This window comes from Carlito syrichta, unplaced genomic scaffold (assembly GCF_000164805.1).
Source record: "Carlito syrichta isolate Samal-C Ts95f unplaced genomic scaffold, Tarsius_syrichta-2.0.1 Scaffold50662, whole genome shotgun sequence".
NCBI classification, from domain to species: domain Eukaryota; kingdom Metazoa; phylum Chordata; class Mammalia; order Primates; family Tarsiidae; genus Carlito; species Carlito syrichta.
Window position 1 is genome coordinate 5,538 of NW_006994758.1, and position 72,089 is coordinate 77,626.

Genomic DNA, 72,089 nt, shown 5'->3' on the forward strand with positions numbered 1-72,089 from the left:
GACTCTATTCCTCACTATATATAAATTAAATTCCTCAGCAAGACTAGCAGGTGCACTTATGTCCACAAGTCTTCTGCCCAGGGCAGCTGATTGGGTCACTAAATACCTTGGGAAAATGTTTGTCAAGGGCAAACTCTATTGCTAGGAGGGCTGCATGCAGCTCAGCCCCTCGGCACTTTGAGACTTTAAGGGAGCCAGATAACGGACAGACGCCATATGGATGTTGGTGTGTTGGAATAGGGGTGACAGGCTGTGTCTGTCCGTTGTCTGGCTCCCTTATTCCCCGTGTTCACTCCATCTTTAAGAAAGAGCATTGCTGTTCTTGTCTTGAGAGTGTTGACCTTCCTTTCTCTGGTCCCTACTGAGCAAGGGTGGAGGCAACTTCTGGAGTTTGTGGCAAGTTAGCCTCACTGGCAGGGCACGTGGCTATTTTCTTGTAGAAATAGAGCCCGCGGATATCACTTCTATTTTAAGAAAGGGACTTTCTGTTGCTGATCCAATTCTCGGGGCTTCTTCCACCACCCAGGGCATAGTAGGAATCTCAGTGTATAAGGTTGGGCACAGGAAAGGCACTGAAGTTGCAAGAAGTGCACAAGATGCCACTGGGGGCCTCTCTAGTGGTAGATAGCTTTGGGCTCCGCCTGGGAGCCTCTTATAGCAAAAGCCCATAGGTAGGTGTTTGCTTATCCATTCGGCCCAGAATCCTGTCAATGTCACAACAGCTGTGGCAAGCTAACTGCTTGTAAAGGCATGGCCCCTAGCTGTGCATAGGGGACCGGCCTCAGCCTGATATCTCTGCCTTCTCAGCTCATTTACCTGCTAAGTGGCCCCCAGCAATAAGGATGTCCTCCTGTCTCAGTGTGCCCCAAATCACTGCCTGGCCACAGGGAGCTCTTCCCACTATAGCTGGTCATGGGATCATCTACTGATTCATCTATATTTGTAAATGTTTCCAGCGTATTCACCATTATATTTAAAAATGTGTATGCACACCTGCTTTCATGTAACATATATAGATCTTAACAAGTTAATAATTGTGCTATTCAAGGGAGTCATTAATTTTTGTCTGTTTAACAAATAACCACATTAAAAATGGTCAAAGAATACAGACACTTCTTAAAAGAAGACACACAAGTGACCAATAAACATACGAAAAAATGCTCAACATCACTAATCATCAGAGAAATGCAAATTAAAACGACAATTAGATACCATCTCACAGAAGCCAAAATGGCTATTACTAAAAAATCAGAAAACAACAGATGTTTACAAAGCTGTGGAGAAAAGTAAATCTTCATATGCTATCGGTGGAAATGTAAGCTAGTTCAGCCCCTGTGGAAAGCAATTTGGAGATTTCTCAAAGATCTAAAAGTAGATTTACCATTTAACCCAGCAATTCCACTCCTGGGTATATACTCAAAGGAGCATAGATTGTTTTACCAAAAAGATATCTGCACTTGTATAAGGAGGGACCGCCCCCCAAAACTGGAATTTATTTATTAAAAATTATGTATTTATTCGTACATGTTTTTAATCTTCAACCACCTTCAAAGTACTCTCCATTTGATGCAATACATTTACCAAGACGCTTCTTCCACTGCTCAAAACAGTTTTTGAACTCATCAATTCCGATGCCTCTAAGTGCTTCTGCTGTTTTTGTTTTACCTCTTCCGCATTGGCAAAATGTTACCCTTTGAGGACTTTTTCTTTTCCTTTTCTTTTTTATTTTACTTTAAAGATGTGTGGTACAATTAAGGGTTAGGTATACAAGTGGACATTGTAAAGGAAAAGTTTGGGCTTCCCTTCAGTCCCCACTTTGCCTGGCTTGAGATCAGGTACCCTTACTGATGTTTTGTCCTGACTGCCTCCCCGGAAGTATCCCATTACTGCCAATCCCTTTTTTATAGTATTATGGCAAATGTTCAGGGTCCGCTTATGAGTGAGAACATATGGTACTCTGCTCTTTCTTACTGGGATAGATCACTGAGTATTACAGACTCTAAATTCACCCAAGTTGCTGCAAAGTCCATATGTTTGTCCTTTATGGCAGCAAAATATTCCATGGCATATATGCACCACTTTTTTTTTTAGCCAGTCCAGTTTCTATGGGCAGCACGCTTGGTTCCATGTTTTTGCTACTGTGAATAGTGCTGCAATAAACATGCGTGTGCAAGTATCATTTTTGTAGAATAACTTGAGTTCCACTGGGTATATTTCCAGTAGGGGGATTGCTGGGTCATATGGAAGGTCAATTTTTAGTTCTTTTAGAAATCGCCACTGTTTTCCATAGAGGTTGAACTAGTCTGCATTCCTACAGCAGTGTAGAAGCATTCCCTTTACTCTGCATCCTCACCAGCATCTGTTGTTTTTGTTTTATTAATGATGACCATTTCAACTGGTGTTAGGTGGTATCTCAATGTGGTTTTGATTTGCATTTGTCTGATGATTAATGAGGATGAGCACTTTTTCATGTGTCTGTTGGCTGCCCATATATTTTCTTTTGAGAAGTGTCTGTTCATGTCTTTTTAATGGGGTTGTTTTTTTCCTTTTGGCATGTTTGAGCTCCTTGTAGATCCTGGATGTTAGGCCTTTGTCAGATATACAGTTGGCAAATATTTTTTCCCATTCTGTGGGCTGTCTCCCTGCTCTCTTGATGGTTTCTTTTGCTTTGGAGGAGCTTTTCAGTTTAATAAGACCCCACTTGTCTATCTTATCTCTTATGGCATGGACATCTGAGGTTTTGATCAGAAATTGGTTGCCTGCTCTAATTTCTGTAAAGATATATCCTGTGTTTTCTAAGATTCATATAGTTTGAGGTTTTACATTTAGGTCTTTGATTCATTTGGAGTTGATTTCTGTGTATGGTGATAGGTAGGAGTCCTGCTTCAATCTTCTGCATGTGGTCAGCCAGTTTTCCCAGTACCATTTACTGAATAGGTCCCCCTCTCCCCAGCGATTGTTATCGGAGGCTTTGTTGAAGATGGGTTGGTTGAGAAATTGAGGTTTTGCTTCTGGAATCTCTATCCTGTTCCACTAGTCTATATGCCTGTTCTTGTACCAATATCAGGCTGTTTTGATTATTGTAGCCTTATAATAAAGTTTAAAGTCTGGAAGTGTGATACCTTCCATTTTGTTTCTTTTGCTAAGGATTGTTGTGGCTATTTGTGGTCATTTATGCTTCCATATGAATTTCTGTATTGTCATTTCCAAGTCTAAGAAGAATGATGTCAGTAATTTAAGGGGTATTTGTTGAATCTGTAGATTACCTTTGGTAGAATGGACATCTTAACAATGATGATTTTTCCTATCCATGAGCATGGACTATTTTTCCATTTGTTTCTGTCTTCTTGGATTTCTTTGAGCAGTGTTTTATAGTATTCATTTTAAAGGTCTTTCACTTCTCTGGTTAGGAAGATGCGAGGTATTTCAATTTTTTGTGGCTATTGTGAATGGGCTGTGCTTTTTATTTGGTACTCTGTCTGCTTGTTGGTGGTGTGTAAGAATGTGACTGTCTTTTGCACATTTACTTGTATCCTGAGACTTTGTCAAAGTCTTTCATCAGTGCAAGGAGGTTTTTGTCAGATTCTCTTGGATTTTCAAGGTATAGGATCATATCATCAGCAAAGAGGGATAACTTGACTTCTTCTTTTCCTATTTGGATACCCCTGATTTCTTTCTCTTGCCTACTTGCTCAAGCTAGGATTTCCAACACAATGTTGAACAGGAGGGATGAGAGAAGGCAGCCTTGTCTTGTTCTGGGTTTCAGGGAAAATGTTTCCAGTTTCTGTCCATTTAGCAATATGCTGACTGTGGGTTTATTGTAGATGGCACTTACTATTTTGAGATATGTTCCTCCTATGCCTAGGTGTTTGAGGGCTTTTACCAAGAAAGGATGGAGGATTTTATCAAAAGCTTTGTCTACATCTAATGATATAATTGTGTAGTTCTTGTTTTTACATCTGCTGATGTATTTAATTGCATTTATGGTCTTGTGGATGCTGAACTAGCCCTGTATCCCGGAGATGAAGCTTACTTGGTCATGGTGGATGATTTTTGAGATGTGTTGTTGGATATGAATTGTTAGAATCTTGGTGAGAATTTTTGCATCTATGTTCATCAGGAAATTAGCCTGTAGTGGCTCAGCCTGTAATCCCGCGCCTTTGGGAGGCTGAGGTGAGCGAATTGCCTGAGCCCGCGGGTTCGAGACCCGCCTGGGCAGCGAGACTTCATCTCTACAATAAATCAAAAAATCAGCCGGGCGTGGTAGCGCATGCCTGTAATTCCGGCTACTTGGAAGGCTGAGGCGGAAGGATCGCCGGAGCCCAGCAGGTCGAGGCTGTGGTGGCCAGGAGCGGCCACTGCACTCCAGTCTGGGCGACAGAGTGAGACTCCAACTCAAAAAAAAAAAAAAAAAGTTCTCTTTCTTTGTTGGATCATTACCCAGTTTGGGTATCAATGTGATGTTAGCTTCATAAAATGATTTGAGGAGCATTCTGTCTTTCTCAGTTGCCTGGAATACTTTCAATGGTTTGGTATTAGCTTCAACTTATATGTTTTGCAGAATTCCACTGGAAATCTGTCTGGTCCAGGACTTTTTTTTTGTAGGTAGTTTTCTGATGACATAGTCAATTTCCTGGTCTGCTTAGTGTCTCAATGTCTTCTTATTTCAACCTTGGGAGGTTGTATGATGTCACAAAGTCCTCCATTTTATTTAGGTTGTCGTTTGTTTCCATATAGGTGTGCATAGTAATCACTGATAATCTTTTGTATTTCTTCAGGGTCAGTTGTGATTTGATCTTTTGTTTTTCTGACTGTGTTTATTTGGGCATTTTTTCTCTTTTTCTTGGTCAGTCTGCGTAGACAGTCATCAATCTTGTTTATTCTTTCAAAGAACCAGCTTTTTGTTTTTTGGTTTTTTCCTATGATATTTTTCTCTTCTATGTTCCATATTTGGGCTCTTACTTTGGTGATCTGGATTCTTCTGCTATAGTTAGGGTTTTGGTGGTCTTGTCTTTCCAGCTCCCTTAGATGATGTGTTAGGCTGTTAACTTGTGATTGTTCCATTTTCTTAATGTGTGTTTGTAGAGATATAAATTCCCCTCTTAGAATGGTTTTCACGGCATTCCAGAGGTTTTAGTAAAATGTTTATTTATTTTCATTTGTTTCCAGGAATCTTTTGATTTCTGTATCATTCAGTATCAGGCTGTTTAGTGTTCATGTCTTTGTGGGTTTGGGGGGAATTTTATTGGTGTTGCTATATAATTTCATTTCACTGTGGTCTAAGAAAGTGCATGGCAATATTTTGATCTTATGAAATATGTTTATACCTGATTTATGGCCAAGGATGTGATCAGTCTTGGAGTACATTCCATATGGTAATGAGTAGAATCTATATTCTGTAGTTGTTGAGTGGAGTATTCTGCTGTAGGTATCTATTAAATCCATTTGGTCAAGTGTCACATTGAGGTTCTGGATCTCTTTGTTGACTTGTAGCCTCAATGATCTATCTAGGGTTGTTAGTGGGGTATTTAAGTTCCCAGCTATAATAGTGTTAGAATCAATATCTTTTTTTTTAGTTTACTTAGCAGTTGCTTTATAAAAACTGGTGCTCCTGTGTAGGATGCATCCTGTTTAGGATGGATATTTCTAGTTGATGAATTGAAACTTTTATCATTATGTAGTGTCCTTCTGTATCTTTTAAAATTTTTGATAGCTTAAAGGTTGTTTTGTCTTATATTAAGATCATGACTCCTGCCTTCTTTTGACATCCATTTGCTTGGAAATTCATTTTCCATCCCTAAATTTTGAGTCTGTGTGCATCTCTTTTGGTGAGATGAGTTTCCTGGATGCAACAAATTATTGGGTCATGGTCTTTTTTTAAATCCAGTTTGCCATTCTGTCTCTTCTCAGTGATCCATTTAGTCCATTCACATTCAGGCTGATTATTGAAATGTGATTGTTTATCCCCAGCATGAGGTTCTTATAAAGTTTTTTCTTTCTTTTAGCTTTTGGGTTGATGTATGTGTGTGTTTTCAAGTTTGCAGTTGCAATGTATTCTCTGTTGATTCTGTGTTCTGTTCACTTGGGAAGTGTGTGGTCATTCTTTTTTTTACTTTCTTCCATGCTTAATACCTTTTAAAGTGTCTCCTGTAGAGCTGGCCTGGAAGCTGCATAATCTCTTAGGGATTGGATGCCTGGGAAAGATTTTAATTCTCCATCACTAATGAAGTTGAGCTTGACTGCATAGGAAATTCTTGTTTGAAATTGTTTATCTTTAAGGACTTTGAATATTGGGCTCCAGTCCCTTCTAGCTTGCAGTGTTTCTGTCAATAGGTCTGTTGCTATACTGATTGGTTTTCCCTGGTAGGCAGTCTGACCTTTCTCTCTTGCTGCCTTTAGGATTTTTTCTTTTGTACCTACTTTGTGCAGGCGAATTACTACATGTCTAGGGGTTGGTCTCCTCATTTGATGTCTTGCAGGGGTTCTCTGTATCTCTTGTGTTTGGATGGTCCCATCTCTGGTGAGATGAGGAAAGTTTTCTTGGATTACCTCCTGGAATACTTGCTCCAATGTGTTCTCCATTTCTCTTTCTTCTTCTGGGATACCAATCAGGCGTACATTGGGTCTCTTGATATAACTGCACATCTTTTGGAGGCTTTGTTCTTTCTTGCTAAGTTTTTTTTCTATGTTTTTTACAGATCTGGTTTATTATGAGTTTTGGTCTTCAAGTTCTGAGATTCTTTCTTCTGCTTGATTAATTCTTCTTTCTATGTGTGTCATCTTATTTATCTCCTGGATAAAATTTTTATGGCTAAAATCTCTGTTACAAGTTCTTTCAGTGATGCATCTTATCTTTCTTGAGTCTTATTCACTCTTTCCATCCATTTCCTAATCCCTGTTGTATTGTGGGGCCAGTCATTGGTGACTTCCTTTGTTTGGGCTCTGATGTCTGATTTTTCGGGTGTTTTCTCTTTGTTACACTGGGAATTACCTGTGTTCTTCCATTGATTTTTCCTCATTTGTGACAGATCTCTTTCTCTTTAATTCTGTTATTTAGTGGCAGTGGGAGAGGCTTTCACTTCTGATGCTTGTTCAGCCCTCTATTTTTCCCTGATCAGGGTTCTGAATTTGTTCTATTTTGAAACAGCATGGTGGGTAGGAAGCTTTGCTATCTCTTGTAGTTTTTAGAGTTGAATAAGGTGGAGGATGGGGAGCTAGGATTCAGAAACTACTTGCAAATCACAATGTTCACTGATTGTGGTATGGGTTCCCTGAAATCCACTCCCCACCACCACTCTATATGATGATGCAATGGGTACATGTGTGTATTCCCTGAGTCCAAGATACAGTAACAGCAATGAGGAAATAAATAAAAGTAGAATGAAATAAGACAAAAATTTTTAAAAATGAAAAATAAAAAACACAGAAAAGCAAAAGCAGAAACCAAAGCAAAACACACACACACACACACACACACACACACACACACACACACAAAACCCAAAACAAATTAGAAAAAAACAAAGCAAAAAAGGAATTCAAATCAAACCCTCACACAAACATTAAACAAAAAAAGAGGAAAAAACTGAAAGAATATGCAATCATTCATACACACATAAACATAAAACAAAAAGTGAAAGAAGGACAAAAAAAGAAAGAAAAGGTGGGAGGAATGCAAATTAAACCTTCATATACACGTTCATGTACAAAGGGAAAAAGGAAAAAACAAAAACAAAAAACAACTTGCCCTCTTGTGGCAGGTTCTGTAATTGTTGCTCTCAGCTTCTCAGAGGTAAGCCCCTCTGCTATCTCCTGCAGAGCTGTGGCCTCATTTACAATCTCCCCAGTGTCTGACCAGGGAAGGAGGAGGAGGTGGTGGGGTGGGTGGGTCTTTAGTCCTCCCCTCCCACTCTCATATGGTCAGGAAGATCTCCTCTGGTGGGGAGGTGAGGGATTGTCTCTTCTCCAGGCACTGGCAGGTTGGGTGGAGTGATGGAGGAGGCACCCAGTCAGGTTTATCTTGGAGTAGAGTCTTTCTATTGTGGCTGATGTCCAGGCTCCACCTGAGTTCATCCCTCTCAGTGGTGCCCCAGTCACGTGGGTCTGATGTTCAGAGGATTGGGGGGAGGAGGAGGTTGGGTCAGTTCTGGACTCAGGGGTCTTCCTCATCGTTTTCTGGTCACGCCCTTTGTCCTACAGCTGAAATAGGGTAGGGGGTGGGGCACCTGAGACTCAGCACTCACTCTGTTCCTCCAGAGTTTGTGCTTTTGGGATATTCCCTCTGGGTCATGATCAGCCTCTGAGTAGTTAATCTACTGGTTACAGAGATCAGATCTGTTGCTCTGCAGTGAACAAGATGGAGCACATTCGTGCCCAGTTTCCAAGATGGCAGTAGAGTGCCTGTTTCATCTTCTCCAGTGGTGCTCTGCCTCTGGGCTCCCTTGCTGTGCTCCCTCTGCAGCCCTTGATGCCAGTATCCAGCCAGGAGCTGCAGTGGTGATGCAAACCCTAGAGCCAGCAGTCACTCCCAGCAGCTGCTTCCTGAGAAGGGCTTTGCTGATTTTTTTTAAATGGCACTCAACTTCTGTGCTCTGGGAAGCACTAGGGTCCAGCCAGAGCAGCTGTGGCACCAGCTGCTTCACCAGGAGAGACCTGGCCACTTGCTTCCAAGTCCCCACTCAGTCAGCCACTCACACACCCACTTATAGACACGCACACAAAATTTTCCATTCACTCACACTAGGACTCACATAGTCCCACTGGCTCTGCCACCATCTTCCTCCCTCAACAAGGATTTTTTCATCCAGAGAAACACCAAAAATGTCACTCAGGGCAAAATCAAGTGAATGGGAAGGGTGGGGCACAGGGGTCATGCTGTTTTAGGTCAAAAACTGCTGAACACTCAGTGTGGTGTGGGCAGGTACACTTGTAAATGACCCATCATGAAATGGGCAACTGTGTTAACAGAATCTAAAAAAAAAAAAAAAGATGCACTGAAGCCAAACACCGTCTCTCAGAATGCTAGCAGGGACACTGATGCCAATGGGTTCCTAGAACATCTACTTAGCAGGGGAAGCCTGCATTACAAGGAGCCCTCCAAAAGACAGTTCTGGGTTTTTTTGGAGGGGGTCTTCCTTATATGTTTATCACAGCACTATCCACAATAGTAAAGACAGGAATCAACCCAGGTGCCCATCAGTGGCAGACTGAATAAAGGAAATGGTAAATATACACCATGAAATACTACACAGTAATAAAAATAAATCAAGGCCAGGCACGGTGGCTCAAGCCTGTAATCCCAGCATTTTGGGAGGCCAAGGTGAGAGGAGTGCCTGAGCTCAGGGGTTCAAGACCAGTCTGGGTAACTTGGCGAGACCTCATCTCTACAATAAAACAAAAAAATAAGCCAGGAGTATTAGTGCATACCTTTAGTTCCAGCTACTTGGAAGGCCGAGGCAGCAGGATCGCCTGAGCCCAGCAGGTCGAGCCTGCAGTGGCCGTGAGCATGCCATTGCACTCCAGCCTGGGTGATAGTGAGACTCCAACTCAAAAACAAACAAACAAAACAAATCATGCCCTTTGCAGCAACACAGATGTAGCTGGAGGACATCATTCTATGTGAATTATCACAAGGGTTTAGTTTCAAGGGGTACATGCGCAAGTTTTGTTACATGGGTATGTTGTGTGATGGTGAGGTTTAGGCTTCTATTAAGCCCATCCTTCAAATGATGTACATGGTACCCAATGGGTAGTTTTTCAACCTTTGTGTGTCATTTTTCAACCTTTGTGTGTCAACCTTAAGGCCTGGGGCACCTTCAGTCTGATTGAGGCCCCTTTTCAAACCTCATCTCTTTTCCCTGTTTCCAATGAGGCTGATGCAACAGAAGCAGAGGCAGAGTCTATGAACATTGCAGAACAGAAGATTCAGGAAATGTAGTCCTTCATCCTGTTTGTACCCTATCCTAAGTGTGTTAATTTACCCCATGTCTTTCCTTTGCTTCTTGGTTTTTTAATGTTTTTGTTTTTGAAAGCAGGATTTATTAAGAAGACAGAAAAGCTCCCATAGTCAAAGGGGACCCGAAGGGGTTGCCCTGTTTTGTGTTTTTAAAAAATGGATTTAATAAGCCATGTTACTCAAACATTGTAATTCTGAGCCTTTTTATTCTGAGACCTCTGGGGTAGCTTGTGTGGTAGCATATTGGAGACTGTCATTGTATCAGGGGAATTTCTCACATTAACAGGCCCCCAAAGGATGAAAAGGATAAGTTGAGAAGGGATCATAATTCATAGTTTGGAGATCATACCTAAAGAAATAAGACAGTAATATGAAATAATTGGTTGAAATATTGGGGGTCCAGTACTGATCTTGATGGTTATGAGGTCAATCAAGTCATAGATCTGATCATAGGGATCCCAGGGTACCCTGGAGAGCCCTAGGGAACAAGTTGAAGAGGGATCACTATTCTAGGTTTTAGCCAAAGCTATAAGACAAATTAAATAAGTGGGGTGGGACTCAGGGCTGGCTAAGGGGCACAATAGAGCAGATTTGGGGGAGGTTTTGGGGATACCTCTTGTGGTGAGGCCTCTCCCTGAGCATATGTAAATAATGACAAGGACATGGAACATGGAGGTGGCATTCATTCAGAGCTGTGTCCAGAATGCAGACTGTTCCCATCCCCTACACCTCACCTGTGGTCAGCACAGGGTGCTCAGGGCAGCTTCTCTTTATGCAGAATCCCCAGTGATCACCTCCTGCCTCCTTCATCCAACTCTCCATCACCACCACCACAAGGTTGTGTATCACTGAGATCCCCCAAGACTCTATAACCTGATACCACAGATCCCCACCACACCACAGATTCCCACCACACCACAGAGCATCCCCCTAGCACCCCATTCCAGCAGTCTTCCCACTGTGACTGCCAAGCACTCTTCACTGATACCATGCCATGCTTCGTCACTTGCCTGCACTGCTCTTCACTCAACCTCATCCACCATCATCATTCACACCTTGCCTCACGTGACTCCCACTTTCCTCCATCATTCTCTCCCTCCCACTCAACTCCTTCCTGCTCTCCCCACCTCTACCCATGTTTACCTGTGCTAGACTGTTTCTTTTCCAGTAACTCACTCCACCAGCTATGTCCCTCATTTCATACTGCTATTCCCTGTTCATCCCCACTTGGTTTTTATTATCCTCCTCTCCCTCCCCCTAATTCCAGTCCACTTATTCACATCCTGCTGTTCATCCCCATCTGTGCTTCATTCACCTCCATTCACTCACATGTGGCCCATCAGGTTGCCATTTGTGTCCCACCCTACTGCAAGATGACCTTCAATGGACCTAAAACCCCAGAAAGATTCTCAGTAAGCAGGATGTTTGTTTCCAGTAGCCTCAGACATCCTCCCAGCAGACTGCACCAGCAAGCCAGTGAGGCCCCCATTTCCTCTCCCTGGAAGGGCACTGAACATGACATGTCTGATTTACACAGTTCAAAAAAAAAATAGTGAGCCAATGAATCAAATTCTTGCAGGATAATTCAGGGAAAAATGAAGACCTGGGAGGGCACAGACAGGGTCTCAGGTCTAACTTACCCACCTGTTTTGATAAATCCAAATGCTGCCCATCCTCAGGTTTTACATAACTTGAGTTGCCCAGTTCTAAAAAAGAGATGGCCCCAGAGGGGGGAGGGGGGAATACAGAAGCATGAGGGTCACAGATACGGTAATTCACAAGCAGGAACTCTTGTTCTGGAGCAAACATCCTTTTATGTGGTCTTTGGCTGTGTCCATTCAGACCATCACTCTCAATCTATCTCTCACTTTGAAAAATATGTGTCACTAGCAGCACTGTAACCTTAAGAGCAAGTTATTCAACCTGTGTATTCATGTTTTATACCTCTTGTAAAGAGTTTGTGTATAAATGATGTAATTTAAATCATTTTGTTAAGATATAGAAAGACACTGGTAGACTTCAGTATAGGATTTTTTCACAGGTGTCACTGTGCATACTAAGTAAGAAATGTGTTCCAGTCTCAATTATTTTAGGTTTACCTAATGTGGTCCCAGCTGACCTGAGTATCACTTTGTCACCCTGAGGAAAATGATGTGCCTTTGGAATTGATTGAAATCTGCTGTTCTGTCTGCCTGGTTGTTCAATTTATTTCAATCAAAAAAATTAAACCCACATTGAACATATCTATATTAAATGTTATAAAATCCTGTATCTAGACTATGACTATTATAATGGTAATAGAATAAAATATACTTTTTTTAATGTTTCATTTATTTTTTGAAAAGGTAGTACATCCACATAGTACAATTTTCAAAAGCTGTGAAAGGATACACACGTCTCCCTCCCAATTCCATCCCCCAGCCACTGCTGCCCTTCCCCCTTCCCCGAGGCAATCAGGATTACCAGCTTCTTATATCTCTTTCTAGAGATGACTTATGCATATACAATCAATTATGTACTTACCATTTTTCTCCTTATTATATACAAATGGTAGCATACTGTACTCACTATCCTGCACCTTGCTTTTCCTAATAATGTAACCTGGAGATTATCCACATCACTACATGAATGGTATCCAAGTTCTCTTTATATATTCATTTTTGTCTACCTAGGAGTATGCTGTATGAATATACTACAACTTAGAGAACCAGAACCCTGGTGGTGTCATTTTGACAGCTTCCAATCTTTTGTTTTCACAACAGTGTGTCAATGAGTACCTCCATATGATCATCACTCTGTACACTATGAGTATATACATTCCTAGAAGTAGAAGTGCTGGCTCAAAAACCACATGGGTTTGTGGTTACGATTACTTCTGAATCATTCTTATTTGAATGAGAAGAGTTTTTCCTAAACTTGCTATTTGCTGGAGGTTCATGTGGGGGAAGAAACTGGGACATTCTAGGTAGAACAGTTTTTTTAACAACTGAGATTTTTTTCCCCTGCATTTGTTAGCTTTTTCAGACTGTACATCTCCCAAGTCAGTAGATAGGGGCGGTTGTAGGGCTCTTCACAAGGAAAAGTTCCTTCTCTTCCCAGTGTCCCCAAAACTGTTGCTCCCATCAGTATAAACTACTGCAAATATGGCTTGTCTGGTTCCTTGTCAAGGCCCTTGCCTGTTTCTCCTAGACCCAATGGTCTAGGAAACATCCTACCTCCTACCTGCCCCCACACTGTTACCATTTTTAAAAATCTACTTAAGGTTCTACACCTTAGGGTGTATCCTGAACCTCAGCTAAGAGTCCTTACCAGTGCTCTCGAATCTGCAGGCTTGAGTACTCTCTCTTTCTGAAATATCCTGTACCAGTGCTTGATTTCCCCTGCCTCTGGCAGGCTTCTCATCAGGGTTTCAGCTGTCTCCTAATATTACCAGATACAGAGATTACACTTTTTTTCTCCTGTAGTTTTTGGGTCAAGACTGTGATGAAAAAAAGAAAGGCTGGCTTTACTCTCATATTTAAACCAGAAGTCAGAACATACTTTTACAACGTTAATGAAACTGACACAACTTTCCTTCAGTGTATGTTACAGACACTGCTGATGAACTGCCTAATGTGCAGTGAGTTTTGACTTTCGGGTGTGGCCTCTTCCATGGGCTTTCTTTCCTGTATGGGTTCTCTGATGTACAATAAGGTTTGATTTTTGTGTAAAGGCTTTCCCACATTCTGTACACTTATAGGGTTTCTCTCCAGTATGAGTTCTTTGATGTACAGTGAATGTTGATTTTTCTCTGAAGGCCTTGCCACACTCAGTGCATGCATAGGGTTTCTCTCCTGTGTGCGTTCTCTGATGTATTATGAGCTGTGACTTCTGGCTAAAAGCTTTCCAACACACAGGACATTCATAGGGTTTCTCTCCTGTGTGAATTCTCTGATGTATAATGAGCTTTGACTTTTCTCTGAAGGCTTTGCCACATTCATTACATTTATAGGGTTTTTCTTCTGTATGAGTTCTTTGATGTATAATGAGATACGATTTCTGCGAAAATGCTTTTTCACATTCATTGCACTCATAAGGTTTCTCTCCTGTATGGCCTCTCTGATGTAGCATGAGATAGGATTTCTGAGAGAAGGCTTTCTCGCATTCATTACATTCAAAGGGTTTCTCTCCTGAGTGAGTTCTTTGATGTACACCAAGGTTTGACTTTTGGGTAAAGGTTTTTCCACATACATCACATTCATAGGGTTTCTCTCCTGTATGAGTTCTTTGATGCACAATGAGGGTTGACTTCTCATTAAAGGACTTCCCACATTCAGTACATTTATGAGGTTTCTCTCCCGTATGAGTCCTCTGATGGATAATAAGAGTTGACTTATCACTGAAAGTTTTCTTACACTCATTACATTCATGGGGTTTCTTTCCTGTATGAGTACTATGATGTATAATTAGATCAAGCTTCTGTATGAATGATTCCCCACATTTAGTGCATTCATATGTTTTCTCTCCTGTATGAGTTTTCTGATGGACAATGAGGTTTGACTTCTGAGTGAAGGCTTTTCCACATTCATTACATTCATAAGGTTTCTCACCTGTGTGAGTCCTGTAATGTATGATGACAGTTGATTTTTCTCTGAAGGCTTTTCCACATTCAGGACATTCAAAGGGTCTCTCTCCTGTATGAGTTCTTAGGTGTATAATGAGCTGAGATTTTTGGCTAAAGGCTTTTCCACATTCAGTACATCCAAAAGGTTTCTCTCCTGTATGAGTTCTCCAATGTACAATGAGGTGCGACTTCTTGCTAAAGGTTTTCCTACATGCAGTACATTCAAAGGGTTTCTCTCCATTTTTAATCCTTTGATGTAGACTAAGGCCTTTCTTTCTCCTGAGGGCTTTCCCACACTCTTTATATACATAGGGTTTCAGTCCTGGATTTGTTTTCTCATACTCAGCATGGAAGAATAATTTAGCACATCCGTTGTCAAATTTCTTTTCTGCAGCACTTCTACTAAATAAATCTAAATTGTCTACCATATTATTTCCAAACGATTCATGTTTAAGAGGCTTTTGTATTGAAGCAACAAAGTTTGTATTCAGATGAAGCATGTTTCCAAACTCATTACAGTCATGGACACTTTTTGTGGTAATTGTTTTCTTGTCAAAAAATCCAACTTGCAACAACAGACATTTATTTTGGTCCTCCTGATGCTGCCTCTCAAACTGCTCCTCACCTTGGAAGACTTCTTCTAGAAAGAAGTACAATAAACCGTCTTTAGACTTTGACACTTTTGAAATGGCCTGCCACATAAAAACTGATACTATCATCTTGTTTCATCAGAGTTCCTGGAAAGAGTCTTTCACTAAACCTTCACCTGCTGGTCTTTTTGTTACCAAGAACAATTTTACCCTAGCACCTCAGTCTTTCTTGCCTCTACTTTTACATTATCTCTGATTTCCATCAACTCTGGGGCATTATAACCTTTAATCTTCAGTTATCATATGAACTCTTAACTCCCTGATTTACAAGGAGGAACCCAAAAAATTAGAATTATCTTTTGGAGGATGGGCCTTTTGTAGTACAGGATTCCCCCACTAGACACATGTTCTAGGAACCCATCAGCATCAACATACCAGCTAGCATTGTTGTGATAAGCTGCACTCACTCGACTTCAGTGAATTTTTTCTTTGAAGATTCTTTCAATATGTTTGCCCATTTCATGATGGGTGATTTATGAGCACACCTACCCACACCATGCTGAGTGTTCAGCAGTTTTTGACCAAAAACAGCATGACCCCATAGCCCACCCTCCCTATTCACCCAATCTCACCCTGAGTGACTTTTTTTGTTTCCCCATTTGAAAAAAAATCCTCAAAGGGAAATATTTTGCTGATGTGGAAAAAGTGAAACAAACAAAAAAAAAAACACCAAAAGTACTAAAGGGCATCAAAATTGACGAGTTCAAAAATTGATTTTTAGCAGTGGAAAAATCGTCTTGATGGATGCATTGCTTCAAATGGAGAGTGCTTTGAAAGTGACTGAAGTTTAAACATGTAAGAATAAATACACAATTTTTAAATAAATAAATTCTGTTTTTTGGGGGGTCCCCCCCCATATACTATTTCTACCTAGGTAGAAATGCAATAGTGTGATTCCTGGACTCAAGTGTTACAATAATAACAATGAAGCCACATTCTCAGTGAATGAGAAAAATACATAGAATAATTAGCCTAATGAAAACAAAGAAAAACCCTAATAATCTTTGCCTCATCTTGTTTCACTTGTGTGTCCATCCAAGCTTGCATTTACCACCTTCTCTGCTCCTGTCTATACTCAGTAAAAACTATGCCTGTAATTAACTCCAAAGCCTTCCTCGTGTTCCGTCACCTACACTGCCCTGTCCGCCATATTTTGCTATATTCTAAATCTAGATAACTTTCAAGAAGCAGGTCAGTCTGTTCAAAAAGCTTACTCTGATTTTCCTATATAACTTAAATGTCTATTAACTTATAGTCAGTCACCTATACCACTAATTTTAACAGTTACAATTGTAGCCAGGTGTGGTGGCTCATGCCTATAACCCCAACACTTTGGGACACCAAGGCAAGAGGATCACTTGAGGCCAGAAATTCGAGATCAGCCTGGGCAACATAGTGAGACCTCGACTCCACAAAACAAATTTAAAATTAGCTGGGTATGGTAGCACATGCCTGTAGTCCCAGCTACTCGGGAGGCAGAAGTGGAAGGATTACCTGAGCCCAGGAGTTTGAGGCTATGGTGAGCTGTGGTCGTGCCACTGCACTCCAGCCTAGGTGACAAAGTGAGACCCCCAACTCAAAAAAAACAAAACAAAACAGCAAAGCCTCGACTTTAATTTCACACTTCTTCAATTGCAAGAAGCATGTCATTTCAAATCTTACTGTCTCTGTACCCAGATATACCTTACAATCAATAACATGTCATAGATTAACTGATGGCAATTTTTGTTTCTTAGTGGTATATCTTCCAATCAATGGCATCTTGAAGTCAATAAGATATGGTAAGTATTTTTGCACATACACTGAATTTTTAATCATTTTTTGGAGTTTACTTTTCTTCTTTTGTAGCTTACTTTTCTCAAAAATTTTATATAAAAATTTTCAAGTATAGAAAAAAGTTGAAAGAAGAGTATAATAATTACTCATATTACCACTTAGATTAAATAGTGTTAACATTTTGGCACAATCATACTTAATTTAAATGGTTTGTACAGCTCTGGGTTTCCTTTCCTGTGACTTCCTTTCTTTGGCTAGCTGAATACTAGTTCTTAACCAGAGATGAACATGAAAACATAGGAAAGGCTTGTACAAAATGTACTTCAGAGGACCCAAGCTCCACCAAAGATCTGCTGAATCCGAACCTTCTTAGGTGCTAAGAAGCAGTATGGCCCATGTGGTTAGGGACATGAGCTCTCTAGCTCAGGAGCAAACCCTAGCTCACTTGATCTGTGGCCTCAGGCAAGTAACCTACTCTATTTGTATCTTACTTTTCCACCTGTAAAGGAATTTTAACAGTGCCCACCCAAATGGATATTGAGAGGATTAAATTACTTATAAAAGGGCATGCATGGCACATAGGAAGTGCTTCCAAATGTTTACTGCTACTATGACAACTACTACCAATACTATTATCATGATTATTAAGAGTCACTACATTACTATAAAAAGAAATGAGGAGAATCTCTATATATTCAAAATGTTCTTGAATATTAAGTGAGAAAAGAAGGTGAATAAAACTGCATGGTAGGAAATGAATATATAAATATATATATTTTTACAGGCTCATGTTGTAAAAAAATGATGGAGAACAAACCTCTAAATTTTAAGAAAGGTTACCTATGGGGAAAGAAGAAAGGGAGTGTAATGGAGAGGGAGAGAAGCTGGACTTCTCTGAGTATGCCTTGTTTTCTAGATTTGACTTTCAAACCAAGTAACTTTTTTGTTAATATTTTATATGATCATAAAGCAAAACTGAATATAATAGGATTTTTAATAATAGTAAATATTCCTTCTTCTGCCTTTCCTAATGACAATGCTGAAAAGTCTTGATTCTCAATGGCATCAACATGATAACCTCAATTCATTTAACTCACCATACTATACACACAAAACAGCCTCAAAAGAATACTAACAATACTACCATCACATGCAAGATTCATACATTTAAGGCCTTTAAGTCCAGAATTTGATTTGGAAATATCAATTTGATAATATAAGGTATTTTTTCTGTTTAAAAAAACATACACAGAAAGTATGCATAGTTCTTAGTTCTGTCAGTGAAAAGGCCTAAAAATGATTCTCTAACATCTAAATTGTGGGCTTAAAAAAGCTCTTTTCCACTAAAAAGAACCAGAGTTCCTTGGAGTAATGGCCGATTCCAAGTCAGAAACATGAAATACACAAAATAAGCCTGTAACATGTTCCAATGCCAGAAAGCAAGGAAGCTACCAAAGACTCAGGAGCCAACTTGAAGGCATTTTCACTAGTCAAAGATGGGACAGTTTGACTTGTACTAGGGATAATAAGGCAATGGATTAAAACATAACAATGTTTAAATCCATATGTCCATAAATTATACACAAAAAAAGACATACCTTATTGGTCACCTTTGGATGATACAAAATCAACTCATTGTTTTGAAAACTGGTAAATAAATGGAAAAACTCAATCATTTAGCCTGTCTTTTCTGTATAATATGCATATCTCTTTATAGAATCATTCCAGCTAGTCAGCAAAAAAGGAACAAAAGAATTAGAATATCACCATTTTGCAACCATAGATGAATTAATGGATCTAAGCAGTAATCACCAATGACTAGTAGCATAGAACACACAGTGACAACTATGTATTACATGCCTCCCAGTGGAAGTAGCTAGGAAATGATCTCGCTAAAAGAAAAAAAAAAACTGAATCTGATCCAGCTTCTAGATCTATAAACTTACAAGAAATATAGAGGACAGAAGACTATGTTAAATACTACCATGAGCTATTAACAGTAAAATCTAGACTGTGGAAAACTAAAGGACAAATGACTTCATCACTTTAAGAAGAAATAGTAGGGGGAAAAGAGAGATGGAAGAGAATCATCTATAGATTATACGAGACAAGAATCCGAGTAGCTATTAGCACTTCTGGCATCCAGATCCTTATTTCTAAATACCACTCCCACTAATAGTAATCAGAGATCCTTGGCAAAGTTGCTGATTCCAGGTCTGAAACAGGGAAAGTACAAGGTAAACTTGGAATGTATGTTTGTGCCAGAAAGTGAGGAAGTGCTCAAAGAATGATAGGGACATGTCGAAAGGACAGAGGAGCCAGCCTGAAGGTACTCCTACTAGCCAAACTGAGGACAATTTGAACATGAAAATGAATAATAACAGTAATGGATGATAACACATTGAAAAAATAAAGATCAAACCATCTTACCAATAAGTGACTCAGGCAAGAATTATCAGAGCATATAAAAGCCACTAGGTAACTGTTTGAGGAACAAGATATTCATTTGGCAGTTCCTCAAAATGTTAAATATACAACTATCACAAGGTACAACAATTCCAATCCTATTCATCTACCCAAAGGAAATGAAAATATGCATCACAATAAAAACCTGTACATGAATATTCATAGCAGCATTATTTGTAAAGCCAAAAAGTGGAAACAACCAAAACACCCATCAACTGAAGAATGGATAAACGAAATGTGGTCTATTCATAAAATGGAATATTGTTCCTCCATAAAAAGGAAAAGCACTGATACATGCTACAACGTGGATGAACCTTGAGAACATGCCAATTGAAAGAAATCAGATATAAAAGGCCATATTTTGTATGACTCCATTTATATGAAATGTCCAGAATAGGCAAAACCAGAGACAAAAAGTAGATTAGTGGTTGCCAGGAAATGAGGACAGAAGAAAATGGAGAGTGACTGCTAAAGGGTAGGGACATCTTTTGGGGAGTGATTAAAATATTCTATTTTGATAGTGAATTAGATAGTGGTGATGGTTGCATTACTCTGAATATATTGAAAACCACTGAATTGTACACTTTAAAATAGTGAGTTTTATGATATGTAAATTATATCTCAAAAAAGCTATTTTTTAAAAATAGGTAATCAAGGTGTTTTAGGAAAGCAAATCTTACAGGAACATTTAAGCTGAACAAGAAGAATGGATTCAGGTTATCCAATCTGGAATTAGAGAACTACAGTCTAGGCCTGGCTTCAGATACGTCAGTGACATGTGAGAACCATGGAAGTAGCAGGGACAGAGGGTGGCATTTAAAAGACACATATGGGATAAAAGGAACTGTAAAGAAACTTTCAGGTGGGTACCAACTTAAGGAGAGTTGTCTGGTGTATGGGGGACCAGGGTGGGGGTGTCAGCCTCATGGCCGAGGTGTTCATGTCCCTGTCCTCCAACACTACAAACCATGGTAAAAGCACCAAGGGCCACAACCTTTCCTAAGATATTCTTGAAAGCCCTTTCAAAGGGCCACATCATTAAGGTGATGTAATATTATCGCAAGGATAGAGAAATAGTCTAGTGGAACTAAAGAGAATTCAAATGACAAAAACACAAGTTATCAAAACCTAGGCTAGAATCTCATAACCCCAGAACCTGTGTCAATCCTACATACCTGGAAAACTCCAAACTGGGATTTTTACTTCTGCTGGGCATTCTTCCACCTCCAACTTGAGGATGAGGTCTGGTTTAGTAACCTGCTTCCCTGTTAAAGAAAAATGAATACTCCTTGGTCTTCAGAGTCTCTGAGATAGAGGAAGTTGCAGTTTGGGGGCAACACAAGGAACACATTGCTTGATACAAAGGTAAAGTCAAACCATTTAACCTGGATTTTGAATTCACAAACACCCTGTCAGGAAGCAAAAGGGGGGAAACTGAGAAAGAAAAGGCTCTCTATTGGATCCTATAATCATAAACAGCAAAATTACCCAATGAAGGCATTCTTACCCACAAAGACCAGATTGCTGTAGGTCTCCAGCATCACATCTCTGTACAGAGTCCTCTGTGGAGGGTTCAAGTACTGCCACTCCTCATGGGTGAAATCCACAGCCACATCCTCAAATGTTAGTAGTTCCTGTAATGGTATATTCCCATCATTTTAAAATGCTGACCACTGGTGATAAGGATAGAATACAGTGGAACTTCTGATTGGTTTCCCAGTTTATCATGATGACTGAATACTGGATGTCTACTTTCTATTAAGTTAGTGACCTACTCTGTGGGAGAATCACAAATCATGCTAAAAAAAAGATTCCATTAAGTAATAGAATATTTAAGATGATGTGATATTATCCCAAGGATAGACAAATAGTCTAGTGGAACTAAAGAGAATTCAAATAAAAATAACACAAGTTATCAAAACCTCTGGGACAGGCAAAGCTGTGCTCAGAGGAAAATGTATAGCGCTTAAGGCCTACATTAGATAGATTGAAAGATCACATACTGACAACTAATGTCACATCTAAATGAACTAGAGAAACATTAACAAACCAAACCCAAAACTAGTAGAAGAAAAGAAACAATGAAGATCAGAGCAGATCTTAATGAAATTGAAACAAACAAAAATACAAAGAATTAATGAAACAAGTTGGTTCTTTGAAAAGAGAAACAAAATTGACAGACCACTAGCTAAATTAATTAAGCAACAAAGAGAGAAGATTCAAATTATCTCAATCAGAAATGAAAATGGAGACATTATAACTTACACCATGGAATTAAAAAGATTATCTGAGATTAGAAACATACACCCCTCCAACCTTGAATCAGGAATAAACAGAAACCCTAAATAGACAAATAATAAGTACTGAGATTGAAACAGTCATTAGAACCCAACAGACTCATAGCCAAATTCTACTGGACTTTCAAAGAACAATTGGTACCAATTTTACTGAAGCTATTCTATAAGAATGAAAAGGAGAAAATTCTCCCTAACTCATTCTATGAAGACAGTATCACCCTAACACCAAAACCAGGAAAAGAAACAACAAAAAAATAAAAGTACAGACCAATATTCCTGATAAACACAGATGCAAAAATTCTCAACAAAATACTAGCAAACTGAATTCAACAGCACATTTTAAAAACCAACCATGATCAAGTGGGTTTTATCTCAGATGCAAGAATGGTTCAACATATACAAGTCAATAAATGTATCCACCACATAAACAAAATTCATATGATCATTTAAATACACACAGAAAAAGCATTTGACAAAATCCTGCATCCCTTCATGATAAAAACCATCAGAAAAGTAGGCATACAAGGAACACTCCTTAAAATAAAAGCTGGAGTGTCGGGAAGATGGCTGCCAAGCCAGTCAGACTATGCAAGTCCCAGTGTGAGTTAGTGAGTACATGGAAAATTTTGTGTATGTGTCAGTGAGTGGCCGTATGAATGGCTGACTGAGTGAGAGCTCAGGAGCAAGCATCCAGGGCTCTCCTGGTGCAGTGGCTGGTGCTGCAACTGCTTGGCTTGGACCCCAGCAATTCCTGGATGCAGAAGCCAAGTGCCATTTTTTTTGTTGATAAAACCTTTCCTGGGAAGAAGATGCAGGGAGAGACTCACTAAGTGGGGGCTTGTAAGCAAGTGGCCAGGGCCCTCCTGGTGAAGCAGCAGGTGCGGCAGCTGCTCTGCTTGTTCCGTAGCACTTTCCAGGTCACAGAAGCCAAGAGCCATTTTTTTTAAACTGACAAAAGTTTTCCCACAAATAAGCAGTGGGGAGAAACTACTGGCTCCAGGCTCTGCCTCACCACTGCAGCAGGAGAGACTGCTGGCTCCAGGCTTTGCCTCACCTCTTTAGCACCTGGCCGGATACTGGCAACAAAGCCAGAGGAGGGAGCCCAGAGGCAGAGTCCCACCACAGAAGATGAAAGAGGCACACCGCCACCATCTTGAAAACAGGGAAGGAAAGTGCTCAGACTTGCTTACCACAGATCAACAGACCTGATCTCTGTGACCAGCGGATCAACTATTCAGGAGTTGATTGTGACTCAGAGGGACTATCCTGAAAGCACAAACTCTGGAGGGACTGGACAAGTGCTGAGTCTCAGGCACCCCACCCCCAACCTTGATTCAGCCTCAGGACAAAGGGTGTGGCCAGAAAAGGATGAGGAGGACCTCCAAAGAGATCAGTGGGGAGTCCAGGGCAGACCCAACCCCCCTCCTCTCCAGCAATCCTCTGAACATCAGACCCGCACAGCTGGGGCAGGACTGAGAGGGCCAAACCCAGGTGAAGCCTAGATATCAGTTGCAATAGGAGAACCCAATTCCAAGACAGGCCTGTGTGGGGCACCCTCCGAGAGTACATACCTGGGGAAGACACAATCCCACACCTCCCCACTGGAGGGGATCCCTCAGACCATATGAGAGTGGGAGGGGAGGACTGCAGCATCGCCCACCGCCACTGCCCCTCCCTCTTCCCTGCTCAAGACACTGGGGAGAGAGTGAAAGAGGAGGAAGCTCTGCAGAGAAGCAAATGAGAGGAACAATTACAGAACCTGCCACAAGAGGGCAGGGACCAGACGGCTTTCCAGCAGAATTCTACAAAACGTACAAGGAGGAGCTGATACCAATCCTATTGAAAGTATTCCAGGCAATCGAGAAAGATGGAATTCTCCCCAAATCATTTTACAAAGCTAACGTCACACTGATATCTAATCCGGGTAAAGATCCAACAAAAAAAGAGAACTACAGGCCAATATCCCTTATGAACATAGATGCAAAAATCCTCAACAAGATTCTAGCAAATCGGATTCAAAAATACATCTCAAAAATCATCCACCATGACCAAGTAGGCTTCACCCCCAGGATTCAGGGCTGGTTTAACATTCGCAAGACCATAAATGTCATTAAACACATCAACAGATGTAAAAACGAGAACCACACAATTATCTCATTAGATGCAGAAAAAGCTTTTGATAAAATCCAGTATCCCTTCTTGATAAAAACCCTCAAACACCTAGGCATAGAAAGAACATACCTCAAAATAGTAAGTGCCATCTACAATAAACCCACAGCTAGCATATTGCTAAATGAACGGAAACTGGAAACATTTCCCCTGAAAACTGGAACAAGACAAGGCTGCCCATTCTCATCCCTCTTGTTCAACATTGTGTTGGAAGTTCTAGCTACTGCAATTAGACAAGAGAAGGAGATCAGGGGTGTCCAAATAGGAAAAGTGAAAGTCAAGTTATCCCTCTTTGCTGACAATATGATCCTATACTTCAAAGATGCAAGAGAATCTGTCAAAAACCTGCTTGCACTGATAAAGGACTTTGGCAAAGTCTCAGGGTACAAAATAAATGTGCAAAAGTCAGTCACATTTCTATACACCAACAATAAACAGAAACCCAAATAAAAAGCACAATCCCATTCACAATAGCCACACACACAAAATGCGATACCTCAGCATCTTCCTAACCAGAGAAGTGAAAGACCTTTACAAGGAGAACTACAAAACACTCCTCAAAGAAATTCAAGAAGACACAAACAAATGGAAAAATATTCTATGCTCATGGATAGGAAAAATCAACATTGTTAAGATGTCCATCCTACCAAAGGTAATCTACAGATTCAACATAATATCCATTAAATTAACAACATCATTCTTCTCAGACCTGGAAATGACAATACAGAAATTCATATGGAAACATAAACAACCACAAATAGTCAAAACAATCCTTAGTAAAAAAAAGTAAAGTGGGAGGTATCACACTTCCAGACCTTAAACTTTACTATAAGGCTACAACAACCGAAACAGCCTGGAATTGGTACAAGAACAGGCATATAGACCAATGGATCAGGATAGAGATTCCCAAAGCAAAATCTCAATTTCTCAACCAACTCATCTTTGACAAAGCCTCCAACAACAACCACTGGGGAGAGGAGAACCTATTCAGCAAATGGTGCTGGGAAAACTGGCTGATCGCATGCAGAAGATTGAAACAGGATCTCTATCTATCACCATATATAAAAATCAACTCTAAATGAATCAAAGACCGAAACGTAAAACTTCAAAATATAAGAATCTTAGAAAATGCAGGAGACACCCTTATGGAAATTGAAACTGGCAACCATTTCCTGATCAGAACTCTAAGTGCCCATACCATAAGAAACAAGATAGAAAAGTGGGACCGCATCAAACTGACAAGCTTCTGCAAAGCAAAAAAACCATCCAGAGAGCAGGGAGATAGCCCACAGAATGGGAAAAAATATTTGCCAACTGTATATCTGAAAAAGGCCTAACATCTAGGATCTACAAGGAACTCAAACGTGCCGAAAGGAAAAAAACAAACAGCCCCATTAAAAAGTGGGCAAAAGACAGGAATAGACACTTCTCAAAAGAAGATATACAGACAGCCAACAGACACATGAAAAAGTGCTCAGCCTCACTCATCATCAGAGAAATGCAAATCAAAACCACATTGAGATACCGCCTAAGCTCAGTAAGAATGGCCATCATTAATAAAACAAACAACAGATGCTGGTGAGGATGCAGAGAAAAGGGAACACTTCTACACTGGTGGTGAGAATGCAAACTAGTGCAACCTCTTTGGAAGACAGCGTGGCAATCTCTGAAAGAACTAGAAATTGACCTTCCATATGACCCAGCAATCCCCCTATTGGGAATATACCCGGAGGAACTCAAGTCATTCTACCAAAAAGATACCTGTACACACATGTTTGTTGCAGCTCTATTCACAATAGCAAAAACATGAAAATAACAATGCTGCCCATTGAAGCTAGACTAGATTTTTAAAAATGTGGTATATATACACAATGGAATATTATGCAGCCATAAAGAAGAACAAACATATGGACTTCACAGCAACTTGGATGGATTCAGAGTCTACCATACTCAGCAATCTATCACAAAAACAAAGAACAGAGTACCATATGTTCTCACTCATAAGTGGACCTTGAACAATTATCATAATACTATAAGAAAGGGATTGGCAATAGTGGGAAACTGCCGGCAGGGGGTGGGGGTGGGATGGGCAGTTGAAGGAAACTGCCAGGGGAGGGAGGGGCACACCTCATCGACAGAGGTACTGGGGTACCTGCATAATGAACATTTGTGTATGTTACCCTGAATTGTACACCACATCTTTAAAATAAAGAAAAAAACAAAAACAAAATGGTAATAATAATAATAAAAGCCATATATGACAAATCCACAGCCAATGTCATCCTGAATGGTGAAAAGTTGACTGCAGTCCCCCCCAGAACTGGAACAAGGCCAGGATGCCCACTTTCACCTCTCTGATTCAACATAATATTGGAAGTCCTAGACATAGCAATCAGGCAAGAGAAAAAATAAACGGTATAAAAATTAGAAAAGAAGAAATCAAACTATCTCTGCATGCAGATGACATGATCTCATATCTAGAGAATCCTAAAGACTCCTTCAAAAGACTCTTGGACTTGATAAATGAATTTGGTAAAGTTTCAGGATATAAAAATCAATACACACAAATCAGTGGTCATATCTTGTTTTAGAATTCCTCTCCTATCCTAAGCTTATAAAAACATTTTCCTATATTATTTTATAGATTATTGATTACCCCCTCACATTAGATTTCCATTTTACCTGTAGCCAACTTTTGTGTATGATGAGAGGGGTTAAATGTTATTTTTTCCTATATAGATATCTGATAACCCACCTACATTATTGAAAAGAATCAAATCAAGAACTCATCTCCATTTACAATAGTAGCCAAAAAGCTAATATACCTAGGAATATATTTAACCAAAGTGGTAAAAGATCTCTACAAGGAGAACTACAAAACACTGATGAAAGAAACTGTAGAGAACACAAAAAAATAGAGAAACATCCCATGCTTATGGACTGGAAGAATCAACATTGTTAAAATGACCATATTACCCAAAGTAATCTACAGATCCAACACAATCCCTATCAAACTACCAATGTCATTTTTCACAGAATTAGAGAAAACAATCTTTAAATTCATATGGAACCAAAAAAGAGCCAGAACAGCCAAAGTAATCCTAAGTAAAAAGAACAAACCTGGAGGCATCACATTACCTGACTTCAAATTCGACTACAAGGCTGTAGTCACCAAAACATCATAGTATTGGTACAAGAGCAGATACATGAACCAATGGAACAGAATAGAGAATCCAGAAACAAACCCACACACCTACAACCAACTGATCTTTGGCAAAGCACATAAAAACATACACTGGGGAAAGGATATCCTATTCAACAAATGGTGCTGGGAAAATCAGATAGCTACATGTAGAAAAGTGAAACTTGATCCCTATCTCTCACCATATACAAAAATTAACTCAAGATGAATTAAAGACTTAAATGTCAGACCTGAAACCACAAAATTCGTAGAAGAAAACCTAGGCAAAACCTTCAGGACATTGGCCAAGGCAAAGAACTTATGGCTAAAAACTCCAAAAGCAAATGCAACAAAAACAAAAATAAATAAGTGAGACTTAAACTAAAAACTTCCACACAGCAAAAGAAATAATAAACAGAGTAAATCTGCAACCTGTGGAATGGGAGAAGATAGTCACAAACTATATATCTGAAGAAGGAATAATATCCAGAATCTACAAAGAACTCAAACAAATCAGCAAGAAAAAAGTAAACGATCCCATTAAAAAGTGAACAAATGGCATGAACAGACATCTATCAAAAGACAATATATAAATGGCCAACAAACATATGAAAAAATGCTCAGCATCACTAATTATCAGGGAAATGCAAAGTAAAACCTCAATGAGATACCACCTTATACCAGTCAGAATGGCCAAACAGATGCTGGCGAGGATATGGAGAAAAGGGAACGGTTCTACACTGCTGGTGGGAATGCAAATTAGTACAACCTCTTTGGAAGACAGTGTGGCGATTCCGGAAAGAACTAGAAATTGACCATCCATATGACCCAGCAATTCCCCTATTGGGAATATACCTGGAAGAACTCAAATCATTCTACAAAAAAGATACCTGCACACATATGTTTGTTGTAGCTCTATTCACAGTAGCAAAAACATGTAACCAACCATGTTGCCCATCAAAGCTGAACTGGATTTTAAAAAGGTGGTACATATACCCAATGGAATATTATGCAGCCATAAAGAAGGACAAATATATGGACTTTGCAGCAACCTGGATGAATTGGAGTTGCTCATACTAAGTGATTTATCACAGAAACAAAGAACAGAGTTCCATATGTTCTCACTCATAAATGGACCTTGAACAATTATAATGCTATAAGAAAGCGATTGGCAGTAGTGGGAAACTGTCGGTGGTGGGGGAGGGTGGGATTGGCAGTTGAGGGAAACTGCAAGGGAAGGGAGGGGCATACCTCATCAACAAGGGTACCTGCATGATCAGTGTTTACATACCTAACCCTGAAATGTACCCCATATCTTTATAATAAAAATTTTTAAAAATAAAAATAAATAAAAACACAATAGATATTGGCACGGATGTGATAAAAAAGGAACACTTATACACTGCTAGTGGGAGTGCCAATTAGTACAACCTCTATGGAAACTGGTATGGAGAGTTCTCAAAGAACTAAAAGTAGGTCTCCCATCCAATCCAGCAATCTCACTACTAGGTATCTAGTATCAGAGGTCATTATACAAAAAACAAAACAAAACACCTGCACTCGTATGGGAGGCTGAGGTGAGTGGATTGCCTGAGCCCACGGGTTCCAGACCCGCCTGGGCAACTTGGCAAGACCTCATCTCTACAATAAATCAAAAAATCAGCCGGGTGTGGTAGCGCGCGCCTGTAGTTCCAGCTACTTGGAAGGTTGAGGCGGAAGGATCGCCGGAGCCCAGCAGGTTGAGGCTGCGGTGGCCGGGAGCAGCCACTGTACTCCAGTCTAGGTGACAGAGTGAGACGCCAACTCAAAAAAAAAAAAAAGAAAGAAAATTGAAATAGTGTCTTTTGCAACAACTTAGATGGAAATGGAGAACATCCTAAGTGAACTAAGGCAGGAACAGAAAACCAAACTGCATGTTCTCACTTATAAGTGGGAACTAAACTAAGTATCTGCAAAGATATAGAGAATGGTATAATGGGCATTGGATACTCAGAAAGAGAAGGGTGGGAAAGGTTGCAGAGACAAAAAGTCACCTATCAGGTACAATGTGTACAGGTAGGGTGGTGGGTATACTTAAAGCCTAGGCTTCTTTGCTACTATACAATATATCCATCTAAAAACAAACTAAGTGTACCCCCTAAAGCTATTGAAAAAAAAATAACAAAATAAAATAAAAAGAGAATCCAAACACCTGATTTATGTCAGAGTTGGCACAGATTAGCAGTGGGGAAAAGATGATCTTTTCAATAAATGTAGGTGGGTTATCAGATATCTATATAGGAAAAAATAACATTTAACCCCTCTCATCATACACAAAAGTTGGCTACAGGTAAAATGGAAATCTAATGTGAGTGGTAATCAATAATATAGGAAAATGTTTTTATAAGCTTAGGATAGGAGAGGAATTCTAAAACAATATATGAAAAGTACTACTCTTGAAAGAAAAAACTTGTGTTACAAGGTTAAAAGTACCACAGTTAAAAGGTAAGTCACAGATGGGGACACTACTGGCAATATTCATAAGTGAAAAAGGGATCTTATCTGGAATATATAAAATAACCCCTAGAAATCAATAAGAAACATACAAACACAGAAGAATGGACTAGAGAGGTGAATAGGTACTTCAATACTTCCTTTCCTAAAAAGTAAAACCAAATTACATATGAACATAAGAAGATGTAGTCAACCCCACTAGTACTCAAGTAATTGAAAATTTAAGCCATAATGAGATACCACTATGCACCATCAGAATGGTTATGATTAAGCAGACTAAAATATCATAACACTGTGTTGAAATGGGAACCCATACAATGTTAATAGGAATGTAAGCTGGTATAATCGCTTTGGCAACAGTTTGGCTTTATTTACCAAGGGATGCGATTTGTATACACCATGACCCAGCAATTCTACTCCTAGGTACACATATTAAGAGAAAAATCATGCACATGTGCCCTAGAAAACAAGTACAGGGATATTCACAGCAGCACCATTTCTAATACTAAATCAAGAAAAAAGTTCAAATGACCATCAACAGTAGAATGGGTAAGTTGTGGCATAGTCATTCAATGGAAAGTTGTGTGGTCATAAAAATTAATGAACTATGACTGCATGCTGTAAAGTAGGTTCACCATGCACTACTATCAACTTGTGTGAGTCTGGTTTGACAGAACATCTTTTGCTCATGAATTACATGGAGCAGGTTCATTACTTACAGCCGGGCAGCAAGGAACAACAGAAGCCTAGGATTCATTGCGAGCTGGCTCCCTATGGCTGAGGGAAGCTGCTCAGGGTGAACAGAGTCTCTCTCATCTGTGCATACCACACTTGTACCACAGCTGAGGGACCCCAGAAAGCAGCCCTTCCTGGGTTTTATACCTTGGGGGACATACGAACAACTGGGCTAAAGCACTAAAGAATACCCTGCCTCTAGAGGGTGAGTGGAAAAGAGCCTAGGCTATTCACAGTTACTCTTAAGAACCACAAGTGAGAAAGGAGGGAGAACTGAGTTGGTCCAAGGCCATCTGGAAAACCGTCCTACACATGTCCAACACAGATGAATACAACAGATGTACTAACGAGAAAAAAAAGAAACAAAAGAGTACATAAATATTGCATAATTCTATTACATATAATACGAGAACAGGCAAGATTAACCCATGATGTTAGAAGTCAGAATAGTGATTACTTTTGTGGGTGGCAATGATTTGTGGACAAGGCATGAGGGGGGATTCTGCTGTCCTGATCATGGCCTATATCTTGGCCCACATGGTGGCTACATAGTGTGTTCACTTTGTGATATTCTTCAAGCTGTACACTTATAAACTGTGGACTTTACATATATTATGCACTTTATATCTTTATACAAAAAAATTATTTTCATCAAAAGCAGAGGCAATTCAATGGAAAACGGGAGTTTCTATTTCAACAAATAGTTCTAGAACAGCTGGATATTCATAAGCCAAAGAAGAACCTCAATACCTCTAACATATATAAAAATTAAAATGGATCGTATACCTAAACCTATATTTCTATTAAAAATATGGAAGAAAATCTTTTTAATCTTGGATTAGACAAACATTTCCTAGATGTGACACCAAAAATCAAAAACTACTGCTAAGATATTAAAAAGACAAGCCAAAGAATGGAAGAAAATATTTTCAAATCAAACATCTGGCAAAGACTTTATATTGAGAATATATACAGAACCCTCAAAATTAAAAATTTTCAAAGGTAGGCAAAAGAGAGCTATTTCACCAAAGTAGACATACAGATGGCAAATAGGCACACAAAAATATGCTCAACATAATTAGTCATGAGGAAACTACAAATTAAAACCACAATGAGATGCAACTATTAGAAGGTGGGTTAGGACACCAGCACAATGTTGGGCAGCGTGGGGTTGTCATGACAGAGCTGCAGCAGCTCCGGGTGCAGAAGACGGTGGATACCACAGTGAAGAGTCTGGAGAGAGAGAACATACAGAAGATGGAGGGCCTCATGTTCCAGTGCAGCTCCAGCTGTTGTGATGACAGCAAGGCACCCATGCAGCAGGTGCAACAGTGCACTGAGTGCAGCCATGTGCCTCTAGCCCAAGCCCAGGCCTTGTGACCAATGAGCTGGAAAAGTTTCAAGACCACTTGGCCCGGTGCACCCTGCATTGCAATGACAAAGTCAAAGATTCCATAGATGCAGGGAGCAAGGAGCTTCAGGTGAAGCAGCAGCTGGACAGTTGTGTGGTCAAGTGTGTGGATGACCATATGCACCTCATCCCAACTATGACCAAGAGGATGAAGGAGTCTCTCTCATCCATTGGGAAATAAGAGTCTTTGCCAGTAGCTATTAGGGCTGAGGGCAAGAATCTATTTTTCAGAAGGAATGGAAACTGTTGTCTTTTAAAGCAGAATTTTATGAATGAAGAAATTAAGGATGGCAACAAGCTGAAGGTGTATGTCACTAGCCTCTGGACACCGGTTCCTTTGTTTCCATCATAAAAAGTAAAATGGAAAAAATTGGTGCTAAAATTTGGGTTAGAGGTACTACAGGAAAGTGTCTGGAGCCTATATCTCATGTTGCAAGTGCTTGCTCTGGCAGTAGGGATCTCCCTCGTGCAAGTCAGAGCCCTCCAAGGTACCAAATTCTTCTTACTACACAGGTACCAACAAGCTGGCAGGTTCCTATAGCCTGCCTATGATCTGGTGGAGTTGGAGGTATTTCTGTTTGTTGCCAAGCTGTTTACCACAAGTGTCACCACACCATTTTCCATATGCTGTAAAACCAAATCCATGAGGTCACTAATTCAGATGGGGGAGAGAGTTTCTGGGTTTTTGGTTTGTTTTGGTTTGATTTTTACAAGGGCATGATGTTGATTCCAGATGAGAAGTTGGGAAGGAGAGAAGTTTGGCTAAGAACTTTGAAAGGTTCCTTGTAGATATCCTTACTTCTGGCCATCAGGTGTAAATGTGAATGTCTTAAAATTACTACACACAACATCCTTCTGCCTGGAGACCACGCAAAAACATGAGAGGCAACGTCACACTAATTGTGGGAAGCAGAGCTTTCTTCTTACTGGCCAGTGGGCCCCGAGGCTGTCTGTAGCAGAGTTACAGGACAGTCTTGCAGTAACCATTGCCCCATCGAAGAGAAGGGGCATTTTGATTGTGATATAGATCAGTATCTGGGAATGAACAGTAAAAGAGGAACTGTTGGTTACTTGATTATAAGAGAGTTGTGAAGTACCAGATTGGAAAATACCTGGGTTTTTTTTCAAACAGAATGGAATAAAAGCCTAAACCCAATTTGGCTAACTCAGCCCCCGGAATTAACACAACCATACTGAGACAACTGCCCAACAATGGGAAATTCCAGGGAGAAAAAGTAAATAACTTGGACTAGGACAAGCTATAACTCCCTCAGAGCAAAGAAGGGGCAGCTCTCCTATTATCAAATACCATTTTTGCCTGGGGCCTTTGCAGCATGCAAAGTGTTGCATGTTGCAACATGTCTAGCATGGCACCTTATCATTTTGATAGCAACTTCATTGTCTTTTTACCAACTTCTTACTTGAAATGATCATAGAGCCTGTCTGTTTGCTGTATCCAGGCTTTGATATATTTTCTTAGTGGTTTGGCTTTTTAAAAAAATAAAGGTTAAATCTTCCCCCCTCCAAAAAAGAGGAAAACACTGATAATACTAAATGCTGGTGAGGATGTGGAACAAATGGACCTCTCCTATCCTAGGTAGGAATGCAAAATGGTACACAGCCACTTTGGAAAACAATTTTCCAGTTGTTTATGAAGTTAAGCATATGCACCATACAACACTGCGATCCCACTCCCAGGTATATTTACCCCAGTGAAATGAAAACTTATGGAAACTCAAAGCCTGTACATGAACATTTATATAGCAGCGATTATTTTTAATCATCAAAATCTATTATTTTTAATCATCAAAACCTATTATTTTTCATCATCAAAACCTAAAAACATATCAAATGCTTTCAACCAGTGAATGAGAAACAATCTAGAATCCACAAAATGCAATACTACTCAGCAATAAAAATAAAGAACTAATAATACATGCAACCTGGATGAACTTCAAATGTATTATGCTAAGTGAAAAGAAGTCAGACTCAAAAGGCTACATGCTGGACGATTCCATTTATATAACATTATGGGAAAGGCAAAACTATTCAGACTAAAAATACATCAATTATATATTTTCCCTGTCAGCAAAACTGCTTCCCACGTCAGCAATACTTTGCACATTGTCAAATCTTGATGGGCTGGGAGGGTGACACAAAGGTCAACAGAAACGTCATGGTTGGGACCTTCCCCAGACTTCACCCTATGCATTTGTCCCTTTGACTGGTTATACTTGTATCAAATGAGTGTATAGTGAAAATATGAATTTGTAGGCAGTTGGTCAGAAGTGAGGGTAGCTCTGGAAACCCCTGAGTTTGTGGCTGATATCTGAAGTTAGGGCAGTCTTGTGGAAGACTGTGCCCTCAACCTGTGAATTACAGTTCAACTCCAGAAAGTTGGTGTCAAAAGCCACTGTAGCATAACATACATAGTGACAGACTGGGAAAAAATATTTGCCAACTGTATATCTGACAAAGGCCTAACTAACATCCAGGATCTACAAGGAACTCAAACATGCCAAAAAGAAAAAAACAAACAGCCCCATTACAAAGTGGGCAAAAGATATGAATAGACACTTTTCAAAAGAAGACATATGAGCCGCCAACAGATACATGACAAAATGCTCAGCCTCACTAGTCATCAAAGAAATGAAAATTAAAACCACACTGAGATACCACCTAACTCCAGTCAGGATGGCCATCATCAAAAACTCAAAAAACAACAGATGCTGGAGAGGATGAGGGGAAAAAGGAACACTTCTGCACTGTTGGTGGGAGTGTAAACTAGTACAACCTCTGTAGAAAACAATTTGGTGATTCCTAAAAGATCTAAAAATCGACCTTCCATACAACCCCACAATTCCCATACTGGGAATATACCCAGAGCAACTCAAATCTATGAAAAAGATACCTGCACATGCATGTTTATTGCAGCATTATTCACAATAGCAAAAACATGGAACTAACCGTGCTGCCCATTGAAAGAGGACTGGATAAAAAAATGTGATACATATACATGATGGAATATTACACAGCCATATAGAAGGACAAAATTATGAACTTCGTAGCAACTTGGATGGACTTAGAGTCTACAATATTGAGTGATCTATCACAGAAACAAAGAACTGAGTATCACATGTGCTCACTCATAAGTGGACCTTGAACAATTATCGTAATACTATAAGAAAGGGACTGGCAGTAGTGGAAAACTGCCAGGGGGGTGGGGGGCAGGATTGGCAGTGGTAGGAAACTGCCAGGGTGGGGGGCATAGGCATACCTCATCAGCAAGGGTACTGCATAGTGAACATTTGTATGTTTGTATACCTAACCCTGAATTGTACCCTTCATCTTTAAAGTTAAAAATTAAAAAAAAAAAACACATAATGATTATAAAATAAAACTACATGTCAGAATTCAGACAAAACATGTCAGCCAAATCTATAAATGTGACTAGGTCTTTAAAAAGCTTATTATATATTTTTTTTCCTCTTTTAATTTTTATTTAAAATTGTGGGGTACAATTCAGGGCTAGGTATACAAATATTCACTGTGCAGTTACCCTTATCGATGAGGTGTGCCCCCCCTTTCCCCAGGCAGATATCAGCTACTGTCAATCTCACTTCCCCCCCACTCCCCTCCCCACAGTTTCCTGCCACTTTCAATCCTTTTCTTATAGTAATACAGTAGTTGTTCAAGGTCCACTTATGAGTGAGAACATACGATACTCAGCTCTTTGTTTCTGTGAGAGATCACTCAGTATTATAAAGGCTAATTCCATCCAGGTTGCTGTGAAGTTCATGATTTTGTTCTTCTTTATGGCTGCATAGTATTCCATTGTGCATATGTACCACATTTTTTTAATCCAGTCCTCTTTTGATGGGCAGCACGGCTGGTTCCATGTTCTTGCTATTGTGAACAATGTAAAAAGCTCATTTTAAAAAAATATTTTCAGATTGACTCACAGAGCAAGATCCAGCTGTATGGTATGTACAAGAGACACACCTAAAACAAAATGATTCAGAAAGTCTAAAAGTAAAAGGATAGGTGATATTAGACCAGAAAAATGGAAAACAGTAAGAAAGCAGAGGTGAGAGACGCTGACATCAGAATTAAAGCCAAAAAGCATAAGATACATATATACACAAATGACACTTTTAAATGTTAAAATCCACAACCCATAAAAATATATAACATATAAACATCTAGGTAAAAAATTATAAGTACCAACAGAAAACAGAAAGTACAAGAAATGCAAGGAGAACTAGAAACATACTAACAACCAGAGTTACATACTTTCAGTAAAAGATCAAGTAGACAAAAATTAAGAATATAGAAGACCTAAGGCAATAAGGCAGATCTTATGGATATAAATATCTGGGATTTTTAAAATTTCTGAGTCAGGGTCTCAGTCTTGCCACCCAGGCTGGAGTGCAGTAGCATGACCAGGGCTCACTTCAGCTTCAGCCTCCTGGACTCAGGTGATCCTTCCACCTAAGCCTCCCAAGTAGCTAAGACTATATAGGCCCACGTCACCATGCCCAGCTAATTTTTAAAAATTTTTTGTAGAGATGAGGTCTCACCATGTTGCCTAGGCTGGTCTTGAACTCCTGGGCTCAAGCAATCCTCCTGTTTTAGCCTCCCAAAGTGCTGGGATTATAGGCACGAGCCATCATGTCCAGCCAGATATAAATATCAAAACACTCCCTAATCATAAATAATGCATCTTTCTTCAGCCCATATGGAACATTCACAAAAACTGATCATATGTTAAGTCACAAATCAGTAAGTTCCATCAAGTAGAAATATCGCAAACAACAATATGATAAAAATGCAATAAAACTAAAAATTAATAGCAACAAAAGATCTTTTACCTTGGAATCTTTAAAAAAATGATATTAGACAACTCTTGGGGAAAAGGAGAAATGTAAGCCAAAATTATAGCATATCTAAAAAAATAACAAAAAAAACTACATGTTAAAATCTATGGAATATATTATGCAGTGAAGAAAGGAAAACAACTTAAACACTGATATCAATAAAAAATGTTTTAATGAAAATAAATTCTCAACTCAAAATTTAGACGAATAACAAAAAAAAGCAAAATTAGGTTCAATAAAGGAAATAATAGAGATAAAATCCAAAACTAGTAGATTGAAAATAGGAAAACAGTATATATAATTAATAAAGTAAAAATCTTGATTCTTTAAAAAAAATCAAATTGTAAGCAAACTAGTTGATGTAATTAAGAAGAAAAGAATAAAGTACATATATATACCAGAAATGTGACAAGAGACAAAACAGAAAAAATACATATATAATATATGCAAATATATATTACACACACACACATATATATTCTTTTTTGAGTTGGAGTCTCACTCTTGTCACCCAGGCTGAAGTACAGTGCACGCTCACAACCACCGCAGCCTCGACCTGCAGAGCTTAGGCAATCCTTCCACCTCAGCCTTCCAAGTAGCTGGAACTACAGATGCATGCCACCACGCTCAGCTAGTTTGTGTGTGTGTGTGTGTGTGTGTGTGTGTGTGTGTGTGTGTGTGTGTGATTTATTGTAGAAACGAGGTCTCACAAAGTTGCCCAGGCTGGTCTCGAACCCCAGGGCTCAGGCTATCCTCTCGCCTCAGCCTCCCAAAGGGCTGGGATTACAGGCTGAGCTACCACGCCCAGCCATAAAAAATATTTTTTAAACCTAAAAAGACTTGTGTACCTCTGTGCAAATGAATCTGAAAATGAAATGGATTATTTCTTAAGAAAATACAATTTCACAAAATTCACCCCAGTAAAGAGAGTTAACTTAAGCAGATCAGATACAAAGAAGAAAAAAACTTATCAAAGAACCCACAAAAGTTTCACAGATGCTTACCAAACCTTCAAAGACCAGACAATCCCAATACCATGAAAATTCTTCCCAAGCACAGAAAATGAAGTTTTCAAATTCTTTACATAAATTGAGTTATAAATTTGATATATAAGTACATTTAAGATTACACAAAATAGAAAAACTACAGACAAATCTCACTTAATATACCAATGCAAAAATCCTCAATAAAATAGCAAACAGAATAACACAACACGGCCAAGTAAGATTTACTCCAGAAATACAATGATGGTTCAATATTAGGAAAGCCATTAACATAATTTATCATTTAAATAGACATATGGATAAAATGTATATGATTAATATAAATTAAAATGCTGAAACAAAATTCAACACACAATGCTAATTAAAACCCAAAACAACTGGAGATTAGAACTGATGGCAATTTCTTTAAAATAATCAAAGGCAGGCAAGTAAGTAGGTAGCTAGCTATAGGCAGATATATAGATACAAATCAATCCTAAAGTCAACATTTTATTTAATGAGAAAATTCTAAAGGCATTTCCACAAAGATCAGGAACAAAACAAGGATGCCTACTGTCACCACTTCTGCATAACATTCTATTGTAAGAATTAGTTAATGCATTTAGACATGAGAAAACAATTCAAGGCATAAAAAAAGAAGTGAAAAGAAAAAAAACATTACTTGCAGATAGTATAAGAGTATATCTAAAAAACAGAATCAACTAACATAATCATCTGAAGAATTCAGAAAGGTAGCACTACATAAACATGCATTAATTAAAAACTTTTATACATGCAAACAAAAGTTGATTAGAAGATACAAATAGTCAAAAAATTTATAATAGCAAAAAAATAAAATACTTAGGGAAAATCTTCAAAAGAAATGTGAAAAACCTATACGAAGAAAACTTTGAAATGCCCCTGAAAGACACAAAATTAAACTTCAACAAATGAAAAGACATCTCTTATTCTTGATAGTCTGTAGTAGACAATTTGATCTTGCTCAAAAAGCTGTGGGGCCTTTGCCCTGGGATTCTAGGAGGTAAACATTAAGACATCATGCCTGATAGAGTATCTTTGTTTGCATGGGGGCCTTGGGTCACTATGGATAGTCTACAAATATGATCAGGGTGGGAGCAGGCCACATCAGAAAAATCAATTACATAATTAAAGGTAGAGGCTTTGGGTCATTCCCAAAGGAGCTGGAGACTGAGGCCAACCATGTGAACAATCAATTATGCCTACTGATGATGTCTCAACAAAAACTCTTGAATAACAATGCTCAGGTGAGCTTCCCAGGTTGGCAATAATCCCTGAGTGCCATCACACACTGATGACAAGAAAGTAACATGTCCTGATTCCAAAGGAAGACAAAAATAGAGGTTCTGCATTTGGTACATTCTTGGGCCCTGCTTTATGCATGCCTTCCCATACTTGATTTCAGTCTGTATACTTTCGCTATAATAAACCATTACTGTGAGTATAACAGCTTTCAGTGAGTTTTGTGAATCTTTCCAGTAAATTATCAAAGCTACTGGTGGTCTTCAAACTCCTGAACTTACAGTTGGTGTCAGAAGTGAGAGTGGTTTCTTATGCTATCAGATTGGAAAGAATTAAAAGCCCAACAACATACTCTGTTGGTACAGCTACGGAGAAACAGGCATCATCATACATTATTTGTGGAAACAGAAAACAGTACAAACCCTACAGAAAAGAATTTGGCAATATCTAACAAAACAACAACTTTATTTACACTTTGGCCCAGCAATGCCACTTGTAGGAATTTATATAGGAGACACACGTGCATAAAAATGAAAAAACATATGCATAAGATATTTCATTGCAGCATTATTCTTAAGTGCAAAATATTGGAAATAACCAAAATTTCCACATACATAGGAGAGTGGTTGAACAAACTGGTACAATATCCACTAATGAAATGCTAGGCAGCTATAAAAATTAATGAGGAAGATATCTGTAAACACACATATAGTGACTTCTAGAACATATTGCTAAGAAGAAAAAAGGAAAACACAAAATCTGGAAATAAAATAGTCTACATTTTATGTAATAAAGGATAAATGTAAAAATATTCCTATCTGCTTTTTTCTTTAAAGAAACATCATAAGCATAAATTAGAAACTAACAAGATCGGTTACCTTCAAGGCAAAATGGGAATGGGACAGAAGGTATAGGGGAGAGATGACAAGTCTGCATCTTGTCATATAGTTCTGTCTCTTTAAATCATTAACATTTTACCTATAAATTTAAGATTAAAATTAAATCAACAAAGATGGAAAGAAAATGTAAAATGGAATATAAACCAAAAAAATAAACCTAACTATATACCAAGTAAATAGCATATGTACACTAGAAAGAAAAAAAGAAAACAAAAATGAAAAAGAAAAACTAGTCTAAGTAACTTTTGAACCAAATACTTTGACTACATATCCTTAGTGTAAAGATAAAAGGCATGCAAACAAATCATGGACTATACTCAGTAGGTTGGTTTTCCACAGTGATATGGGTACAAGAATTCTGACTATTTTCCGTACATCGTAGACTGAGCAAATGAGTTAATATGTGAATGCTAAGAACCAATGCTCTCCCTGTTGGAGAAGAAGATGCAAATATGGAATGAGGGATAAAAGGACACAAAAGCCAGCTTAAAGGGGCTCCCACTGGCCAACGCAAGGACAAATGAGCATCAAAATAAATAATGACAGTACTATCCATTGAATAAAATAACCCATACAAATAAAATAATTTTTATTAATGATATAAACAAGTAAATAAAGGAGAAGAGGAAGCTCTCCCTTATAGTAAAATGACAATAAATACAGAAGAAATGATGAGAGAAAATTTTCATTTGGCAACTGTCACAATAACTGATTCAGGCGAGATTCATCAATGGATACTAATAGGTGAAAGTTTGATGAGGAACAGGACATTTATGTAGCCTCAAACTATCACCCACAAATTACTTAATTACAAAGGAAAAATAGTAACATTACAGTGGAGAAACATGGCAAGTGAGAGAAACTTAAGCAAGTGATCAGTTAATATCATCAAAAATGAGAAAAATTGATATCATATACCCCCCCATATGACACAACAGAGACATATCACTTATATAGTTTTTCTGCCAAAAATGCATAACCTCAATATAGTCATAAGGAAACATCAGTCAAGCCCAAAGTGAAGGATATTTTACAATAGAAATGGCCTGAGTACTTTAAAAATGTCACAGACATGAAAGACAAGAAAATGCTGAGGAACTCTTCCAGATTAAAATATAAAGACTATATACTGCATAATAGTATTATATCGATGTTAACTTTCTGAGCATGCTAATGGTAATTTAATGATACAGAAGAATGACTGTGTTCTTAGGTGATTGAGGAATCTAGCTCCTAGCTAAAAACCTATGTGTAATTTCTCAGGCCAGACCAATGACAATGACAAAAACTTTAGCTGGTAGGCCTTGCAGGAGAAAGCTGGCCCCACACCAGACTTGGTATACAGCCAAGACATTATAATGTTATATACTATATAGATATATATTTTAAGAGACTTAAAGTACAGGACTCAGGCCCCTCTGGCCAGCTATGCTCTTACACATACCTTCATTCCTAGGCTAGGCACCTTCATTGGAGAACGATGGTTGTTAATCCAACTGAAATGTCTCGGTTTGTTCATGCCACTCCTGTTGGTATTGAGTCCCTTCCTCGTGAGGTCAGGGCAATTGGTCCACAACATGATCTAAACTATAGCTGACAAAATCTCAGGCATGATTTGTTTGCATGCCTTTTATGTAGTCAAAGTATTTGGTTCAAAATAACAAAATTAACCAACAACAAAAATATAAAAATATTAATCAGGCACCCACCCCTATATAACCTAGGCAAGAGCCTTCCCCCTAAAATCTGAGTCTGGTTACTCAATAACAGGATCTCAAAAGAAGACACTGATGGGCTTCTCACTAAAAATTAACGGATAGGTACTGGGCTGCATGGGGCCCAACATCCAGCCCTCTTGGGTATCCACAGTAGTAGTCAGCAGCAGTGGTGTCATTATGCTATTAATTCTCAAACCGCCACCCCTAAAATAAATACACAGCTATGTGTGAATGCAGACATAGCACAGAAAACACATACACACACATACTTATACAGAGATAAAGTAAAAATAAATGTGGTAAAAAGTCAACAATTGGATTACTGAAGCAGGAGACTGCTGGCTCCTGGCTTTACCTCACCACTTCAGGGCCTGTCAGGGCGCTGGCAGCAGGGGCTGCAGAGGGAGCCCAGAGGCAAAGTTCCACGGAAGAGGACAAGAGAGGCACCCCACCACCATCTTGAAGGCGGGGCAGGAAAGTGCTCCGGCTGGCTCAACACAGAGCAACAGACCGATCTCTGTGACTGGCGGATCAACTACTCAGGGACTGATCATGGCCCAGAGGGAATATCCCGAGAGCACAAACTTCAGAGGGCTCTGAGGAGTGCTGAGTTCCAGGCGCCCCACCCCCTACTCTGATCCAGCTGTGGGACAAGGGATGTGGCCAGAAAAGGATGAGGAAGTACTCCAAAGAGATCAGTGGTGAGTCTGGGATCCTGACCCAAACCCCCTCTTCCCCAGCAATCCTCTGAATGTCAGACCCACACAGCTGAGCCACGACTGAGAGGGACAAAACCAGGCGGAGCCTTGACGTTAGTCGCAATAGGAGAACTCAATTCCAGGATAGGCCTGGCTGGGGCACCCCCAGTGGAGAGTACATACCTGGGGAAGAGAATCCCGTACCTCCCCATGGAAGAAGATCTCCCTGACCACACGAGAGTGGGAGGGGAGGACTGCAGCCCACCCACCTCCACTGCCCCTCCTCCTTCCCTGCTTCATTCCCTGAGGAGAGAGTGAAAGAGGTGGCTCTGCAGGAGACCTGATTGGAGGAACAATCACAGAGTCTGCAACAAGAGGGCAGGTTTTTTGTTGTTGTTGTTGTTGTTTAATTTTTAATTTTTTTTTAATTTTTAAATTTTTTTTGACTGTTTGTTAGTTCATTTATTTTTTAAATATTTTTCCTTTGTGCATGAATGTGTATGTGAGGGTTTGATCTGCATCCCCCGCAAAATTTTTTTTCATTTCTTTTTCTATTTATCATTTTCTGTTTATGTGTGTAAGTAAATGATTGAGTGTTCATCTTTCGATTTTGTTGTTGTTGGTTTTTGCTCATTTGTTCTTCTGGGGTATTTTTATATTCATTTTTTATAGTTTAAGGTGTGTGTCAATATATGTATGAGGATTCGACCTGAATCCTTTTTTTAAAAATTATTTTCCTCCAGTCTTTCTGCTTTTCTTCTCTATACACTTTGTGCTAGGCATGTGTGTGTGTGTTTGGTTTTCTTGGGTTTTTTTGGTTTGTTGTTTGTTTTGTTTCACTTTATTGTTATTCCACTTTGTATTGGGGTGTGTGTGTATGTGTTCAATTGTTTTTGTACTGGTTTCTGATTTGCATCGTCATATGGAGCTGTGGTGGGGAGTGGGTCTCAGGGACCACATACTACAATAAGTGAACATTTTAATTTGCAAGTAGTTTCTGATTCCTAGTGCCCCATCTCCTACATTATTTGAATTTCAAAAACTACAATAGACACCAAATCTTCCCATCCACCGCCCTATTTCAAAATAGAACAAATCCAGAGCCTGGATCAGGGAAGAATAGAGGACTGAGCAAAATCAGAAGGGAAAGCCTCTCCCACTGACACTGAATAACAGAACTAAAGAGAAAAACAAGAGATCTGTCACAAATGAGGAAAAACCAAAGGAAGGCCTCAGGCAATTTCAAATATACCAAAGACATAACTCCTGAAAAATCAGACCTTGGTGACCAAATAACAGAAGTCACCAATGACTGTCCCCAGAATACGACAGGGATTAAGGAATGAATGGAAAAAGTGAACAACACTCTAGAAAGACAAGATGCAACACTGAAAGAACTTGTAACAGAGATTCTGGCAATAAAAAAGTTCATCCAGGAAATAAATAATAAGATGACAAGCATGGAAAGCAGAATTAATCTGGCTGAAGAAAGAATCTCAGAACTTGAAGACCAGAACATGGAATTAACCCGATCTGTAAAAAACACAGAAAGAAGACTCAGAAAAAAAGAACAAAGCCTACAAGAGATGCGCGATTATACCGAGACACCAAACCTACACCTGATTGGTATTCCAGAAGGAAGAAAGGAAAATGGAGAACAACTTGGAGCAAATATTCCAGGAGGTAATCCAAGAAAATGTTTTCCATCTCACCAGAGATGTGACCAGCCAAGCATAAGAGATACAGAGGATCCCCACAAGACATCAAATGAGAAGACCAACCCCTAGACACATAATAATTCATCTACACAAAGTAGGCACAAAAGAAAAAATTCTAAAGGCAGCAAGAGAGAAAGGTCAGACTACCTACTGGGGAAAACCAATCAGAATAGCAGTAGACCTATCAGCAGATACACTACAAGCAAGAAAGGACTGGAGCTCTATATTCAAAGTCCTCAAAGAAAAACGATTTCAATCAAGAATTTCCTGTCCAGCCAAGCTCAGCTTCATCAGTGATGGAGAATTAAAATCCTTCCCAGACAACCAAGCCCTAAGAGATTATGCAGTCTCCAGACCAGCTCTACAGGAGACACTTAAAAAGGGATTAAGCACAGAAGAAAGAAAAACAAGAATGACTACACACTTCCCAAGAGAACAGCAGAGCACAGAATCAATAGAGAAGACAGTGCAAAAAAAAACTTGAAAACACACACACACATTAGCCCCAAAGCCAAATGAAAACAAGCAAACAAAGAAAAAACTTTATAAGAACCTCATGACAGGGAGAAATTATCACATTTCAATAATCAGCCTGAATGTGAATGGACTAAATGCACCACTGAAAAGATTGGTAAACTGGATAAGAAACCATGACCCAATAATTTGCTACATCCAGGAGACTCATCTCACCACAAGGGATGCCCAAAGACTCAAAGTTAAAGGATGGAAAATGAATTTACAGTCAAATCGATCACAAAAGAAGGCAGGAGTTGCGATCTTAATATCAGACAAAACAACTTTAAGCTATCAAAAATTTTAAAAGATGCAGAAGGACACTACATAATGATAAAAGGTTCAATCTATCAACAAGAAATAGCCATCCTAAACATATATCCACCCAACACAGGAGCACCAGCATTTATAAAGCAACTACTAAATAAACTAAAAAAAGATATTGACTCTAACACTATTATAGCAGGGCACTTGAAAACCCCACTAACAGCCCTAGATAGATCATCGAGGCAAAAAATCAATAAGGAGATTCAGAACCTAAACTTGACACTCAACCAAATGAACTTAATAGATACCTACAGATTATTCTACCCAACAACTACAGAATATACATTCTACTCAACACCACATGGAACATACTCCAAGATCGATCACATCCTTGGCCATATATCAAGCATAAACAAATTCCATAAGGTTGAAACCTTGGCATGCACATTCTCAGACCACAGTGGCATAAAAATAAATATCAACACCAACAACATTTCCCCAAAGCCCACAAGGTCATGGACACTAAACAGCATAATGCTGAACAACTACTGGATCAACACTGAAATCAAAGCAGAAATCAAAAGATTCCTGGAAACAAATAAAAATGAAGAAACATCTTACCAAAACCTCTGGGATGCCATTAAATCAGTTCTAAGAGGTGAATTTATATCTCTGCGAACACACATCAAGAAAATGGAAAGATCACAAGTTAACAGCCTAACAAATCACCTAAGGGAACTGGAAAGAGAAGACCACCAGAATCCCAACTTTAGCAGAAGAATCCAGATCACCAAAATAAGAGCCAAAATATGGGACAAAGAAGACAAAAATATCATAGAAAAAAATCAAAAAAACAAAAAGCTGGTTCCTTGAAAGAATTAACAAGATTGATGGACCCCTAGCCAGAATGACCAAGAAAAAGAGAGAAAAAACCCAAATAAACACAATCAGAAATACAAAAGATCAAATCTCAACTGACCCCAAAGAAATACAAAAGATTACCAGAGATTACTATGCACACCTGTATGGAAACAAACTTGATAACCTAAATGAAATGAAGAACTTTCTGACAACACACAACCTCCCCAGGTTGAAACAAGAAGACAATGAGACATTAAATAGACGAATAACAAGCCAAGAAACTTACTCTGTCATAAGAAAACTACCTACCTGGACCGGACGACTTTCCAGCAGAATTCTACAAAGCATACAAGGAGGAGTTGATACCAATCCTACTGAAAGTATTCCAGGCAATTAAGAAAGATGGAATTCTCCCCAAATCATTTTACAAAGCTAAATATTACACTGATACCCAAACCAGGTAAAGATCCAACAAAAAAAGAGAACTACAAGTCAATATCCCTTACGAACATAGATGCAAAAATCCTCAATAAGATTCTAGCAAATCAGAACCAACAACCTATCTCAAAAATCATCCACCATGACCAAGTAGGCTTCATCCCCAGGATGCAGGGCTGGTTCAACGTTCACAAGACCATAAATGGCTTTAAATACATCAACAGATGTAAAAACAAGAACCACATGATTATCTCATTAGATGCAGAAAAAGCGTTTGATGATCTGTCAAAAAACCTGCTTGCACTGATAAAGGACTTTGGCAAAGGATCAAGGTACAAAATAAATGTGCAAAAGACCATTGCATTCCTATATACGTGCAAAAGACAGTTGCATTCCTATATACCCAGAGGAACTCAAATCATTCTACAAAAAAGATACCTGCACATGCATGTTTGTTGCAGTTCTATTCACAATAGCAAAAGCATGGAACAAACCATGCTACCCATCAAAGCTGGACTGGATTAAAAAATGTGGTACATATACACAATGGAATATCATGCAGTCATAAAGAAAGACAAACATATGGACTTCTCAGCAACTTGGATGGATTTGGAGTCAATCATACTCAGTGATCTATCACAGAAACTAAGAACAAAGTATCGTATGTTCTCACTCATAAGCGGACCTTACACAATTATAATACTATAAGAAAGGGATTGGCAGTAGTGGGAAACTGTCAGGGGAGGGGGGTGGGATTGGCAGTTGAGGAAACTGCGAGGGGAGGGGGGCATACATCAACAAGGGTACCTGCATCAACAAGGGTACCTGCATAATCAATGTTTATATACCTAACCCTGAATTGTACCCCACATCTTTATAATTAAAATAAATAATTTTTTTTTAAAGTCAACAATTGGTTAATCTAGGTGAAAGTATGTCACTGCATTATACTTGCAACTCCTCTGTAGGAAATGACTAACACTAACACATATGGAAATTTGATCAGTCTCACTAACAAATAAGTCAATAAATGAAAATGAGAAATCATCCATCAATTATATGATTGGCAAGATCTAAAAACACTGATAATACATACTTGTGAGGACAATATCCAGAAACAAGCATTCTGTTGCACTATTGGTGACAGTGTGACCTTGTTAAGCCTTTTTAGAAGGAAATTTGGAAATTCCTCTTAAAAATTACAACAGTATTTTTTATTTCAGAAATTCCAGTTATAGGAATCTGTTCTACAGAAATGTCCACACAAGAATACAGACATTCATTCACTTCCTAACTTTCTGTGATAGGATAAAATTAGAAGCAACTCAAAATTCTATCAATAAGGGACCAAATAAAATAAAAATTACGGTACATGTTTGAATTATAATTTTTATGGGCTGAATTGTATCTCCCCAAAATTCCTATGTTAAAGTCTTAACCCCCCACTGTGACTGTACTTGGAAAGAGAGCCTTTAAGGAGGTAATTAAGGTTAAATGAAACCACAAGGGCGAGGCCCTAACTCGAGAGAATTGGTGTCCTTATAAGAAAAGGGATCCTCTCTCTCCATGCACCCACAGAAGAAAAGTCATGTGAGGACACAGCAAGAAAGCAGCTGGCAGCAAGCCAGGAAGAAACCAGCCCTGCTAGCACCCTGATCTTGGACTTCCAGCCTCCACAACTGTGAGAACATAGATTTCTGTTGTTTAAACCATCTAGTCTGTGGTATTCTGTTATGGCAGTCTGAACTAACACAATAACCATAAGCACTTATTAAGAGGGAAAAGGTAATTCTCTGGTCTTATATGGAAAGATGACCACACTTGACCCACTTAGTAAGTAATTACCACACAGTGAAAACCACAAGCTGGCAAACCGTGTATTTATAAGCATTCCTCATTTCAAAATAAAGAAATAGATATTAGATAGAAATGGCAGACTTCCAGTCTGGACATGATGGCCTTGACTCCTCTTTCTCTGCTCTTCCTCATTAGTACAACTATAAACCCTGGAAGTAATGCAGGAGGGAAAAAGGGGATTCTGAAAAGGAGGAAAGTGGAAATAAGACTGGTTAGGGACCCAAGGACTAAAACAACAGTTAGCAGGGTACCTTACAATGCCTCCATCCGAACAAAAGGCAACCCAGGCCTGTATATCTTAACCCCCAATCTAGCAGTCTAGGTAGTCTCAGTCTTCTCCAAAATCAACAGGAGTCCTTCCAATAACACCAAACAAGCCTAAGACACCAGCAAAGCAGATTAATCTGGAGCTTTGCTAGTCTATAAGCAGCCAAGGAAAGTGCTCTTCTTCCCTACTGAGCCTGAGACTTCCTTCCCCCATCTTGACACCCCCCCCATCTTCAAGACATCTGGCAGTCCAGCAGCACTGACAGGGGGATCCCCACACAACAGCACCTAGCTGGGAAATGTTCTTCATCCTTGCTGTTCAAAGAAGCTCTTCTCCCACTGAGAGACTAAGCACCATGTAGATCCAGCAGGGGGAAATCTGATCACAACAGGCACCTTGCCAAGGAAGCTTGTCCCCTGGATAGTGAACTCCTATAATTGCATGTTGCCTCAGCATGCATTTTGAATATGTTGGATTTTCTCATACCAGAAGCAGGGCTCAGTCACCCTTGACATAGTTTCCAGTCCTTCCATAATGAGGTCCTCCCAGTTCCTCAATGTGATCAATCCAGATATATGCCCTATAAAACCACCTGCTGGTGACCACCTCCCTAAAGACAGCTAGATGTAACTTACTTGGCTCACCCCCACTGACCCTCACATCTTGCATGGACTGCACAGATATGCCGCAGTGACCACCTTCCAGTCACAGTGTGATGCCATGGAACTCCTGCCTGCTTGCTCTAAACCCACCAATTAGAACTTCCTGAGAGAAACTCACCTAGGTAGCACCTGGAACCCCAATAAAGGCTTCAGCTCACAAGTCCCTCACTCTCTCTGTCTTGCTCCCCACAAGCTAGTTGAGCATGTGTGTCTAGGAGAGCTCCCTACTTCCCACTGGCCCTGAGAGCTGTGCTGCCCTCTTCTCTCTGGACCTATAAGGAATACTGCTTTATTAGCATACAAAAGATAGTACATTTCAAGGGTTTGTGCAGCTCTATGCCAGGAACTGGGGGCAAAGAACAAATATCTATTTTTTATTTATACCATAGGGTTGGTATTTTTTCAATTTGGGCTTGAGGTTTTTTCTTACAAGAGTGGTTGCAAACTCTAACCCTGCGGGGCTCCAGGGCATATGGTTGTGGATGTTTGCAATGTACCTTTCGTAGGATACTTCTTTATCCTACTGGATGGCTTAATGCCTAAATGTATGACTTATGACCAAGTGTCCTTCTCACAGAAAATTTGTTTATTCTGGCAGATGCCCTCGTGGCTCTTATCTGACTTGTGTGCAGTTTATTCCTACCAAGATAACTACTCTAGGAGAGTCCTGAATAGGAGTGGCCTAGATAGCTTCAGGATGGGGGCTAGTCACCAGAAAAGCCAAGCATAAGATAAAAGAGTTGTAACTTTCAGCCCCTCCCCAAGACTTCTGGGAAGGGAAAAGGGGCTGGAGATTGAGTTAATCAGCAATGGCCAATTAAATAAACAATCATGCCTACCTAATAGAACCTCCATAAAACTCTTAAATGACAGGGTTAAGGGAACTTCCAGGTTAGTGAACACAGTGAGGTACTAGGAGGGTAGCACACCCAGGGAGGGCATGGAAGGAAGCTCTGTACCCTCCCATACCTTGCTCTATGTATCTCTTCCATTTGTTTATTCCTGATGTGCAGTCTTAAAAAAACAAAACAACTAGTAAGCATTAGTAAAGTGCTTTCCTGAGTTCTGTGAGTTGTTCTAGCAAATTATTAAACTGGAAGAGGAGTTTATAGGAATCCTGGAATCTGCAGTCAGCTGGGCAGAAGTGTGGGTAGCCTGGGCACCCCACCTGTGGCTGGCATCTGAAGTAGAAGCAGTCTTACAGGAATGAACCCTTAGCTTGTGGGGTCTACACTAATTCTGGTGCATACATAGGAATTCTGAGGCAGACACAATTCAGTTCATAATATCTTACAAGACTTAAAGAAGCCAACATAAAAATGCTTCGATGATTAAAAATTCTCAGGAGACAAAAACAAAACAGAAAATCTCAGCAAAGAAACAGAATTTATAAAAAAAGAGAACCAAATGGAGATTATAGAACTGACAAATACAATGAACAAATAAAAATCTCACTTAATAGGATCAATAGTTTAGTGGAGATGACAAAGGACAGAAACTGTGAACCTGAGAAAAAATAGATAGAATTTCCTCAATCTGAAAAACAAGGGAAAAAAAACGAAAAAGAAAAAAAAAAAAAAGAAACAGCATCCCAGGGAACCATGGAACTATAACAAAAGATCCAAATGCATATAACTGACATCTCAGATTGAGAAGAGGAAAAAGAGAATGTGGCTAAAAGAGTATTCAAATAAATAATGCCTGAAAACTTCCCAAATTTGCCAAAAGATATATACCTACATATGCAAGAAGCTGAGCAAACCCATAATTCATGCTAAGACATTCAAATTAAACTTCTGAAAACTAAAGAAACAAAAAAAAATCTTGAAAGCAACCAGAGAAAAACACTGCATTACCTATAGGTAAAACAAACAAACAAACATCAACAACAAAAAATATGAATGATAGAAGATTTTCTACCAGAAATCACGGAGACCAAAAAGAAGTATCATAATATTTTTCAAGTGCTGGGGAAAAAATAACTGTCTACCACAACTTCTATCTCTGGCAAAGTTATCCTTCAGGAATGAAGGGGAAATCAAGACATTCTCAGGTGAAGGAAAACTAAAAGAATGTGTCTCTGGCGGACCTACTCTTAAGAAAATGCGTAAAGGAAGTTCTTCAAACACAAAGGAAGTAATAAAAGAATGAATCTCAGAGCATCAGGAAGGAAGCAAGAACAATGGAAAGAGCAGGAAAATGACTGATTAGTTATACATGCATAAGGAGGAGTAGGGAATTAGAGGTGGGGTAGAGAATGAGAGGTAAACTTTCCTAAGGATAAGTCTTCTCTCCAGAGGATGATTTAATCAATCATGCCTTTGTATATTCACATCTTTTTTCTATTCCTAACTAGTCTGGATTTTTATAGGGTGCAACTGTTCCATATGCAATGAAAAAGAAGTCTATTTCTAAGAGCAGCAGAAGAGAAAAATGTTTGGGATCAGAGATATCCCACAATGAAACTAAAATAAAAAGACATGTGAGCACAAAACTGCCTGGCGGCTCATCAATACAGTAACTATTGTTTGTCAAAAGCCCACAGTCTTGGTGATAAGAAGCAGCTAAGGTGGCAGACAAGTTTCGTACAATTCCATCTAGTTGGTGCTAGGCAGCTGGAGCACACAGGCACACACCCAAGGATCTTGGTTCTTGTGGGCAGTGCAGTACAGCACAACACTAGGTATCTTGTTTCAAGATGCAGTGAGCACATTCTACTCTGTCTTTCCTACTGAATACAGATATAAAACTTGGACAGAATGCATGAAGTGGTAGTTTGATGACTCTGAAAAGTTAAAAAAAAAAAAAGGATCAGGTAGAATAGGGGAAAAGGTAAGAATCTGAAGTACTACCAAAAATGGACTGTGAGTTTGCCACTTAATCTCTTGTATCCTCTAGCTCAGGATTAAGGCAGCATCAAACCAAGAAGAGAGCACTGAGACACAGAAAGTGCCCAAGAAGGCCTCTAGACCTGGCTTGAGGAGTGGTAAACAGAACTCCTGAGTGCAGCTGGGGGAAGTGTGTAGTAATAGTAATAGTGGGGTAAATTAAGTTCCAGTTTTCTGTCAGGAGAACAAGGGGGGGCCACAAGGAAATAGAAAGTACATGGAAAATCATGGAGAGGAGGAGTTCAGGAAATCAACCCCATAAAATCATTTACCCACTCCTGGGCTCACCCCCAAGCTGTGCATGAGTAGATTTAATCCTAAACAGAAAAGCAAACAGTCTGAAAACTAAACTAAGAGACAAACCACTGCCTATGTCCTAGAGTTACCAGAGGGTAGCACACAGATAGGATAGGTCCCAATGGCACTGCATAGGTTTGAAAAGTGAACTAACACTGAAACTACAAAACACAGAAGGCTGATTAGAACTTGCAGCCTGAACTCAACTGAGTTAACTGCTGATCAGAAACAAAAACATCGACATTCTCCATAGGAGTCTTACAAGATCATAGTCAAAATGTCTAGGACACAATTCAAAATTACATGGCACACAGAGAACCAGTAAAATATCAACTCACAGCTGGGCATGGGAGTTCACACCTGTAATCCCAGCAATTAGGGAGGCTGAGGCCAAAGAATTATTGAGCCCAAGAGTTCGAGACCAGCCTAGGCAACATAGTGACACCTTGTCTCTAAAAAAAAATTTAAAAATTAGCTGGGCATGGTGGCATGCACCTGTAGTCCCAGCTGTTTGGGAGGCTGAGATGGAAGGATAGCTGAGCCGAGGAGACTGAGGCTGTAGATAACTGTGATCATGACAATGCATTCCAGCCTGAGTGAGACTGTGACTCATAAATAAATAAATAAATGTCAACTCATATGAGAAGACAATCAACAGTCACCAACACCAACACCGAGATGACATTGATGTTGCAATTATCTGAAAAAGTCTTTAAAATAGCTATTATAAAAACACCCAAGAGACAAGGGCAAATTCTGGGGCCAACAGAAAAATAGAAAAGTCTCATCAAAGAAACAAAAGATATAAAGAAGAACCAAACAGAAATTTTCAAACTGACAAAGATAATAACTGAAATAAATCCCCACTGGTGGACTCAATAACACAATAGAGATAATAGAGAAAAGAGTGAGTACACGTCAAGCAAATCAATAGAAATTACCTAATCAGAAAAACATAAAGAAAAAACAAACAGATATTCTCAGACCTGTGAGACAACATGAAAAGGCCCCAAATTCATATTACCAGAGTGGTAGAAGGAGAGGAGAAAGAGGGTAGTACAGAAAAATATTTGAATAAATAATTCCTGAACACTTCCCAAATTTGGCAAAAGACAAAAATCTATGAGTTCAAGAGGCTCAGCAAGGCCCAAATAGGACTACCCCAAAGAAATTCACACTCAGGCACATCATCACCAAACTGCTGAAAACTAAGGACAAGGGGAAAACAACACATTACTCATAAGAGAACAACTATTCAAATAAACAGAAGGAAGTGGAACAACACTAAAGTTCCAGAAGAAAGCAGTCCACCAAGAAATATATATGCAGTGAAAATTTCCTTGAGAAATGAAGGTAAAATAAATACATCCTCAAGGAAGAAAAATTAAGACTGTGTTGCCAAAGACTTGCTCTGAAATAACTGCTAAAGGCAGTTCTTTATGACAGGCAACTGATAGCAGAAAGAAACTTGGATCATCAACAATGAAAAAAGAATACCAGAAGTGGTAAAAATATAGACAAATATAATGGCTTACCCTTCTCCTCTTACGTTCTTTAAAATATGTTTTGACAATTGGAAGGAAAATTATGACATTGCCTATTGGGGTTTTCAATGTATGTAGAAATGATACATAAGGCAACAAAAACATAAAGGGGTTTATTAGATGATAAGGTTCATACACTCCACTTAAAAAGGTAAAATGTTGATTCTAAGCATATTGTATTAATTTAAATATATATGGTAATCTGTAGGGCAGTCACCAAAGTAAACTATGTAAATATATACAATCAAAAACACAACAGAGAATTTAAAATGTAATATTTTAAAAGTTCAAGTAACCCAAAAGAAGGCAGAAAAAAATGAACAAAAACAAAAGAAAAAACAGAAAACAAATAATAAAATGGCTATTATAAAAACCTAAATTCAAGAGTATTAATAATCACATTAAATGCAAATGGACTGAGCATCAAAAATTCTCAAAATGAATTAAAAGATATTACCCAACTGTTATGGACTAAATTGTGTCCCTCCTCCCCACCCCAAATTTATACATTGAAGTCATGAAGCCCCAACCCCCAATGTGACTGCATTTGGAGACAGGGCCATTATGGCGGTAAATGAGGTCATAAGGGTAGGATCCTAACCTGACAGAATTAGCATCCACGTAAGAAGAAGAATGGCCACCAGAGCTCTCTCTCTCTCCACGCATGAGTAGAAGAAAGGCAATGTGAGGATACAGCAAGAAGGTGATCATCTGCAAGCCAGAAAGAGTGCCCTCACCAGAAATCAAATCATCTGGCACCTTTATCGTGAACTTCTAGCCTCCAGAACTGTGACAAAAACATTTTTTTGTTGTTTAAGCCCCCAGCCTGTGGTACTTTGTTATGGCAACCCAAGTACACTAATATACCTAGCTATATACTGTCTAAAAGAATGTATCTCAAAGATAATATAGGTAGGATAAAAGTAAAGATGGGGAAAAGTATACCATTAAAATATTAGTCAAAGGAAAACTGGGATGACCACATTAATAACAGCCAAAGCATATATATATATATATATATATATATATATATATATATATGCACAGAGCTTCAAAATATATGAAGCAAAAATTGACACAACTGACAGGAGAAATAGACAAATCTACAACAATACTGTATACTTCAAAATTCCTTTTTCAGTACTGATAGAACCAGTAGACAGAAAATTAGCAAGAATATAGAACTAAACAACACCATCGGCTGCCTGAATGCAGTTAACATATAACAAGCACTCCACTAACAAACAACAGAATATACATTCTTTTCAAGTATACATGGAATATTCACCAAGACAGGTCATATCATCAGTCAGAAAACAAACTTTAGGCCAGGCACGATGGCTCACACCTGTAATCTCAGAGCTTTGGGAGACTAAGGCGAGAGGATCACTTGAGATCAGGAGTTTGAGACCAGCCTGGGCAACATAGCAAGACTCCATCTCTACAAAAAAAAATTTTTTTAATTAGCTAGGCATGGTGGTGCAAGCCTGTAGTCCTAGCTACTTGGGAGGCTGAGGCAGGAGGATTATTTGAGCTCATGAGTTCAAAGCTGTAGTGAGCCATGATAATGCCACTGCATTCCAGCCTAAGTGACACAGCAAGAACCTGTCTCTTAAGAAAATTTTTTTAAACAAATTTAAAAGCATTGAAATCATGCAATGTATATTCTCAGACCATAATACATTTTTTTCAAAAACTAATAACAGAAAGATAACAGGAAAGCCTCCACATATTTGGAAATTAAACATCATTCTTCTAAATAATATCCTGGCCAAAGAAGAAGTCTCAAAGAAAATTAGAAAAGACTTTGAACTGAACCAAAATGAAAATACGACATACAAAAATGTGTGGCATGCCACTAAAGCTTAGAGGAAGTCTTATAGCCTTAAATGCATACACTGAAAAATTTTAAATCAATAATCTAAGCTTCCTTCTTAAGAAACAGAAAAAAAGAGCAAAAGAAACACAAAGCAAATTAAAGAAAGAAAGTAACATAGAAAATAAATCGAGGCTGGGCACAATGGCTCACACCTGTAATAACCAGCACTTTGGGAGGCTGAGGTGGGAGTACTGCTTGAGCCCAGGAGGTCAAGACCAATCTAGGCAACACAGTAGAATCTCGTCTCTACAAAAATAAGAATAAAAAATAGATTAGTTGGGCATGATGGCACATGTCTGTAGTACCAGCTACTCAGGAGGCTGAGGCAAAAGAATCTCCTGAGGCCAGGAGGTCAAGGCTGCAGTGAGTCATGATTGTGCCACTGCACTCCAGCCTGGGTGACAGAGTAGACTCTGACTCAAAAAAAAACTTTTTAATAGAAAAATAGAGAAAAATCAATGAAACCAAAAGTTGATTACTTGAAAAGAATAATAAAATTTATAAACCCCTAGCAAGACTGATAAAGAAAAAAAAGAGAAGACACAAATCACCAATATCAGAAGTGAAACTACAGATATTAGAAAGATAATAACGGAACACTACAAATAACTCTTCACACACAAATTTGACAACTTAGACAAAATGGATCAATTTTTCAAAAAAACAAACTAAAAAACACAAAAAACACAAACTACCAAAACGCACTCAACATGAAAAAGACAACATAAATAGACCCAGAACTAATAAACAGAATTTTTAGATAGACGCCTCCTCCAAAAAGAAAACTGCAGGCACAGATGGTTTCACCAGCATAGTCTACCACATATTTAAAGAAAAAAAATGACACCAAATTTACACAAAATCCCCCAGAAAATAGAAGAGAAATATTTTTCAACTCATTTTACAAGGCATTATACCCTGATACTAAAACCAAACAGAAAAAAAAGTACAGGAAAAGAAAACTAAAGACATATCCCTTGTGAACATAGGTACAAATGTCCTCAACAAACTGAATCTACCAATACATAAAAAGAATAATACACCATGACCAGGTAGGGTTAATTTCAGGAATGAAAGGCTGGTTCTGGATTATAGATCTAAATGTAAAATCTAAAACTATAAAACTTATAGGAGAAAATCTTCATGACCTAGAGTTAGGCAAAGCGTTCTTAAACAAGACAACAAAGGTACGATCCACAAAATGGATAATTTATAAATTGGACATTTTCAAAATTGAAAATTTTTGCTCTGAAAAATAAAAGAATAAACCATACACTTGAGAAATACAAACCATGTATCTGACAAAGGACTTATATAAAGAATACATAAAGAACTCTCAAAACTCAATAGTAAAAAAATCCAATTTAAAAACGGGCAGAAACTTTTGAACAGACACTTCATCAAAGAGGATATGCAAAAAATAAATAAGAATATATAAAGATGCTCAACATCTTTAGCCATTAGGGAAATGTGGGTTAAAACCATGAGATACCACTACATACCTGTTAGAATGACTAAAATAAAAAATATTGACAATACCAAGTGCTGACAAGAATGTGGAGCAAATGGAACTTATACATTGCTGGAGGAAATTAAAAATGGTTCAACCACCCTAGAAAACAACTTGGCAGATTCTTAAAAAGTTAAACATACACTTACCATATGACCCAACAATCCAATATCTATTCCGGAGAAATGAAAACGTAAGTTCACACCAAAACCTACATATGGTTGTTTCAAGTAGCCCTACTTATAACTGCCCAAAACTGGAAAGAACCCAAATGTCTTCATTTTTTTGAAAGCAGGATTTATTGAGAAGACAGAAAAGCTCACACAGTGGGAGGGGACCCAAGGGGGTTGCCCCCAAATGTCTTTCAATAGGTAAATGGATACATAAGCTGTGGTACATTTTTACCATGGACAATAAAAAAGAAAGAACTACTGATACATACAACAACTTGGATGAATCTCCAGGATACTGTGTTGAGTGAAAAAAAAATCCAATCCCCAAAAAGTCACATACTGTACGATTCCATTTATATCGCATTCTTGAAATGACAAAACCCCTGAAATGGGGAACAGACTAGTAGTTGCCAGAAGTTTAGAAATAGGTATGAGGAAAGAAGGGCAGCGAACGTGGCTACGAAAGGACAACTTGAAGGACCCTTGTGGAGATGGGACTATTCTCGGTTTGACCATATCAATATCAATATCCTGATTTTGATATTGCACTATAGTTTTGCAGGATGTTATCATTGAAGAAAATAGAAAAGGTTACACAGGATTTCTCTGTATTATTCTTACAACTGCATGTAAACCAATCACCTCAAAAGAAAAAGGTTACATAGTATGTGACGTTCTTGAAGAGACAAAATTATAGGAATACAAAACAGATCTGTCATTGCCTGAGGTTACAGGTGGAGAGGATATGACTATAAAGGCATTGAATAAAGAGTTTGAGGGGTGATGAAGCTATTATCTATCTTATAGATCAGTTACACCAATCCATACATGTGCTAACATTTATCAACCTGTACAAAAGCAAAATCAATCTTACTGAATCAATCTTACTGAAAGAAAAAAATCAATCTTACTGAAAGAAAAAAGGTGGTGGGCTGTAGGTATCTGAAGAACTTTTGTCTCGACCAAAAAAAAATTTGAAGTCCAACTGAGAAGATTACTTCAGGAAAATCATTTGAAAGACCAGTAGGTTCCCTAAGAGCTTTCATGCCCAAATTACATTTTGACACGATGTCTCCAGTTCACTGAGGAATGCTGTAGGAAATATCTATAGAAAACCAGAGACTGCATTTGTCACCAGGCTGTGGCTGAGGACAACTCCACTATACACAGGAAGACCCAGCAAAGAAATGCCTTGAAATGCAATTTCAGGAAACCTTGACTTCTCCTGAGGGCTTGGTGTACTCTCTCCTGATGAGAAAGGTGTACCAAGGTACTGATTATGTTTCCCTTTGGCTGCCAGAAAGCTCAAAGAGAAAGTGACAGTTCAACATTACGATCTGTTATACCGTAGGTCCTGCACATGTCCACATTTTAACTTGGCCTTGATCTGCTGTCTCTCATTTTCTCTGATCCTAATCCTTATTTACAAATAATTTCCTATTTTATGGCAGAGATTCCCACATATCTCATCACATCCATGGTAAAATGGAGGAATGAACAGATAGACAACATACTTACCTGGATTTTGGCCATTTCCTGTTCCTCTTGGGAAAAAGCAGAGATGAAAGCTGAGCTGGAACAAATGGAGAAGAATAGAGCATATGAGGAGACCCAATCAGGTTTTCAGTGTCCAGAATTATCTGCCTAGAAATCTCCTCATACTAGCTGGCCATGAGGCCACTCCATGGAAGAGTTTGGGCAACCATGTGGTTTTAACCTATGAATTCTGACTCTTTTCTTCATGTGAAGATGGAACACAAGAGGATAGAGATATAGATAGATAGATAGATAGATAGATAGATAGATAGATAGATAGATAGATAGATGATAGTATACTAACCCAAAAACTGTATTTTTAGGTATTTTCCTTAATGAAATAAGTTATCATAATGTATCATAATTTATCTGTAAGTACCTTCATCTCGGCACTGATATTAATAATGCCAAACTTAAATGATCCTATATGATCCACAATAAGGGATTAATAATAAGGAAATATAGGGCATGAAATGCTATACAGCTGTTATGTTATTGGAAGTGAACACTTATTATCTATATACTTTGTGGTACATCTATCTCAACAAAGTTTTTTAAATGGTATAGAAAAAATGTTAAGCTGCTTATTAAACTTCTAAACAAAAACAAAGTAGATCTTAAAAACTGCAGGAACCCATTTTAAAAGTATATGTTAAATGTTTAAAAGGCATACCTCTGTACACACTAAAAAGGTCTAAGAATGGACATTTCAAAGTGTGGGGGGGATACAATTAGTTCTTTTTTATTTTCTTGTCCCATTTCTTAAGTAATCTACAATTCAAATATGTTCTTTATTAAATGCCCCCCAAACTGAACTCTAAAACTATTATCCCTATGACGTTTTACCTCCATGCCCACCAGGCCCCACAGCAGCAGGCCCCACCCACCCCTCCCTGGCCCCAGTGGTCAGGTGAGTCCTCACAGGTGCCTCTTCTCTCCTCACCTCACTGGGGCAGTCTCGCCCAGGAGCCGGAAAGAGGCCTTCAGATGCAGTTCACTTCAGCTGGAGTATTCACACCAAGCCTCCACCTCGGGGCTTGGGCAAAGGGAGGAGCGGGGCGCGTCTTAAAAGGGGGCCTGAGGGATGCTCATGAACCCTTAGCGCAGGTCACTGCTGGAAAATGTGTAAAAGTCAAAATTTAATAAGTCCCATTCAATCCTGACTAGCCCCATAACTTTGTCCCACCATTGAGCCCCCAGACCCTCATTCACTGACCTCTAGGTTCCCCATCACTCACCCTCCCAACCCTCCCTTCACTCACCCCCAGAACTCCCCATCACTCAGCCCGCGACCCCTAGAACTCGCGCCCTCAACCTCACTCTCCCGCGACAACAGATTTTCTGCTTGCTGCTGAGGAGACCGTTATAAGAACTGGCCCCGAGAAGCGCTTCCGCTTCGGGATCGACTCTCTGGCACCGCAGCCTTAAAGAGCAGCAAACGCCGGTTCTGCGCACGCTCAGTGGTGCCTTTGAGACACCGTCCGCCAATAGTCAACATGGGGCCACGAAGGTGACGGCGCCGCTGCGCAGGCGCGGAGGGAAGGCGGCCGCGCCGGTGACGTCACTGCTTCGAGGCGCGATGACCGCGCCCACCGCGTCTCTTACCCTCGAAGGGTGCTACGCAGAGCAGGTGTTTACTTTGTTCTGTGCAGGCTGGCATTCCCAAGACTTCTGACCCCGATTTTCTTAAGGCGGGGCGGGGGAGGAGTGTCCAATTAAGGAAAATATTCTAGCGGGCGGCAATTTGGCATCTTAAACTTGGAGGGCAGCAATGGGGTAGCAGGTGTAATTGAACGGGAAGATAGGATGCGAACCTGAATTGCTCTGAGTGCACAAAGACTAGGAAGTAGGGAAAAGCCGTTGTTCCATCCAGTGGCTAGGGCTGGGAGGTCACATTGCAGCATTTGAAGGACGCTGGCAGACAGGGTCGACAGAGTCGGTATGCAGACAAACAAACTGAAGAATAAATAAATGGCGATATGGGACACAACCCCTCATACCCGAGAGTAAGGGGGGTGTATTAAGTAGTGGCTGGCAGGCTGCTTTCTCTGGATGAACAGAGACAGTGCCAATGTGTTGGGAATGTAGGGGGTGTGAGCAGAGGCCAGGTGCTGTAGGATCTCCTCTGCCAGGGATGGAATTCACATTTCATTCTGGACATAATGAGAAGCCATAAGAGGGATCAGATTTTCAAAAGACCAGTCTGAAGCAATCTAGCTTTATATATTAATGTTTAAAATAAACGTATATTTGACTCATTTGTGTACTGCCTGTCTTGCCCCATTAGAATAAGACCTCCACGGGGATTTGTTAAGCACCTCCTGTTTGCCAGGTGGTGTTCTAGATTGAGAATATAGCAGGGAAGAAAATAGATCCAAACAAACATGATGGAGACAACCTGAGTTTAAACCCCCACTTATCAGCTGTGTGACCTAATCTCTGACTCTTAACTTCTCTGTGCTAAGTTTCCTCAACTATAAAATGGGGATAAAGACAGTGCCTACCTCATTTGGGTTGTGGTGACAAATGAGCCAATAATTGTAAAGGGTTTGGAGTAATGCCTGGCACGTGGCAAGTGCTGTGTGTTTATTGTTATTTTAATAACATTAGATGTGTGTATACACAAAACTTTCTTAATAGGAAGGAAAAATAAAATAAAAAGCTGACTTGCAGCCTGCTTTGTGGAGAACAGATTGCAGAGGGCAAGGGTGGTAGCAAGGAGAACAGTGAGGAGGCTTCTGCCAACAGGCAAAGCAAGTGATACTACTCAGTGTGTCCTGTGTGTCAGGCACTGTGTGAAGCCTTGGATAGTCATGATGGTCTTATGGCCCCCACTTGTCAGCTAAGAAAACTGAATTGCAGAGAGATTAAAGTAACTTGCCCAAGGTAACATAGGTTTCCAAGGTCAGATTCATAACTTCCACCCATTAAGGCTCTTCTTTTGTTAGTTAATATGCCACAGAACTTCTTGAAGATACCTGAGAACCTCATTCCAGAACCATTAAAACTAGCCAAGGAATGGAGCTTCCTAGCAGATAAGGCAAAGAAAGGAAGCAAGAAAGGTACTAAGATCTCCTGCTCCCTGAAGGATAAACACCTCCCAAGCACAAAACTTATCTGCTCTTTCAATGCATTCAGAGGTGAAAAATAGAAAGGGCTGAACCTTTAGGACCCACCATAGTTTAGCCTCTTCCGGCCCCTAAATGTCACCTCTCACCTCCTTATACATACAACCTATGCAGAGGGAGAAATCCTTTAGGGTTGGTAGGAATTGGGGTACAGCGATTGCCAGCTTCAGAAATGTTTCTGGGCCAGGGATACAGCCCCTCAGAAACTATCCCAGGGCCCACAGTGCACAGGCACAAGTCATGTGAGGGCAGCTTTTCTACTGTGGAGCCAGGACCTCCACTTTCTGTCCTGGGTATCCTCTACCATCAGTCCCTACAGGTGCAGCCTCTTAATCCAGTAGCCTAAGCAGCAGGTGGCTGGGCGAAGGGGTGTGGGAAGCTGACACGCATCTGGTCTCACCACAGAGTCTGCATGATGTGACACTCCCACCCAAAGACACAAGAAAATCCCCACACCTGGCTGACAAGTCATTATTACGATTACTCTTAAAACACATTTTATCAAAAATATAAAAGCCTTTCCAATTGTGGGCAGACATTTTGGAGAGGCAGCGGATGAGATTGGCAGAACAATACAGCACAGAAGGAGCCAGGTCTCTGGTGACCTTAGAGCCACCACACTAGCCCTGAATTACCTGCCTCCAAAAGAGGAATCCGATTTCTTTCTCTTGAAGCCACTGGTATTTGTGTTGTGTTGGTATGTGAAACCAAACCAAATCCTGAACAACACATCAGACTTTTCTGTCCTGGCCAATGTGAGTGTAGCACACAGGAGACACATGGTACTGGGGGGGGGGCAGGGCGGGTAGGGCAGTGAATAATGGTGAATAAAGGACAAATTGGGAGTGAATAGGGGCAAGGAGAGACAAGGGATGGAGGCTCATCGGCAGCAGAGTGGAGGGAATGTGGGACAAAGCGAGGGAATATATATTCCATTTTGAATTTGAGATTGCGATGAGACTGAGTAGATGATGGGGAAAGAGTCACAATCTAAGTGAAAAACTGAAAGTAGACCATGAGAGAACGGAGCAATGAAAGGTGGTGAATGTGAACGGAGTTGATATGAGTACTGGGGATTAGAGTGTGAAAGGATGATGGCTTATGAGGCATGAGATGAGTGAAAAAAGGGGAATTTAGGGGGGAAAGCGGAGTGAATGGGGATAACATGGGGCACAGAGGGAAGAATGGGTGCAGGAAGGGCAGAAGAGGGAATGGAGATGAATACGTGGTAGAATGTGGATCAGGCTGTTTGAGTGGGGAAGGAGGGTGATTGGGGTGAATGGGGACAAACTAGAATTTAATGGGGGTGATACAGGGTAGTGATCCAGGAATGTGGGGGTACATGGATCCCAGTGGGAATCACAAACATGAAGGAGCTGAGGAATGTGCATGGATGGAGGGGATGCAGAGAGAGGGGGAATGAAAGTAAAGAGCAATAGGTAAGTAAAGAGGGTACCATGAGGGAGAGAGGGGTGGAGGTGATGTGAACCAGGGTGAGTAAAAGAAGGGAAACACGGAGCCCAGTGTGCAAAAAATGACAGAGTTGAGGCAAAGTGTGACTGGACGGGGGCAGAGTGGGAGCAACTAGACATGAATCAGGAGCAGAATATGAGTGAGAAGATGGAAATAGTTACATTGGGAGTGAATTTAAACGAATGAGGGAGTGAAAGGTGGAGTGAGAGTCAATGGAGACAATGAAGACAAAACTGAGAAAGAGCAGAGCTGACTGAGCGTAGCGTGAGTACGCATAATGTGAGCTAGTGTTTGGGAGTAGAGTGAGGAGTTCTAAGAAATGGGAGTTACACGGGGACGGCATCTGAGAGAATAGCGGTGAAGAAGGGACAGAAAGGAAAGGAACAGGGGAGATAACGAGGCTCCCAAGTCAACGAACAAAGCTGAAGGACAGGCCACGTAGAGTGAACGGCAGTCATTTGATGCTTGGTTAGGAAGCAGAGGTGAAATGAGTGAGAATAAATGGAGGTAAAGAAGGAATACATGTGAGCAAACTTGGGTAATGGTAGCTTGAGTTAGAAAATGGTGACAATATAAGGCCCAGTGTGAGTGAATGTAAGTGGATGAGAGGCAGTGGTAAGTGAATAGGGGGATACAGGCAGAACAAGAATGAAGTGAAAAAGCAAGTCACATATGAGGATGTATGACTGTAACATGGACAGATTCAGTAAATTAGGATGGAGCAGCATAATATGTACAGAGAGGTGAACAAGATCCTCATAATGAGTGCTATAGTTGGAGTTTGTCCCTTCCAAAATTCAAGTGTTGGAAACTTAATCCCCAATGCAACAGTGTTGGGAGGTGGGGCCTTTGGGGAAGTGTTTAGGTTTCTGTGTTCCAGAATCTACCACTTAGACCTTTGCTCATAAAGTCCAGAGTTCCAGAATGTCTCTAATTCTGAATACCACTTGGCGAGTCAGGAGCAAGGAGTTAGCTAGGAGGGCTTATGGGTGTCACAATGCAGGTCCAAGGCACTGTGGTACTGATCTTGGCCACGCTGATGGTTGCCACTGTGGATGCCAAGATCTATGAACGCTGCGAGCTGGCAAAAAAGCTGGAGAAGGCAGGCCTTAACAGTTACAAGGGCTACAGCATTGGAGACTGTGAGATTCCAGTTATCCCAAGTCCCATCCACACCCTAAGCTACCCATCACATTCAAACCCAGGCCCTGTTTGTCATTTATCACCCCTCCAGGGCAGGGCATGATTCCTTTGGTCACTCCCTGACTTGACTGACTGTAATGAGTGGTTTAGCTAAGTCTAATGTCATTATTGCCTTCACAACCATCACTTCCATCTCTACCATCAACACCATCACTACAATCAATATCACCACTATTACCACCATAAATATCATGGCCACCACCATCACTGATATCTCACCAGAATCCCCAACAGCACCACTAACAAACCAAGATCATCACTCTCACAGCTGAGACCACAACCATCCCTGTCCCTTCCTCATCCCATCCTTCCCTATTCCCAAACTCTATGCCTACCTCCTTCTTCCCCTCTTTCTGCTCCAGGGCTGTGCATGGCTCACTATGAGAGTGGCTTTGACACCTCCTTCGTGGACCACAATCTTGATGGCAGCAGTGACTATGGCATTTTCCAGCTGAACTCTGCCTGGTGGTGTGACAATGGTGTTACACCCACCCAGAACCTCTGCCAAATGCATTGTCAAGGTAAGGCAGCACTGGGGACACTGAAGCCCTGCCTGACTCCACGTTCCCACACACAGAGGGTAAGACTGTCTAAGCCATAGTCTTCTGCAATGAGCACCAAAATGATGGTGGGGGGAGTGATGGGGAAAGGATGATGTCTCTAACAGCCTAGGTTAGAGACACCATCCTGTATCATTACCCAGACTACACTGAGAGGGTATTTAGGTCAGAAGAACTCAAAGCTCCCAACCCTCATTCAGAATGGACACTGCAGTTTTCTGAGACTCAGGAAACAGGAAACTTAGTGCCATGTGGAATAGACTGTCCTGATTTGGACTTGAGGTTGCCCAGACTCTGAAAAAAGAAGCAGATATCTGGTTGTAGAAACAGAAACAGGCTACTTTCATGCAGAAACCTCCAAGCAGAAATGAGAAATGAGAGAACGTTCCAGATAAGAGTATGGTATTGTTGAAGACAAAATAGAATAACAGTTGAAGTTGTTCGGTGTTGGCCAAAATGGTGGTTGAAGTTGTCCGTTATGGCCAACACAGGCCATAATGGAGACTGAGGTTATTTGAGACCAGCCCAAATGGAGACTGAGGTTGTGCAAGTCCTGCCAACATGACAGAAGTGGTCACTCAGGATAGGCCAGCTTAAAAATTGAAGTTGTCCAGGGTAACATGAATAATGAGTTTTTTTTCAAGACTAGCTAAAATGAAGGTTAAGTTTGTTCAGTTTGAGCCAACATGGAAGTTGAAGTAGTCCAGGAGTAGCTAAAATGGAGGTTGATGTCTTGGACCAGTCAACATGGAGGCTGAAGTTATTCATAATCCATTAAAATGGCAGTTGAGGTTGTTCAGGACTAGTCAACATGGTGGTTGCGATCATTAATGACTAGCCAAGTGGCAGTTAAGGTCACCCTGGTCCAGCCAGCATGGAAGATGAGATCATCTAGAATCAGGAACCATGAAGGCTGAGGTTGAACAGGGCTAGAGATTCAGGTCATTCATAACCAGTCAAAATGGGAGTTGAGTTTATCTAAGACCTGGAAACATAGTATTTGAAAGTCACCAGGACTGACCAACATGGCAATTGAGTAACTTCACAACTAGCCAACTTGGTGGTTCAGGTCATCTCAGACGAGTCAGCATTGCAGTTGAAATCATTCATGACCAGACGAAATGGCAGTTGAAGTCATTGAGAACTGGCTGACATGGAGTTTGAGGTTGTCCAGGACCCACCAGAGACTGAGGTTATTCAGAACCAGCCAACATGACTGTCAAGATAATCCATGATCAGGCAATGTGTGTTAAGATTATACAGAACCAGTCAACATGGTGGTTATAATTCATAACCAGCTGACAAGAGGTCATCAAGAATCAGCCAATGTAGTGGTTGAGGCTTTCAAACCCCAAAGAACCCAGAACCCCTAGGCCCTCCATACACTGTCACTCTTTCCTAAATGCACCAGATCACCACATCCCTCTCTTCCCCTTAGACCTGCTCAATCGCCATATTCTGGATGACATCATGTGTGCCAAGCGAATCATAGCCTCACAGAGTGGTATGTCTGCCTGGTAAGTTCATTGGGATGGCCTGGACCATGGGCAGCAAGAGATAGTGGCACTGCTACCCCATCAACCTGTTCACTTCATCCTCCATCCTTCCTTTCATTTCCCAGGAATTCGTGGAAGGAGCACTGCTCTGGCCATGATTTATCTGAATGGCTCAAAGGGTGTGATATGCGTGTGAAAACTGACCCAAAAATTAATTCATGACTCCAAGGCCCAGTGATAGAGATTTTCCTTTCCTTTCTTTTCTTTCTTTTGTGGTTGTAATAAAGGATGGTATCTATAAACAATGCAAGAGATGCTCTGATGCCTGACTCTCTTCATTTTTCCAACGCCTGAAGGTACTCCTATCCAGTCACTTCCTCCATGTATTCAAAGCTCTGATTAAGAATTCCAGATCACTCGGGGTGGAGTGGGAGGAGAGGATAGTGTAGTGATTAAGAACATATGTTCTAACCCAGGCCCACATGGAGGCTTAGAGTGACATAAGCAGATGTATTTTTTAAAAATAGCATATGTTCTCCTGGGTTTAAATACCATCTCTACCACTTACTAGCTGTGTTGTCGTGGAAAAGGCATGTGATTTCTCTCTGTGCCTTAGTTTCCTCATCTGTAAAATGAGGATGATAATGATAGTAACTACCTCATGGGGTTATTTGGAGGATTCAGTGAATTAATATTTATAAAGCACATAAAGTGTTTGGTGCATAAGACAGTTGGAGTAGGACGGGGTATGAAGATTGGCTTCTTCGTGCGCCTGTAGTTCCAGCTACTTGGAAGGTGGAGGCAGAAGGATCGCCGGAGCTCAGCAGGTCGAGGCTGCGGTGGCCGGGAGCGGCCACTGCACTCCAGTCTGGGCGACAGAGTGAGACTCCAACTCAAAAAACAAAAAATTGGCTTCTTATAAAAAGAATCACTCTCAGTTGAGGTCACTACAGGGTCTTTATTTAAGGCAAATACATCTCTTCAGGGAAGCATGAATCCAATAGGATTCTTCTTACACAGGAAACTCAGTGGGACTTAGGATTTTAAAGTATTTACATTCTCTCACATCCTCCCACATTCCTCCACATATCACCATTCTCCCAGCCCCTGCACCCCCCATTCATTATTAAAGTTCTAATTTTCAAATGACAGACTGGGGATTTAGACAAAGCATTCAATGGATGCAAGGTAATAATTTCTTTTTTACAGAATGCCTGGGTTTCAGTTTATGTCTTGTACAGAGAATTTAGGAATTTAAGCTTGTCGTTCTTTCTCTTTGCATTGGCCAGCCCCACTAGAGGCAACCACTCCCATGAGGAAGCAGTCCTTCATGTTCTTTGTAGACTTTGGTTGGGGGGTGCATACTCAAGTACCCAAAACCTTACTTTCAGTGTTCGCTTCACCCAAGATAAGCACAGATGGTCATGAAAACAGCCAGATGCCATTGCGTGCCAAGGAACGCCCAAGCCCCCTTCCTTAATGCTAACTGGGTTTCCCCTGCCTTCAGCCCCAACCAGCCTAGCTAATCAAATCTCACATCTCCCTGAGGGTCCATCAAGGGTGCCATCACTTTGGGTACTGATTTCTGGATGTGAGAGTTATTAATCAAAAGCAGCAGAAATAAACTCTGGTGAGTTTAAGTCAAAAATGGATCTTCTAAAAGCCTATCAGGTAGTTCACAGGATTTCTGAAAAGGCTACATGATCAAGTTCAGAAGTAGGGCAGGTGCACACATAGAAACACAGACTAAACTTGCCCACAGAACAGGCTGGAGCAGAAATGCTGGTGTTTATCAAGTTTTGCTACTTGTGGAAACTGGATTTGATGTCCTAGTGTTGTTTTCTTTACATTGTTCTGATTATGCATTCTTTCTAATAATTTGTAACCTTTAGAGTATATTTTAAATTGTTGTACCTTTCGTGGTTATCTTTAAATCTGTAACTTCATATCATTTGATAAACCCTTTTGTTCTTACAGATGACACATACTCCCCATTATAAGAGATGACAAAACAAATTTTTTTTTTTGAGTTGGAGTCTCACTCTGTCGCCCAGACTGGAGTGCAGTGGCCACTCCTGGCCACTGCAGCCTCGCCTTCTGGGCTCCGGCGATCCTTCCGCCTCAGCCTTCCAAGTAGCCGAAATTACAGGCATGTGCTACCACGCCCGGCTGATTTTTTGATTTATTGTAGAGATGAGGTCTCACTGCCCAGGCAAGTCTCGAACCCGCAGGCTCAGGCAATCCATTCACCTCAGCCTCCCAAAGGCGCGGGATTACAGGCTGAGCCACCGAGCCCAGCCAAATATTCTTAATAGTAGATATATTGGTATTAAATTTGGAAACATACAGGGGTGTCAAAAATGTATACACGTTTTAAGTATGGTATTCACTCAAAAGATGGCATTATCAAATGAATGCTTGCATTACCATGCAACAGGCAGGACAGTCAAAGAAAATGGTGGAAGCACAGTTGAGCAAACATCATACTACACATTGCTACCATAATTTAGTTCAACTTTGAAAAGTAATACATAGATAACATCTCTTAAAATGTGTATACATTTTTGGCACTCCCTGTATTTCCCTTGTATTATTTCTAAGGACTATGCTTACTGAAACTAATTGATTTAGGTTTCCCTTGATACCTGTGCCCAGATTTATGATGAGGTTTAGCTTCCAGCAGACAGCTCTCATATATTCAAAGCCTCAAAATATTTCAGTCTTGATGTAAAATGATCTTTCAATTTACACCCATGATACAATTACAAAGGTCGATATTTTTGCTTCAGGACCTTGGATTTTGCTATTCCTTCTGCCTGGAATGTTCTTCCCCCACTATAGCTGGTGCCTCATTTTCAAGTCTAAGCTCAATTGTCATGTCCTCAGAAAAGCTCAACCTGCTGGGCTCAGGTTATCTTTCTGCCCCAGCCTTCCAAGCAGCTGGAACTACAGGTGTGTACTGCCACACCCAGTTGATTTTTTGCTTTATGGTAGAGATGAGGTCTCGAACCCTTGGGCTCAGGCAATCCTCTCACCCCTGCCTCCCAAAGTGCTGGGATTACAGGTATGAGCTACATACCTACCTTCTCTGAGTTCTTTAATCCATGCTGAGCTTTGACTCCTGGAAAATTTGTCTCATGTTCAGGACACACATAGGGTTTCTCTCCTATGTGAGTTCTCTGTTGCTAAATGAGTGTTTGCTTCTCTCTGAAGGCTCTACTACACTTATCACATTCACAAGGTTTCTCTCCTCTGTGAGTTCTTTGATGTATAATGAGATATGATTTCTGGAATAAATCTTTCTCACATACATTATACTCGTAGGGTTTCTCTGCAGTGTGAACTCTGATGAATAATGAGGTATGATTTCTGGAAGACAACTTTATCACATTCATTGCATTCATAGGCTTTCTCAAATTTTTCTCTCGTGTGAGCTCTCTGGTGTAACATGAGATATGATTTCCAGGAGAAGACTTTTCCACATATATTACAGCCATGAGTTTTTCTCCTGTGAATTTTCGGATAAGCACTGAGGCTCAGCTTAAAGTGAAGGTTTTCCACAATCTGAACACACATAAGGTTTCTCTCCTGTATGAGTTTGTTGATGTCTACGCAGTGCTGACCTCCCTCTGAAGGATTTGCCACATTCATTACATGCAAAAGGTTTCTCTCCTGTGTGTGTTCTCTGATGTACACTGAGGTGTGCCTTTTGGCTGAAGGTTTTTCCACATTCGTAACATTCATAGGGCTTCTCTCCAGTGTGAGTTCTATGCACAATGAGCTTTACCTTTTCTTGAAATGTTTTGCCGCACTCATTGCATACATATGGTTTTCACCTGTATGCATTCTTTGGTGTATATACAGTGTTGTTTTCTCTCTGAAGGATTTGCCTCACATATCACACTCAAATACTTGTCTCCTGTGTGCCTCCTCTGATGTATACTGAGGTGTGCTTTCTTGTTGACCACTTTTCTGCATTCTGAACCTTCGCAAAATTTCTCTCCTTTATAAGTGTTCTGATGAACAATAAGGAATGAATTCTTACTGGGGCATTTTCTACACTCAGGATATTCATAGGTTTTCTCCAGCTTGAGTCATATTGTGCTGAACAACAGATAGATTACAACCTTTCCCATGTGCATTATAGCCATAGGATTTCATCCCATTATTTTTCTCATGCCTGCCAGGAATTAGTAATTTCCCACATCCATTACACTCATGACATTTCTGAGCTGCAAAGCTTCTATTATAACTGAGTAACCTAAATTATCCTTAAAACTTTTCCCATATGAATCATTCCATATAGGGTATGTGTACTGAAGACACTACCCATGTGCTCTGAGGAAGTGGATTTACGAATCCGTCACATTTATAACCTCTTTCCTTCGTCATGCTTTCCTTGTTAATATACATAGCTCACCTCAAGTGTCTGTTATGGTCTCCTACTGCCTTTTTAGTTTGTCATCAGTTTGCCAGAGTCCTAGAAAAAAAAAGGACTGATAAACCATACTATACCCTGTGAATTCACCTTTGTCAGAATCAGGCCTCTGGTGGAGTTGACTTTTTTTCTTTTAAGTCTATATACCAGTCAGAAAGAAATTCCAAGTACATTTCTTTCACATGCTGAGCTTGAGGGGAAAACAACTCAAGTTGCTCTAATAGAAATTGAGACAGGAAAGTACCAATAAATATAAGTGACTTTGGTTGTTTAAGAAAAATACCTTAAACTGGGAAGAGAAGGTAAAAATAGGTTTAGGGAACCGTGAGTAGGAAAAGGAGAGATTGGAAGGATAGTAGAACCAGCACTTAGGGGGAGAGGGACTCAGAACAAAAAGAGCCTTTCAGGAAAGCTGAAAACAATTGAAGTGATCAAAAGAATAAGCAGAAGGATTAGGCCAGATTATGGTGAGGCTAGTTCCTCGTTGCCTCCCTCCAATATTACTATGAGACAGTAACTCACAAAACTAACAATTTGGAGTTAGAAACAAAAGTTCATAACCTTTAGGAAGATATTTCAAAGATGTCCAGTCCTCACTAACCTACTGGATTCTTTCTCTCATCATCTCCCACCTGCTCACTTCTTACTTGCCTGTACAACTTGAACTTGGGATTTCTCTCTCTGTAACCCAAAGCATTTCCTTCTTCAAAGAGTTACTCACATCTGGTTTGGTCACAGATTACCCTGTAATGGAAAATGACACAAGAATTGGGTACCTCTGTATGAGCTTCAGAGTCTCAAAAAATGAGGAAAGTACATGTTAATGAGGGTAAATTTCACATGGGAGATGAAAATACAATCACTTTGTTCAGTCTAAAAGGGATCAAGAATCTTTAATCCCTAGAACCTAAGATCAAAGTATTGAGGAACTTCAGAGATGAAAAGTTATTTTACTGGGTACTCTGTGAAGTACTCAGGGAAGGCACCCTTACCCACGGAGACCAGATGGCTACAGTTCTCTAGCACCACATCTCTGTACAGAGTTCCCTGAGTAGGATCCAGTAAATTCCTCTCCAGAGTGAAATCCACAGCCACATCTTTGAATGACATTGATCCCTGTAATTTCAAACTTCTGTTCAATTGGTTTGGCAGAAATTAAAGTGATAATATTTTTTAAGATAACAGGAG

General features: G+C 39.8%; 2 protein-coding genes and 1 pseudogene across 3 annotated transcripts; 2 read left to right on the forward strand and 1 right to left on the reverse strand.

Annotated features, from left to right (window-relative positions):
* Positions 1 to 12,268: 12,268 nt before the first annotated feature.
* On the reverse strand, positions 12,269 to 59,716 carry ZNF182 (zinc finger protein 182). Of its 2 annotated transcripts, none has more exons than XM_008048916.2 (5): positions 59,547 to 59,716; positions 58,586 to 58,640; positions 20,958 to 21,084; positions 20,626 to 20,715; positions 12,269 to 15,195 (listed from the first exon to the last, which is right to left on the reverse strand). In XM_008048916.2, exons 2-5 carry the CDS (start codon positions 58,598 to 58,600, stop codon positions 13,565 to 13,567), a joined length of 1,863 nt encoding a protein of 620 aa, XP_008047107.1. In that variant the 5' UTR covers positions 58,601 to 58,640; positions 59,547 to 59,716; the 3' UTR covers positions 12,269 to 13,564. The 2 variants fall into 2 exon arrangements, with proteins under 2 accessions (XP_008047107.1, XP_021563448.1); XM_021707773.1 differs by having other exon boundaries at positions 12,269 to 15,198.
* Positions 31,502 to 31,964, forward strand: LOC103250322 (annotated as a pseudogene).
* Positions 59,717 to 64,136: 4,420 nt separating the features above from the next.
* On the forward strand, positions 64,137 to 66,771 carry LOC103250340 (sperm acrosome-associated protein 5-like). Its single transcript, XM_008048925.1, has 4 exons — positions 64,137 to 64,346; positions 64,770 to 64,928; positions 66,406 to 66,484; positions 66,589 to 66,771. The coding sequence occupies exons 1-4, from the start codon at positions 64,190 to 64,192 to the stop codon at positions 66,683 to 66,685; spliced, it is 492 nt and encodes a 163-aa protein (XP_008047116.1). The 5' UTR covers positions 64,137 to 64,189; the 3' UTR covers positions 66,686 to 66,771.
* The last annotated feature ends 5,318 nt before the right edge of the window (positions 66,772 to 72,089 follow it).

Bases quoted from the DNA above. Each gene is read 5' to 3' on its own strand.
- LOC103250340 (XM_008048925.1), top strand. From the start codon at position 64,190: ATGGGTGTCACAATGCAGGTCCAAGGCACTGTGGTACTGATCTTGGCC. The intron at 64,929-66,405 runs GTAAGGCAGCAC...TCTTCCCCTTAG, and splicing joins CTGCCAAATGCATTGTCAAG to ACCTGCTCAATCGCCATATT. The intron at 66,485-66,588 runs GTAAGTTCATTG...TTCATTTCCCAG, and splicing joins CAGAGTGGTATGTCTGCCTG to GAATTCGTGGAAGGAGCACT.
- ZNF182 (XM_021707773.1), bottom strand. The intron at 20,716-20,957 runs GTAAGAATGCCT...TTTCTTTAACAG, and splicing joins CAGCAATCTGGTCTTTGTGG to GGAAGCAGGTTACTAAACCA. The intron at 15,199-20,625 runs GTATGTAGGATT...ACTTCTTTCTAG, and splicing joins CCCAGTTTGGAGTTTTCCAG to AAGAAGTCTTCCAAGGTGAG.